Below are 72089 nucleotides of genomic sequence, written 5' to 3' on the forward strand. Positions count from 1 at the left end.
TAGGCCCCAAAACCACCCAAGTAGCGTCCAATCCCCTACGTCCACGTGTATGGACTCAGAGATCTTATGCAACTTTGAGATGGCTTGATAGACAGTCGGAGCGTTATCTGGAATGAGAATACAGCAGCTCGAATGGATCACCTTACATACTCCACCTCGATCTGCTAAAACAACGTCTAAAACCATACGGTTTTGTAACGTCATGAGCCTATCCGCGTGAAGTTCTGCGGTGATATTACCAAGGGCACTGGCAGTGATATTAGCTGTCGATTCCACTACTCGGGTCAACTGTCTCAGGTTCCTACTATTGACCATAGGCCCCCAAAACGGAAAGAAACCCTTGAAAAAGTCTCCTGCCTCTTGACCGGCAGTGTCCTCTTTGCTAATCACGCCCCTCACAACTCTAGTCTTGTGGTAATCTGCATCTACGGTGAACGTCGGAGGCAACAAATTTGCAATATAACATGTGCCCGCAAAGTCGGAGGGCAACCACGTATACGCACGATCATGGCAGACAAAGTACCTACCCTTGGCAGTCAGAAACACAGGGGACGAGAGCATCGGCAAGACATATGTCTCGGAGCAAGCACTCTCTCCAAGATGAGCTCTCGGTCTTCGGCCACGACCTTTTAGACAGAAATTACCAAGGTGGGGTACAATCCATATCGGAGACGAGCTTCTAAGCTGTCTTTCACCCATGAGCGCACTATACTCAGCCTCACTCAGGTCCCTATAGGCTCGCACCTCCTCCTCTGGGATGAGCGACGGCTCATAGATATCCCTATCTAAATCAGCGATCGCTATAGCCAAAGGCTTGTGATACGGACCAGGACCAAAGTGGGGAGGACGTGGCTCTCGATTGGGGTAGGAATCTAGTGCACTTCGAAACATTGTTTGAAATGCTCGAGCTGAACCCTGGGAACTATAAGGAAGGAATTCCTTTATCCGTGGTATGCGGCATTAACCCACACACCCAACAATTAGTAGTATTAACCACTAACTGATGCTGATGTAGGAGCTGAATGAAGGAATTATTTCTGAATTCTGCACGTCTAGCCTGCTCGGGTTGGGGTAGAATATGGAAGGAATGAGGGGACACAGTGGTGGTAGATTTAGGTTCAGAAGTAGGAGTAGGTATGGCAGAAGGTAAGAAGTACTGTATCATATAATACACCCCAACCGCCAACAGTTAGAAACAGAAGGAACACCTGAAACATGAAGCATTTTGTTCGAGTAATTTGTTGGAGTTTGAATCTTTGCGCCTGAGCTTTTTCCAAATCCACAAGCTTTGAAAATGCCATCCTCTAAAACCGTCCGCAACGTTTCTTGACGCACTTCGTTCTGTGTAGCAGTAGTCAATCCCTAGGAGTTCCCAGGAACCGACGGTCTTCGACCTAGTGTCAAGACCTACTAACCAGAAGGAAGTACACGCGCTGCCCTACGGTACACCTGGATGCAAGGTATCTTAATTCACAAATATGTACAAAGTCTCTAAGCTGTGGAAGTAAAAACACAGATGTGGAAAAAAACTCAATGTTTACAAAATCACAGTTATACGAGTGTTTAGACTGATCGTGGCAATGGGGTAACGTAGATGTCGAGGAACAAAAGCAAATTTTATTTGTCCTTGGTATTAGATCGCAAAAAGTATCGGCTCTTTCCAGGACGTGTCTGTTCGTCAAACAATGGATCTGATGAGGGAACAGAGTTCTGTTGATCAGTCAATTGTTCAGATCTTGAGCTTTGTGGTGACAAATGTTCAACAATGTCGTTCTGCTGCACTGAGGATTCTCCGACAGGTTGGGCGTCGCTAAAAGGTACGAAGGTCTGCAATCTTTCCGTTTCAGACGAAGCAATGCCTTTCCTCACCCACGAGTCCGCTGCTAAAGGTATAGGTACCTTTTTGGTGTGGGTGGCATGCACCCAGTTCTTCCGGCCCTCCAGGCGGACAGCAGTTCTCGTGGCAAGGAGGACTTGGTAGGGTCCAGTAAAACGAGGCTCGAGATTTCGTTTTCTTCCAAAATTCCTCGTCACCACCCAGTCTCCGGGCTGGAGCTGATGGCCTGGACCCTCCGTCTGCGTCGGCAGTGCTTCAAAGACCTGTTGGTGAATTAACCTCTGTTTAGCAGTCAGATCATGAAGATAATCAATCAACATTGGATATTCAAGATCAGAAAACACACTCGGTCTAGGGACCCCCCAAACATTCGCAGGACGGCCGAACACTATTTCATAGGGACTGAGCCCTACTCGGGAGTGTACAGTCGCCCTTGTTGACAACAAAGCTAAAGGCAAAGCGTCGGGCCACGAAAGACCAGTCGTAGCCTGAATCTTCGCTAGTTTGAGTTTAAGGGTGCCATTATACCCTTCAACTAAACCCGCTGACTGGGGATGGTTGGCGCTATGGAATTTTTGAGTAATTCCAAGGCCCTTACACACACTCTTCATCACACTCCCTACAAACTCACTTCCGTTATCAGACCATACAATCTGTGGCATTCCATACCGAGGAAAGTATTCCTTCAGTAGGATTTTCGCAGTGGACAGAGCTGTATTGTCTTTGAGAGGGTAGGCTTCAATCCATCGGGAGAATGCGCAAACCACAACTAAAACGTATTTCAGGTTATTGCATCGCTCCATATGGATGAAGTCTAGCTGAATCACTTCAAAGGGACATGAAGGGGGAGCAAAATGGCCAGGAGGTGTAGGGGTTCCCTTACCAGGATTGTACATCATACAATTTTGCCACTCGCAAAACCGACTGTGTTTGTTCCAAGCCCTACCAGACTCGTTTCCGCTACAGGAGTAGCCCATCCACGTCTATCAGCGCTGCCGTCCGGCTGGGAAGCCTTAGAAGACCTCGTGGCCGCAGAGGAGGGTGAGGCGCTGGCCCCGGGACTGCGAGGACCAGCAAACAACAGCTCCAGCTGGTCCTCTTCCCGCGTGAGCCGCGCCCCCTCCCAGTGCCACGCCCCCAACCAAGCGCGATAACTTCTCGCGGCACCCGCTGCGCGGGTGCCACTCGCAAAACAGACTGTGTTTGTTCCAAGCCCTACCAGACTCGTTTCCGCTACAGGAGTAGCCCATCCACGTCTATCAGCGCTGCCGTCCGGCTAGGAAGCCTTAGAAGACCTCGTGGCCGCAGAGGAGGGTGAGGCGCTGGCCCCGGGACTGCGAGGACCAGCAAACAACAGCTCCAGCTGGTCCTCTTCCCGCGTGAGCCGCGCCCCCTCCCAGTGCCAAGCCCCCAACCAAGCGCGATAACTTCTCGCGGCACCCGCTGCGCGGGTGCCACTCGCAAAACAGACTGTGTTTGTTCCAAGCCCTACCAGACTCGTTTACGCTACAGGAGTAGCCCATCCACGTCTATCAGCGCTGCCGTCCGGCTGGGAAGCCTTAGAAGACCTCGTGGCCGCAGAGGAGGGTGAGGCGCTGGCCCCGGGACTGCGAGGACCAGCAAACAACAGCTCCAGCTGGTCCTCTTCCCGCGTGAGCCGCGCCCCCTCCCAGTGCCACGCCCCCACAATCAATCACAACGTAAAAGCGACCCCAGCAACGCGCATCGCGGGACGCGCGTGGGGCATAGTCCTGGGCGAAGACCGGGCAAAGAGCGGGCCGTTTGAGGCCGTTCGAGGCCCGGCGAGACCGAGAGACCGGACAGGGCCCTATCCTCTGTAAGTTACTTTTCAAACCCTTCTTCACATTTACTATCTAAGTAATATCCATTCAAACCACGGGAACAAACATCCATTATATCATCCCATAGTACTGTAAGATGGTAGCCACAAGAGGGACAAAACAAAAAACACTAGCTCCAGGGAGCGTCGGGAAGTTACTGGGACCCATGGACGATTTCCTTGCAAAGGCAAATTCGTTCATCGATCAAAGTATTACCCTCATGGAAAAAAGAGTCTCTCTGGATCTAGACTTTGCCAAGCGATCCTCCCTGGGTAACCTTGCTGAAGCTAGAACCCCCGTCCCGACGGCAAACAAAAAAGCACCAGGTACTGTAAATGAAGGTCGACGCAGCCTTCCAAACAACGTAGATCTATCCATATCTGACCTTGCTGATTCCCTGTTAGGCTCAGAATTAGAAAAAAACCCTGATTTACCACCCCAATCCCCTACCAAGATATCTTCCCTGGAAGATATACAAGCAAGAGGAAGGAGAGAAGGAGCGATTAGTAAAAATAAGCTTTCTCAAAATAATCCTACTACATCTAAAACCGCTCCTCCCCCGACCACTTCTCAGGTTTTACCAACTTCGCCACCAATTACCTTACTACCACCACAGCAAGAACTCGCTACTGTAATAGCTCACCATGACCAACAGGAAGGCTCTATTCCTATCCTATTGGACTCACCATCGCAACCATACACAAAGGGCCTGGAAGATCAAGATAACTCTATACTCATAGATAAGATAACAGAAATTTTCAAACAATTACTACGACCTGTAGAACTCAAGTTAACAAAGATAGAAACACAGATTTCGAAGCTCATCTCGTCCTCACAACATTCCCAGGGGCCTCCCCCAAAGAAGAAAGGGAGCGCAAACCCTCCTGACAACGCTCCCTTAAATTCTTTGGGTACCAGCGCAAAACCCTCTACTCCTCACACAACTACACCACAAACAGTAGTATCCACTGTTCCTCCTCCCATCCCAATACCTCCAGCTACCTTGACCCAAAGTACACCAAACCCTACCACTGCAGGTCCGACTACAACAAAACAAACTAAAACTAAACCACCCACAACCACTCGGCCACAACCAGCCCCAAGAAAAACAGTTCCCCCCAAAACCCCATTACACAACTCTTCTACCCAACCAGCCCAAAGAAACACCCTAAAAGAGATAGGAGAAGCTAGAGCCCACAAGGAGCTTCCCCCTGAGGACGCCCCTTATGTAGCAGTCATGATTGGAGTAATCGAACTACCTCAAAATACGGCAGAACCGCCATGGTCCCTAAAAAACAAAGTTCACCATTGGTTGCAGACAAATCGCCCCATGCCACCAAATTGCCATGGCAGGATCTCCTCACTCTTTAGGACTCCGTGGGTGGGGAAAGGTAGCAAACAATACCCCGGGGACTGCATTATTATTACCTTTGAGGACCCCTGGGTGGTAGACTATATTACCTCTTGGGAACAACCAAATCCAAAGGGAAGCATAAGAATTAAACCCCTTTCATTCTTTTACCCCTTCATCCAAACCTCAAATAGAAATTTCTTCGAGGACCCCGCTTTCCCCTGGGTCGAACCACCTCAGCGTCAACTAACTTTTCCCGACAACAGACAATACGGCACCTCTCGCTTTAGAGAGCAGGAAAATCATTGGCAACCAGTCAATCCAAGCCAGCAGGGAGAAAACTGGGGAGAATGGGGATACCAACAACAGAGGAGGACCCGCAAAGCTCCACCTAGATGGGATCCCTGGTATAACATCCCAACAACAAATAGATACAGTCCCCTAGAAATGGTGGATTGACCATCAAGGGATCTAGAACAAAGCACCCCAAACTCGCCATACTCCCCCCCCCTAAGCAACAACATTGTCATAACTTCACCAACCCCAGCTCTGAAAGACAACCCCCACAAAATATCTTTCTTGTTATGGAACGTGGCGGGTCTCCGAACTAAGATCGATGATCCTGGGGCAGTCAATTTCCTAGAGCGAGGAAAAATAATCTGCCTGCAAGAGACTTGGGCAACCTCAGAGCTACACTTATTAGGGTATAAAACCTACTTCTCACCTGCTACTCAAAGCCCAATAGGCAGACCCAAAGGAGGCCTAGCAATCTACATTGCCAACACTCTCTCCCATCTAAAAGTGTCTAATCTTTTCACTGATTCTAACTGCCAGATACTTTCTGTCTCCTTTGCAAACGAAGACACCATTACTCTTGTTAACTCATATAACAATCTAACGGAGAATGACTTCCTCACCTTCGTTGATAACATGCAGGAGAGACTAAGATCCCCCCAACATCGGGAGACTAATTCCAAAACGATTCACCTTATCTGGGGAGGTGATTTCAATACACATCCGTGCCCACTGGCAGATACTCAATGTTGCGGATTTGTAGACGACAACGATGTCCCACTTGCACATTTCGTCCACAATAAATCCGGCAACGCTCTGAATAACACCCTCTCAGAGTTTGACTTATTCATCTCTAATTCTCCGAAGGCTGAGAAAAACCAGTTTAATCCAACCTATGTAGCTAGAGGCCACCAGACAACAGTGGACTATATCCTGCTGTCCCACAGTCTTGCTGCAAAAGTTACAGATCACCAAGTAATCGACAATACACTAAGTGATCATTATGCATTAAAGATTGAACTTCACCTATCGGAATATAAATCCAAGGTCATGGATATCGCAGCTGCCCTCACTCAAGATAGCCTGCAACTGCGTAAACATAATGGCTATTCCACAAAATGGGAAAAGATTGACCCACAAAAATTTACAAAACAACTAGTTAATCAGGCATACCCATATATCATCAACTGCCTGGACCCAGCTCTAAACCATTCCGAGGTCCTGCAGAACTTCACAGAAATTTTGACACTAGCCAAGAGACTACTCACGGGGTAAATAACTAATAAACACACAGAAAGGAAAGGTTGGTTCAACCACAACTGCACGAGAGCTCTAACAGACCTAAAATCTGCTCTCCATAAAAAACCAAGGGATGTGGGCCATATTCAACTCCTGAGAAGAAAATATAATCTGGAACGTAAATTAAAATTACAACAAATGAAAGAGAAACTCTGGAATGACCTAGATAAGAGCTCTCTATCAAAAAACAGCAAGGACTTCTGGAGAACGATCAGATCCCCTTCCTTCTCGGACAACAACTCTCCCAAGATAGAGGTGGCTATAGATGAGGGAACTTGGATAGCTCACTTTGAACAAATATTCAAAGACCAAGGAATCATAGACCATCCACCTCATCACCACAATGAAGTACAATACCCAATTTCAATATCTTTCGACATCTCCGAAATCCTGGCGGCTTTGGATAAAAGCAAAACAGGAAAAGCCCCGGGTCCGGACGGCGTGCCTGTGGACCTTTTCAAATGCAACCAGGAGCTTTGGGCACCTATCTTAACGAGAGTATGCACAGCAGCAGCTAGCGAGGGCATTTTGGACTCCTGGACTAGATCAATCATGGTCCCCATTTTTAAGAAAGGGGACCGACAGGACCCAAAATGCTATCGTCCCATATCCCTTTTGGATTCCCTTGGCAAAGTGGTGGGGAGGGTCATTCTGGAGAGACTGCAACTGTGGAGCGAGGAAAAGGCCATCATCTCGGACCTACAATTCGGCTTTAGAGAAGGCCTTGGGACAGTTGAGCAGGCACTTAATCTCAGCCTCATAATGGCCAAATACATGCACGCAAAGAAATCGACGGTATACATGGTCTACGTAGACCTGTCTGCCGCTTTCGACTGCGTTGCACACTCTAAATTATGGACAGTCCTAAGAGAGATGAATGTGGATCCCTCACTGCTGGACCTTCTTAGAGAGCTGTATTCCGGGGCCTCGGCGAGAGTCCGGTTCGGAAAGAATGGTGAGTTGACGGCATCATTTGGTGTGGAGCGAGGAGTTAGGCAGGGCTGTGTCCTGGCCCCCTTTCTCTTCTCGCTCTACACAAACGGCTTGGAGGAGGCGATGCTGAGGGGGGCCCTGGACCTCCCAAAAATGAAACCGAGACCGATTCCAGCGCTCCTCTACGCGGATGACGCTGTCATCCTGGCCCGAACCCCGCGTGAACTCCAGCACTCACTAACCAGATATACCACCTTCATGACTGCCCTGGATCTAAAAGTAAATGTAAAAAAAACTTTCGTCATGATCACGGGGGGGGGGCGAAGAAAGGCAAAAAAAACATCTTTCTTGATAGCCAACCACTGGAGATCGCCACACAATATCCATACCTCGGGATTTTGATTGACGATAACCTAACATGGAAACCAGCAGTAGAAGCAAGATGTCACATCTTTAAGCGCTCAATAGCAGCCTTGCAGACCTTTTCTCGGAAACTGGGAAGGAGGCGCCCAGTAGAACTGCTAAGAATCTACAATGCCAAGTGTCAGGTGATTGCTCTTTATGGAGCAGGGGTCTGGGGCCACACAGACGTTGGAGCCCTCCAAAAAATCGAAAATCAATTTATAAGATTTCTTCTTGCTACCCCAAAAGGCTCATCAAACTACGCCTCCCACATGGAATCGGGAATTCCTTACCTGCAGGATCTCCTTAAAATCCAGCCATTGCTTTTGTGGAGGCGTATATGGATCTCGGACACTAACACGCTATCACAGCTGATAGTGGCCGACACAATGTCACTTGACCACGCCCTTAGAATAAAATGGCTTCGCTACATTAAAAACTTTTTCACTGACCTTGGCCTCGAAAAATATTACCTCCATCCAGAATCGTTAGTTGCTCTCCCAAAAAAGGAACTCAAGGAACTTGCACTACGGCATCTGGAAACACTAAGACTGTCAAACGAGTCAGCAAAACCTTCAGTGGTTCACGCGAACACAGTCCAGCAAACGTTTGGCATCCAACCGTATCTTACTCTCGATACTAAAACATATGAGAGGATGCTGCTCACCAGGCTCAGACTGAACCTCTTTTATAGACTGGTCGCTTTTCCCCTAAACAAGGCCTGGGACCCAAACCTGCCCCTGTGCCCCTGCGACGCGAAATCAACTCAATCCAATATCCATGTCATCTTCTTCTGTAAATTTTATCATCCCCACAGAAAATATTGGATTCTTCCGCTATGCAGGCGATGGGGCCTCAGACAATGTCGACCGGCCTTCCTAAGACTGCAAACTTTAGAGTCTGAAGAAGTCTGTTACCTGGTCTTAAACTTTTTTAAATGTATTCTGAATCACAGAAAAAATCTCTAGTAAATTGCACTAGGGAAAAGGCAAAAATATAATGATTTAATGATCTGATGATGATCGTCTGAAGCAAAAACTTTTCTTCTTTTTAAACAAATGATACTTGCTCCCTTTTTCCTTATTGCATAAACGCTCCCATGAAATGGCTTTTTTTAACTTATGTATGTATGGTCTTTTTATGCTGATTGTTTCTTTTATGGTTTTCTTCGTGATTAACCGAATAAAGAATTATATTATTATTATTACATCATACATATCATGCAATTCTTCACCAATCTCTCAGCACACTTCATGATACCATCATTCTTCCACACAGGAGACAACAACTTGCAGATACCTTTCGCACTAATATGTGCTAACCTGTGTGCCATCGTCACAACAGCTAGCACATACGCATCTGGCAACATCCATCTCTTATGTTCCGACAAATCAATCCAACAACCATTCGCATCCAACTTTGCCGTACTCTCTTTCCACTTCGTCTTTTCAGTCTCAGTGGCCTCATTCTGTATCGTTTTCACACTCTCGATGGTATCCTCGCACATACTAGTCTCTGTAGGCCACCTAACCGAACTCGTCACATACATCCTAGTGCTAAGGTTCCGGGCAGTCTCCTTAGCAGTCTCATCCGCAAACGCATTACCACGACCAACATCATCCGTCACCTTACGATGCGCACTACATTTAACAATCGCCACCTGCTTAGGTAACGTAAGTGCATCCAAAAGATCATTCACAAGTTGTCCATGCTGAATCTTAGTACCATGGGATGTCATAAAACCTCTCTCTCTCCACAATCGTCCAAAGCTATGGGCGACGCCAAAAGCGTATTGGCTGTCGGTAAACACATTCACCCGTTTCCCTTTCGACAACACACATGCTCTAGTCAAAGCGATCAGCTCTGCAGCTTGGGCAGAGTTCTGATTCAATCTCGCAGCTTCCACAACAGTATTCAAAGTTACCACAGCATACGCAGTCGTCACATCACCATTCGGCAATTTAAAACATGAACCATCCACATACAAGGTCCCATCGGGATCTTCCAAAGGAGTGTTTTTAAGGTCCACGCGACCTTTTGTTTCCTCCTCAGTCCGTAAGTAACAGTCGTGAGGGGTTACTTCATCTGACTCCATGCTAATGTGCAACAAAGTCGCCGGGTTCAGGACATTACAACGTCTTATCTGAATATGACTTGCCAAAAGCGTCAACTCGTACCCAGACAACCTTGCACTCGTCAAGTGCTGAGTTTTCGTACGATTTAAGAGAGTGTCAACTGTGTGCGGAACCATCACCGTAAGCATATTATCCATGACCAATCCTGCAGATTGTCGGATGGACACCGCAGCTGCCGCTGTTGCTCTCAAACAACTCGGCAATGCTCTAGCTACCGGGTCCAAGGTCGAGGAAAAATATGCACATGGACGTTGCTTACCACCAAAAGGTTGCGTCAAAACACTCAACGCACAACCTTCTCTCTCGTGAACGTATAGTGTAAACGGCTTGCTGTAGTCAGGGGTACCTAACACAGGAGCCGAACACAACGCGTCACGTAGTTCAGAAAAACTTTTCTGACATTCTTCCGTCCATGGTAAAGGAGTTGGAACATCCTTGCACGTAAGAGCCACCAATGGTTTTGCTAGCAATAAAAAAATTTGAATCCATTGCCTGCAGTATGACGTGATACCTAAAAAGGCACGCACATCTCTCTGAGTTGTTGGCACAGTCATTCGGGCAATCGCTGCAATTCTCTCTGGGGTCAACCTTCTTCCCTCCTTTGACAATAAGTGACCTAGATAGGTTACTTCTTGACAACAATATTGAAGTTTAGAAGGAGACACCTTGTGATGTAAATCACAGAGATGCTGCAACAACGATACCGTAGCAATCTTGCAGATGTCCTGAGTATCTGCAGCCACCAATAAGTCATCAACATATTGGATCAAGGCTGCACCAGCCGGCAACACAAACGCATCCAGTTAGCCCTTCAAGGCTTGACTGTATATCGATGGACTCTCACTGTAGCCCTGAGGAGCACGTTTAAACCGGAAGCTGCGGCCACCAAGAGAGAAACCGAAAAGATCTCTACTCTCTTCAGCAATCGGAATGCTGAAGAACGCATTCTTCAGATCGATCACTGAAAACCAAGATGCAGAGGCTGGAATCAGAGTCAGTAGCGCCGTGATGTCAGGCACAACAGGGAACTGAGGAATCACAATTTTATTTACCTCCCGTAAATCGATAACAAAACGATAAACAGGTGGTTTCGAATGATCAGTACGTTTCAGAATGGGCAACACAGGACTGTTGCACACGTTTCCCTGAGTCTCCTCAATAACATCTTTCTCGATCAGGTCATAGATAATAGCTAACAATGCTCGTTCACCATCAAGGGAGATACGATACTGGGGAATACGTGGCAATCGCACATTAGATTTCAAGTGAACAACATAAGGGGAGATGTCAAGCAGGCCCACGTCATTGGGACCTGTTGCCCACAAAGATGCAGGAAGAGAACTCAATTCCGGTGGAAGCTTATCGAGAGACAAATACATTGGAGAGATAACTCCCTCACCCAAAGTAAGCTTCACTCCCGCAGGAGAGCAATACAAAGTCGCATACAGACGTTTTAGCAAATCCAGGCTCAAGAGATTTTCACCACAACCAGTGGACAAAATCAACGGAGCTTTCAGCTCACGAGGCCCAATTGTAAGAGGCAAAGGGCACAAAACCGGATTGCTAACAGGGGCGCCAGAGAATCCAACGGAAACATTTGTTAAGCCAGACAAAGGTGCGCCAGGGAGTTTCGAATGCATTATGGAACTTTTCGCTGCACCAGTGTCCAACAGAAAAGGCTCAACGACGCCCGAGGTGGCAACTGTGACGTAAGGCCCTCTCTGATCAACCGGAACTGATACTACTCCCTCTCCTTGTCTATGGCTGTCCTAGTAATTACCGTTGTCAGCATCCTGATCGATGTAATAATCATCTACATTGTATTGAGCAGATCGCCCTTGCGACGATCCGCGCTGATCAAAACAATTATTGGAATCAGAAGTATTAGTGGAACGATCGTTCTGAGCACCACGACCTCTACCACGTGATGTCTGTTGAGAACCACCACAACCTCCTCTAGACGAATTACCACTATTACGCTCATTTAGAACTGGGCAATCGAATTTTAAATGTCCCTCGTTCCTACAATAGGCGCACTGATTGTACCCTAACGAAGATCTCTGCGAAGAGGAATCATTTCGTAATTGTGACCTATTAGACTGAGACTGCGATCGATTACGCTGTTGCGAGTCATTCTGATTCGAACGCGGAGGATACGCCTGTTGCAACAACACTTTAGTTTTGAGCTCTTTCGTTTTCTTGTCAGCACGATCGTTCTCCTCTTTCTCCCTATTCTCATAGTATTGGGCCGTAGCCAATATTTGAGCAGAAGTAGAAACAGCCCACTCACTTTCTGAATTACGCAATTTGTTGCTTAAGTCAGGCAGTAAATTGGAAACAAACTTATCCACAAACAATCGCTGACCTCCTTCAGTACCCATGTCTTGACCACTATGGTCAATGAAAGCCTCCTCAAATCTTGTAAAGAAATCAGAGACGCTCTCATCCTTCTTTTGTTTGCACGCGGACAACTTGTCCCAATTTACCTTCATAGCTGGCATAAGCGTTTTCATCAGGGTAATTATTCTCTGAGGGAGATCGGCAATGAACTGTTCAGGTTTAGCCCCACCAACTTGCAAGGCGTCTGCCGCTACAAGAGCAGCCCAATCACCACCTAATTCTACCGCATGGTTTTCTTGACGGATCTTTGCCCAAACCGGTTGCGGAACTACGTTACCGAACAACATATCGATGTCGGCAAGATTCATTATCGTAGCATCCACTAACTGAGATAATTCTTTATAATACCCTGCAGGATTTTTGCGAGGGTCAGGCAAAGATTGCTTCACTTGCAGAACTTCCGATCGTTTCCACGGGAGATGAATCCACACCCTCCAGAAGTGCGGCAAGACTGCAGGATTTTGAGTAGCATCACCTGGCATCCACACCGGTGGAACTTCACGCATGGGATACTGGCCAGGTGCTGCAAGCGGTCCCTCAATGTCCTCCACAAACAATGCTCGAGGCATCGTAGAAGGACGAAAAGACAATAATTACTCAACAGCGCGTCGAACATTAGAGTCTACTATCATTCCGCTCGAAAACTGGAGCTGCAGATTAGTCAAAGCAGTCAATACATCGTCAGATGCATCAGCCGATATTTGGTCACGTAAAACCTTACACATTTCTTCGAAAACATATCTTTGTGTCGGTATATTGAATTGACAAAACGCATCAAGCACCGCACGTGGAGGGTTTCTAAGGGGGTATTTCATCCAAGTCATCGCCATATTATACAGTGCAGCACGTTCCCGATTACCGGGAAGCTGACTTCGTCTTTGAGGACCATCCGAACCAGCGGACTCAAGAATAGGTCCAAGAGAATTAAAGAAGTTAGCAGCTACAGAGGGGGTACGACGTCGAACAGACGGAGACAAAGAGTAACCCAACGGGGTAACAAGAGAAGTACCAAAAGCAGAAGAGACAGGAGAAGTAACCAGAACAGCAGGAGCAGCGGGAACAGCGGGAGCGGGAGTATGGGGAAGTACAAGTGGAGGAGCAGTAGGAACTGAAGTAGGCAAGGGAGCAGGAACAGTCGGAAGAACGGGTACAGGTTGGGGAACAGGTTGGGGAACAGGTACAGGAGCGGGTACAGGGGGAACCACAGGAACTGCGGTACCCTGTGCGTACGGAGGTGGCGATTTCAAAAGATAGGACAGTACTGGGTCCTCAACGAATTCCTCTTTCTTATCCGACTCCGTTGGCAAAGCGGGGTAACATTTATCTATAGACATACGCTGAAGCCTATCGAAAACTTCCTTTTCCTTTTCCTCCTTATCTCGCTGAAACTGTTCTGCTTTCTTCACTATGGCAGCAACTCCATCTCTCTGATTGCGTTTTGTCTGTCTGATTTCTTTCTGTTTGGCTTCTTTGCGCCACAACCGAAAAGCATCAAACATGGCCGGCCTTGATTTTTTCTTAAACAATTTAGCCTCGAGGTTATCTAAAATCGGGGTCTCGAAACTACCATGAGGTGGCCAACTAAGGACACCGTCTTTTTTGGTATAGCGAATCCAATATTCATTAAAGGTAATCGGACCGCACCCATGCTTGCTATATAACTCATAAGTTGGAGTTCCAACCGGAGGTATCGGACACGAGTCCTCCAGTCGGGAATCCGCACCACACCGACCAAAACAACTGAACAAAGTACTACGGCCAGGCATCTTGCACACTAGCCGAGTTTCACAAACTTCAAGGGTTACGGGATTTACCAAGTCCCTGCAAAGAGTTTTTGGCGACTGCAGACGTCAAATATCACAACAAAGAACCAAGTACTAAGAACCACAAATGCAATGGAACCATGCAACAACTAAGCACCCACAACTAAGGACTCTGGGAGCGACCCACAAATACTTAACTCAAAGATCGATGGCGTCACCAGGAAGGCCCGTCAATCGTCTCGCTATACCAAGGTCTACGCCAAGCGCCAAAACAGGTCTACAGTCAGGGCAGCAGTCCGTCGCAGCCGTCAGGAGGCGGGAATCTTCGCGGGAAAAGTCGTCGGGCCACTTGTTTCGACAACAGGATCGATGAAGCGGGGTGCACCTTCCCTCGGAGATTTCACACGAAGTTCCTCACGATCGTCGGGCTTGGACCGGTACCACTGATGCAGCCCCACATGGGCGCCAACTGAAGGACTGGGTTTTTCTAAGACCCAGCGGTGCCAGGGGACAACACCTGAAACCTTCGTGGGTAACCTGTTCCGGCGTACAAATGACAGAGACACGGGACACTTCCTTCGGCGTCAAAGATTCGAGGTTTATTACTGCAGGGAACACAGAAGTCACGAGAAGTACATAACGTAGGTTCGCGGAGCCTGATTCAAATTGCTACTGTGGGTCGCTCCTTTTATACACATTTCTCTCATAGGTTAACATGATACACAAAGGTTTACAACTTGGTTCCCATCATAAACACCAAAAGAGGTTGCTTTCATGTATTCAGGGCCCGGAACATAAGTACGGAAACATTTGGTGGTTCCCAACTGTAAAAACCCATCTTCCCACCATTAGTACATTCCAATCAGCAGATCGAAAGAAGGAACAGAAACAGGTGCAGAGGAAGGCAGAAACAGTGGGGAGATCGGAAAGGGTGTAAAAGGGGTGGTATCGGGAAACACGAGCTGCAAGCATCAAAGGGACGTGCCTAATGAGATGCACGGCTAAGACAATAGACAGGCACGGCAAGATGAGCCTCGAGCGGGGCCATCTGCCTTACAGTATCATCCCCCTCATCATAAAGACACTTTCAAAGGAAACGTGTCTTCCGCAAGAGTCTTGGGAATCCCAGGGTCGCGAAGCGGACAGCATCCGTTCGCTGGCTACTTGAGGGCAAGAGACAAAATGGATGCCGCATCTAAGATGGAACCCGTGGGTACAGATATAGAAACCCACGAAACAAACGAACGGTTTAGGTTAGCACAGCGAAACTGCGTACACCCACTAAACTCGTCATTTGCGGTTCATAGATACCAGACTCGACCATATTCGTGCGAGTCGAAAACACCACTTACGATCGTCACGGAACCTCAGTACTACCGTACTTCAAGAATTGCCTATAAAGAACGTTAACCTTATCCTTGTGTGGTGTCCATCTGTGGGGGGGGGAAGTTACTTGTCTGTACGATCGCTGGAGACGGCCCTCACCGGAGGCCTCTCCCCTTGTCCTCGGCCGACCCTCCCGGTCCCCGTCTAACAGGGGCAAAGGTAAACAATGATGGATTTAAGGTCGAAAATTTCAATTATGGTTTCGATTCTAATAGGTAATACTGCTAGAGAGGGATTCCTTACCTTAGAAGAGAATGCTCCCGTTTAAGGTTTTGCTGGCGAAGGATGTAGGGTAAATGAAAACAAGCTCTCCTGATTTACTTTTTTTAAAAAGAAGAGTTGCTGTGAATATAAAACAAAGGCCCATGTCAGACAAGTCTTGTACCGATACGGCTTGTCGAAAAAGTAATAAACTGTTCACTAGACCAAAGAACATACCTTAATTGTAAGACAAATATGCTTCACGTCCAGTATTCCGAACCGGCAAAAATGATAAGTTGGCTCTGGTACACGTTGTCCGTTACTGTGAGGTAAAGGACAAACAAAATAGTATAAACAATCCTGATAATAAGGCTGTGATGGGCCAGCAATGCTATACATATAAGCCGAGACGGTGCTGCTTAATTAGTCGGGACATACCTCCAGGCATATACATTTCTTTTGGGGGATATTTTCCTGCTGATTCCTGTGTTGCTGGCTAGCGAGGATAAACGCGCCAGACCTAGAACGATATGGAAGGATTGTATAAGCAATACAGTTCACTAAATTTGGGGCATATAACAAATGGCGCGAGGAGGCAAATACACATACCTGCTAATGAGAAATGGGTCAGCGTGTGGAGGCTTGCTAGTTCGGTAATCGTATCCGGGTCACGATCGACAACGGAGTATGCAGGAAACACCAGCGTGAGCGTGGGCCCGCCTTTAAATAGGTGTATCCTAGTCAATCAATGTCCTATGTTTCCGGTTAAAGAATCGCAGAGCTAAAAATAGGACTCCCTTTTGCAGCTAATCTGCGCTGGTTTACGCTGTAAAGTAGTCAAGTAAATAAATATTGGAACTATACCTGGATAACGAGGCAATCTATTTAATTCAGTGTTCCAAAAATATTCAAAAAATTAAAACAGAAAATATTTATTGAAATGCTTACTCGAACAAGTCGCTGAATAAAATATTTTGTAGTTACGACATAACACGATAAACGATCGCAATAAGGGAGTGTGTGCATTTGACACACTTTTAACTTAAAACAGTAGTAGTATTATGTCACAATGTTATAATAAGGGCAGACTATCTTGTGATATTCATCTATCGTACCAATTAGGTACAAAGTCACAGATGGGTGTTCAAGATCGTGTAACTAATGAAATTAAACTCCTACCAAGGCATGGTGTGCAGGCAGGTATCCCATGGTGACTCCATTTAAATATTGGTGTTTTCCCAGGGGATTTCACTGTTCAGGCCTGAGCGGAAGGTGTCCAAGGAAAATATCCAGAACACCTCCCGTTTTTTGAGGATCCTTTCTCCACCTTTGCTACCTGGTACATTGACCTTTTCTAGAATGCGCCACTTAAAGTCATCAGGGCCGTGTCCGAGTTCCATGAAATGTTTCACCATTGGTGCTGAAATTTTGCCAGTTCTAATTGCAGAGCGGTGCTCTGTTAGACGAACCTGAATGGGTCGTGTAGTCTCTCCCACATAGCCCAGGGAACAGGGGCATAAGAGGAAGTAAACTACATTGGCAGTTTTACAATTCCACATATTTTTAGCCATAGCCGTGTAGCCATTAATAAGGGTGAGCGGAAAATCCATTCCGCTCGCGGATTTCGCGGATTTTCGGTAAATCCGCGATCCGCTAACTCCCGCCAATTTACTGAAAATCCCCGAGATCCGCGAGCGGCGGATTTGGGGGGCAAAAGTTCAAGCCTGTTGAACTTTTAACTATTTTAGGATGGCGCCGGCAAGTTGCCAGCGCCATCCTAAAATAGTTACTAAGTTAGCTTCAACAGGAAGCACTAATAGATAAAATAAAGCAGGTGCTCGAGCTTGGGCTTTTTTGTGGACTATCAGGCTCTTGGTGAGATAAACAATATCATCACACACCTAATTTCCAAAGTAGATGAGTTGGTGGTCGGGCTAAGTGCTGCCAGCTACTTGAGTGCATTTGCTCTGACCAGTGGCTACTAGAAGATCACAGTAGCCCCTACTGCCAAGAGTACATTATCTACGCAGAGGGTTTTTACTACTTTAGGGTTATGACATTTGGGCTTAAGAAAGCTCCTGCTACTTTTTAGCACCAAGTGCACTATGTTCTCCAAGACCTTTCTGAATGGCCTACCTTGATCACCTTGCCATTGTCAGCAAATTGCAGTGGAACTACTAGAGGTACTTAGAGCAGGTGTGAGCGGAATTCACAGAGCGAAACTGACCATTAAAGGAAACAAGTGCCAGGTGGCACAGTCCTCTGTAGTCAACCTTGGGTATCAGGTGGGCAATGTGATGCCAAGATTAAATCTTTTAAATCTATTAAACCCCTTTTGTTTCGCTTTTTTCGCCCTAAGTTGGCAGGGTATGCTCAGACGTGAGTCCCTTGCTCACTTGGCCACTGGATTCAAGATAGCCTGGCTGATGAGGATTATGAATCCGAAACCGGTCCCAGGATGCTTGTTTCCGGTCCAAGGAAGACATGGCATGGCAGTTTGGGTTGGACTGTTCCCATGAGGCACAGGGTCAGACTGATTTGCATATGACCATGTCTGAACTGGGGTGGCTGAGTGAGCTAAAGAATGGTGATGGATTAAACCCAGATCAGTTGACTGGGGGTGAGTGTTTAATTTGCTCAAACGCTCCGTCCATCATCCCCTTTTGTTTCGCTTTGTTCGCCCTATGTTTGCAGAGTATGCTCAGACATGAGTCCCTTACTCACTTGGCCACTGGATTCAAGATAGCCTGGCTGATGAGGATTATTAATCCCAAACCGGTCCCAGGATGCTTGTTTCTGGTCCAGGGAAGACATGGCTTGGCAGTTTGGGCTGGACTGTTCCCATGAGGCACAGGGTCAGACTGATTTGCATATGGCCACGTCTGAACTGGGGTGGTTGACTGAGCTAAAGCATGGTGATGGATTAAACCCAGATCAGTTGACTGGGGGTGAGTGTTTGATTGGCTCAAACGCTCCGTCCATCATCCCCTTTTGTTTCACCCTTCGTACAATGCCACGAAGGGCTGCTTAGTTGATGAAAGCCTGTTGAGGTTGAAACATGTTGACCAGTTAACATCTTCAACTGATAGTAAATATTTTCCATACTATCATCACTCTGCTTTTAATCATGCCGCTATGATGGTCACCCTCAATAAAGTTGTTCTTTGTCATCATAACAGGCATTTTTAACCTCTACACTTTCTGAGCACGGCAACCTTTTACTTTCTTCCCTCAGCCCTTCAACCGTTCCTGTCGGCTGACCGTCTCACTGGTGGGTCCTTGTACTAGTATCCTTTGAGAACACTCCAAGAAAGGATCTAGTGGATACCAGTTTACATCTTTAAAACCCAGATGATGAGGTTCTGCCTGTGGGTGGGCTGATGGGTACACTTATTTGTGCTTTCTCCTTCTCCTTTGGGATGTTTCTTTTACCTCCTGATGTTACACTACTTTTGAGTGTCTAGTTTCTTCCACAGTACCTTTCGAGACTCTGTGCACCCCCTTTAGTGTTTGTTGACTGTTTAGTTGGGGGACAGGGTGCAAGTTGGTCTATAAATTGAGTTTCCCCTTAGACTCCCTTCCTTTGTATTTGTTGTTTACAGAAGAGAGCTTGCCAGTGAAGGGCAACGTTTTTGGAATGACGGATCAAGTTCAGGAGTGCAGTAAGGCAGAGGTTGCAAAAATCTTGGAATTAGAGAGTCATTTAGAATGCTCATTCCAGTTATATTGGTGCCCAAGTAAAGACCTACAGATTTGGGCTTTTTTGTGGACTATCAGGCTCTTGGTGAGATAAACAATATCATCACACACCTAATTTCCAAAGTAGATGAGTTGGTGGTCGGGCTCAGTGCTGCCAGCTACTTGAGTGCATTTGCTCTGACCAGTGGCTACTAGAAGATCACAGTAGCACCTACTGCCAAGAGTACATTATCTACGCAGAGGGTTTTTACCACTTTAGGGTTATGACATTTGGGCTTAAGAAAGCTCCTGCTACTTTTTAGCACCAAGTGCACTATGTTCTCTCAGACCTTTCTGAATGGCCTACCTTGATCACCTTGCCATTGTCAGCAAATTGCAGTGGAACTACTAGAGGTACCTAGAGAAGGTGTGAGCGGAATTCACAGAGCGAAACTGACCATTAAAGGAAACAAGTGCCAGGTGGCACAGTCCTCTGTAGTCAACCTTGGGTATCAGGTGGGCAATGTGATGCCAAGATTAAATCTGTGATGGAGTGGGGATTTTCTACCACCTAGACTCAAGTGAGAGAATTTTGAGGACTAACTGGCTAATACAGGAAGATATTTAAGGGCAAGGTGGCATCACTATGTAATACATCAGTGTTGAAAGCACCCAGCTGTGGTCAACACTTTATTGTGAATATCATATCCTCAAAGAGAGGAGTTGGAGTGGTCTTGGCTCTAACAGTTGACAAGGGTAAAAAGCGTCCAGTGTTATTGATCAGCCACTGATTGCTTACTAGACAATAGAACTTAAAGCAGCAATTAACAAAGAGTGTTTAGCAACAGAGAAGGCTTAGAGAAGGTTCCAGTTTTACCTGTTTAGTACCAAGTTTGTGGTCCAGACAGATTACAACCTATTTAAGCAGTTCCTGACAATGAAGAGGGAAAATCCCAAGTTATTGAGATGGTCTGTCCAATTTAAAGGTCAAGATTTCACATCAGAACACAAAGCTTGAAGGAATTGTGAGAACGCATATGAAATTTGCCACAATTTTTGCTGATCCAGAAATCAGGCTTCTACAACAATCGAGCAGGGTTCTAGGTATACTGATCTGGGAGAGGCATCTGTTAGGATGGAAATGTCCCTTGCATGTCATACGGGTGTGTTCTGCTGAGAGTGGGCAACTAAAACCCTGACTTTTTATTTGGCTGAGGCGTCATGCAAATTTAGCTTGAGTGCAGAGCTTGAGTGCAGAGGCCAAGACATGCCCCTGACAATATAAAGTCCAAAACCTAGCCTGTGACCTGCACTTAGTGTGTCCAGAAGATTATGGACTGCTATCCATGGCATGGGTGCATCACATAAAGCCGAGGTGGCAGTGTACCATGTTTTATAATTATAGCACCACTAGATGTTATTCACTGTTTCAGAAAGAGCACAGTCAACTGACCCCTCTCCTGTATGTTTCTGTTGTTATGTAAGGCTCACAAGCTGGTACTGCCATCTTATATGCCTGCAAGTGTGACTGCACAGGGAATGCTTTTAACTTGAATATTACAACTTTTTTGTTTGTGTCAGTCTATATACTAAAGACAGTGGGCTCTTCTTGGACATGGCCTTCTTCGGGGCATTTCCCTAAAACGTTTTGCGTTTTGTCTTCTTGTTTTTCGGGTGACTCTCTTTTCATGACCCTAGGACTCTGGGCACTTCCCCCCAGTACTGCAGCAGGAAAGCATGTGCACCCTTCCCCTTTTGTTTCGCTTTGTTCGCCCTAAGTTGGCAGGGTATGCTCAGACGTGAGTCCCTTGCTCACTTGGCCACTGGATTCAAGATAGCCTGGCTGATGAGGATTATGAATCCGAAACCGGTACCAGGATGCTTGTTTCCGGTCCAAGGAAGACATGGCATGGCAGTTTGGGTTGGACTGTTCCCATGAGGCACAGGGTCAGACTGATTTGCATATGACCATGTCTGAACTGGGGTGGCTGAGTGAGCTAAAGAATGGTGATGGATTAAACCCAGATCAGTTGACTGGGGGTGAGTGTTTGATTTGCTCAAATGCTCCGTCCATCATCCCCTTTTGTTTCGCTTTGTTCGCCCTACGTTGGCAGGGTATGCTCAGACGTGAGTCCCTTACTCACTTGGCCACTGGATTCAAGATAGCCTGGCTGATGAGGATTATTAATCCCAAACCGGTCCCAGGATGCTTGTTTCCGGTCCAGGGAAGACATGGCTTGGCAGTTTGGGCTGGACTGTTCCCATGAGGCACAGGGTCAGACTGATTTGCATATGGCTGAGTGAGCTAAAGCATGGTGGTGGATTAAACCCAGATCAGTTGACTGGGGGTGAGTGTTTGATTGGCTCAAACGCTCCGTCCGTCATCCCCTTTTGTTTCACCCTTCGTACAATGCCACGAAGGGGTGCTTAGTTGATTGGTTTAGGTGTTGTACCTGTTAGTGCCCTGTAAAAAGGAACACCACATACCCAGGGCAGGTACTGCACTGACAGTAGTGGGACGCAGCACTGATTGTGCCACACAGTGGAATAGCCTGTCAAATATGTATCATGCTCAGGTTGGCTTTTCTCATTCATTACCTTTCACTACCACCAGAGCGGCCCTAGGGTAAGACCTGAGGGATGAAGCTGAGGCTAGGAGAGTGGCCAGGTAGGTACACCTGCATGCTCGCTGCACGAGTAGGGAAGAACCCCCATGTGGGATTTCCCTACATAGGGGGTGACCCTCCCCATGGGACACCTCCTGGGTTTTGCTGATTCTCTTGTTGTAGCCATAGGTCAGTGGGCAATTTCCCATTGGGTTTAGCAGTGCGAAGGTGCATGCACCATTCCTACCCATGTTAGGAAGTAGTGCTTATCTGATGTTGGTGAAACAGGTCACCAAGCTGCCATTGAAGGCCGGTGTGCGTGTTGGCACCAATGATGTGCCTAAACATGTACTGTGTAGGTATCAACCCAGGGGGTGATAAACAGGACTTGCCCACATAATAGTGATAGGACACAACAACCCACTTCCATAGCAAAGACAGTTTTTTTATTAAACAAAATTCGTAAAAAAAACACGATAGCGATAATTTTTTTTAAAAAGGCATGTGAGAACATGCGATTCATATGAGCAGTTAAATGAAATACAATGCAAAAAAATAATACACAACAATCAAATTTCATAAAAACATAGTATTAATTCCTGAGTCAAATGTAAATAGATATGTTGTCGACGCGCGTTTCGGCGACCAGCGCCTTCTTCAAGACAAACAAACTCTCAGGTTCCTAGATATAAAAACATAATTACTAATCCAGAAGTACATTCATTTATCTCATATTGTCAATCAATATAATGATCAAAACAAACACCATAATGTAACATCTTATATTAACTGTCAAAACAATACAATACAAACAAAAGTGGGTGAAAGGTTTGTGCAGCCCTAAGTAATAGGCAAGTGGCACCCAAGATGGGAGAAGAGTAATAAATGCAGACTCCGGTGCTCATTTGAAGGGAATATCATAAAGTATAAATGCCAAAATAAGATATCAATACTGGGCTGAAAACGATCATTTGATAGTAGTCAGGTCAAAAAAGGATACAAGTAAGTTTGTTAAAGGTAAAGAGAGTACAGGGAGAGTGCAACAGTCACTATTCACTTGTCTCTCAATGTTTTCTTTTGGTCCTGATGAAAGCCTGTTGAGGCTGAAACATGTTGACCAGTTAACATCTTCAACTGATAGTAAATTTTTTCCATACTATCATCACTCTGCTTTTAATCATGCCGCTATGATGGTGACCCTCAATAAAGTTGATCTTTGTCATCATAACAGGCATTTTCAACCTCTACACTTTCTGAGCACTGCAACCTTTTACTTTCTTCCCTCAGCTCTTCAACACTTCCTGTTGGCTGCCCATCTCACTGGTGGATCCTTGTACTAGTATCCTTTGAGAACACTCCAAGAAAGGATCTAGTGGATACCAGTTTACATCTTTAAAACCCAGATGATGAGGTTCCGCCTGCGGGTGGGCTGATGGGTACACTTATTTGTGCTTTCTCCTTCTCCTTTGGGATGTTTCTTTTACCTCCTGATGTTACACTACTTTTGAGTGTCTAGTTTCTTCCACAGTACCTTTCGAGACTCTGTGCACCCCCTTTAGTGTTTGTTGTTAAGCTCTCTTCTGTGTCTATGACATGTACACAGACAGATGCCAAAGCCAGAGGCAACAAAAGGAGACGGGGAAACCATCCCTGCACCACTCCACACTATCTTTGGTGCCCTGGCATTAGTTCAGGAGCAAGTGGTACCAAATTTACAGAAGCTTCCTTAACATTACTGATTCAGGAGATCAATAAGTGGTTCTTTCTCTTCCATAGTCTCCTTTGACATTGTCTTGATACTCACTGTAAAACCTCTCCAGAGAAATGACTTAAGTTGGTTTCAATGGAACATTCTCTATTGCTCTGGTGGGACTTGTGAACACCAAGTAGTTTTACTCAAAAAACTTCTGCACTAGTGGCAGGAGCTTTCTTAAGCCCAAATGTCTTAACCCTAAAGTGGTAAAAACCTTCAGGCATAGATAATGTACTCTTGGCAGTAGGTGCTACTGCGATATTCTAGCAGCCACTGGTCAGAGCAAATGCACTCAAGTAGCGAGCAGCACTGAGCCAGTCCACCAACTCATCTTCTTTAGAAATTAGGTGTGTGATGATATTGTGTATCTCGCCATAGGCCTGGTAGTCCACCAAAAAGCCCAAGTCTATAGGTCTTTACTTGGGCACCAATATAACTGGACTAAGGACTCTAAATGACTCCCTAATTCCAAGATATTGGCAACCTCTGCCTTGCTGCACTCCTGAACTTGATCCGTCATTCCAAAAACTTTGCCCTTCACTGGCAAGCTCTCTTCTGTGTCTATGACATGTACACAGACAGTTGCCAAAGCCAGAGGCAACAAAAGGAGACGGGAAAACCATTCCTGCGCCACTCCACTATATTTGGTGCCTTGGCATTAGTTCAGGAGAAAGTGGTACCAAATTTACAGAAGCTTCCTTAACATTACTGATTCAGGAGGTCAATAAGTGGTTCTTTGTCTTCCATAATCTCCTTTGACATTGTCTTGATACTCACTGGAAAACCTCTTCAGAGATATGACTTAAGTTGGTTTCAATGGAACATTCGCTATTGCTCAGTCAGTCAGTCAAAATACTTTATTTCGATAAATCAATATCATAAAAAGAGACAATAGCACTATACAGAATACAATCTAAAAAACATCATTTGTACAGAATAAAATCACAATTAATTAATTTACACAGTCAGAAATTTTTAATAAGGCTATTAAAATTATTGAACTAGACCGTTTAAAATACATTTGAAAAAGACAGATCAATTAAATAGGAATACCAGGTATCATTATTTATAAAAAGGAAGACACATATATCAATTTCATTAAATTTCATTCCTTAAAAAATTCCCATATTGTAAACATTGTACATAGCTTTTCTCCATTTTAAAATAGCATTTTAAGGGTTATTGGTCGTCTTCCCATTCTCAATTCTAACAGCTCCCACTAGGAAGTTGGCAACATGAAACATGATCCTAGGGGTCTGCAATAACCGTAAAAACAGGAGTGCTGGCTTTACTTGAATGAACCCTGCCTCCTTTAGAATAGGAATCAAAAATTTTGCCCTTGTCCACAGAACATATAAAGTGCATTGTATTCTGGGTCGAAAAGTTGTCACAAGAGCACAGCATTGCATTTTCAGGGGTACTCCAAGTTGGAAAATGACCAAGGTTCAGGTGAATCAAATTGAACAGAAATCGGGTCAAAATGAACCGGTGATATGGTTTATTTACAGTAGTTAGATACAATTCGGGGCCTACTTGAGTACTCATAATGATGTTAGCCCTCACCGTGGTTTTTTTTTAATTCCATTTGTTCCCTCTCCAGGCTTAACATTTCTCCCATTGTGCCCTTAATCAAGGCAATGTCCTTTGTTGTTATGGACTCCAGGGAGGAAAAAAGCTCAGGTCTCCCTAGCTTAACAAAACTGTCTTTAATGTATGCTAGCCACAAAATTTTATTGGCTTTGTCCAGCTGTAAGCAGTCTTTTAGAATGATATGATTGAGAGGAATTCCTGGTTCAACCAGATCTTCAGCCATGCTAGAAGGGGGGCCATTTTTATCAGATCTGCTATAAATCCCACTCCTAATTCAGTATGTATTAAATATGATGGAGTAGACTGTGGCACAGAGAGGACAGCTCTAAAAAATGTGTTCTCAGTAGCCTGTATACTGTCTGAAGAACAGTATCCCAAAATTGCACTACCATATGTAGCCACCGCAAGGCATTTAGCTTTGTAGATTTTCATTAAAGATGCTATTGGCCTTGCCCCCAATTTTTTCGAAAAACCCTGCAGGGTGGAAAATGTTCTTGCAAGGGAGATGTTTCTATTTTTTAACTGAGGACCCCAGTTCCCTTTCTCATCGAAAGTGATCCCCAAGTATGGGAACGTTGCTACTCCACAAAGTTCTTCTTTGCCACATGTAAAAGTTTTTAGGTTCCTATTTTTGCTATTCCTACCCATTATCATGATTTGAGACTTTTTAACATTTATCTTAAGGTCCAGAGAACCCATAAAGTCTTCAAATACGTCCAAGAGGCGTTGTAAACCAACACCGGTCTGTGAAAGCAAGACGGCATCATCCGCGTTTAGAAGAACTGGGATTCCAAGCTCTCCTATACGCGGGATGTCAAGGGATGCTTCTTTTAACGCTGGATCCAGTGCATTTATATAAATGGTAAATAGGAGGGGTGCCAGAATGCACCCCTGCCTAACCCCCCTTTCGGAATTAAAATGACTGGTACAACGACCCTCCGATGTAACCCTAACGGAGGCTAGAAGGTCAGAATGCAAATCCGCTAGGAGATTTACTAACGCCCTGTCCAGACCTAAATCAATCAAAATTTGCCACAGTTTCGATCGATTTACAAGGTCAAAAGCTGACGAGAGGTCCATGAACCCCAGGTACATGGACCCCTCCTTAGCCCTGGTATATTTTTCCACTAATAAGTGCAGATTGAGTCATTGGTCCAACGTGCTCCTTTTAGGTCTAAATCCGTACTGTACATTTGATAAGACCCCTTTCTCATTCACCCATTCATTCAGTTTAGATAAAATAACCCGACCCAATATTTTCACAGAAGAATCAATCAGTGAGATAGGTCTATAACAGGAGGGGTCCTGCCTGTTACCCTTTTTATAGACCGGAATAATGATGGATTTTTTCCACGAGGCCGGGACATTGTCTTTGGTTAGGGCGTTAAAAACATTACATAAGATTTTAGACCAAAATGTTGGGGCACATTTAAAGACATCCTCCGGAACCCCATCAGTGCCCGGCACTTTATTTTTCAGGGTCAGATCTATTGCCCTTTCAAATTCTGCAGGCTCAAAAATTACAACAGTGCCCTCGATGTTATGGGTAGTGCCCTCAATTTGTACATCGTTGCTAACATCAGAGTATATTTTACGGAAATGTTGGATCCAACCTTCATCTGGAATGTTTGCCTCAAGAGGGGTATTTTCCTACCCCAAAAATAATGGCTGATTTATAATCTTCCAAAATAAAACACTATACAAAAAAGAAGACATAAAAATATAATCAATAATAGTGCCATCATCATTTCCTTTAAATGTAGGGGACCTACTTTTACCCTCCCCGCAGCCTGACTCATATAGATTCTATCTGGCAAGGAAGTTTTCTAAAAACTCCCCCCGCCTGGTGTGTTCCAGATGGATAGATAAGGAGAGGGGCTGACCTTCTTCATCCTGACTAATGCACGGTACACTGCAGGGATGGATGTTAAAGTCCCCCCAAAAAATTATCTCAAAAGTATTTATATTAACGCTATAGGCTGACAAGAATTTATCCAGTGCATCCAAATTATGACCGGTGCACTCATTAGCATTTGAGTTATAAAAATTCACAAATAAGATCTTGGCCTTATCCTGGGTAGAAAGTTCAACAATTAGACAATTATCAGAACCTGAGTTACACTGTGTCATTTTGCCTTTTACATCAAGTTTGAATAGAGTTAGTAAGCCACCCTTGGCTCTACCTGCAGCACTACTAGTTGCAGGGATGCAAAAGTGACTGTAGCCGTCCAGTGAAAAGCTATTGGCTTGGTCCCATGTCTCTTGTAAGGCAATAATATCAAAGGTTTGTAACGTATTACGCCACTCACCATTTCCGACTTTTGTCTTAATGCCAGCAATATTCCAGGTAACAATTTTAAGGGAGGGTATGGGGGGTTGTACAGTACTTCCTGGGTCGATAGAAAGTCAATCATTTTCCTCCAGTGAGGATAAAGGGGCATAACGATTGAAAAGTGGTAAGGCCTGATCGAATTGATTATGTGTGCTAGCCAACTGGTAACAGTAAGGATCCCCATTATTTTGGTGTTGATAACATTATTTTGTTGATAAGTATTTGGGACACAACCCGCAACACCCCTTCTATGCCCATTTGCTGGATGCTTATGGTGGTGGGGTGGTGGACGTTGGGTCTTGTCCAGATGATTGTAAAAAAAAAACAAAGGCCTTGCACAAACAGGGTTATCCACTATGGGTAGGGAGGCTGCTCTAAGGAGGACTGTTGCGACATGTTGCGGATGTTTAAAATTTACAATAATACAATCCCCACTCGAGTTCTTTCTAGTGTTGCCGATCCAACTGACTCTTCAAGTGGAAATTATATCATTTGAGAAGGCAATCGGATACCCGCAATTCCAATTTAGCCATGCTAGTGTTTTGTTTTTCAGAGCTGCATGGGTTTCTAAGGTAGAGTCAGAGTGGCAAGAATCAACCTCATGGACATTTGTTAACACCACTGTGTATGCAACACACTCCGGTGGTAGATTAGCTGTATTTCTTCTTTTAGGCATACTTCTCCCCCCCTTATCTCCCCCCACTATGGTATTTTGGCAGCCAATATTTGGTGGAGATGGTTGTACTAGAGGGGCTGGCACAGCTGGCAATTTGGTGGAAAAGGCAATCTGTGGTCGAGTGACTGATGAGATTTGTGTGTTGACCACTGGCCCATTACCCCCAGTGTTAGCAGAACCCACAGCCCCTATTCCGTTATTAACAGTATGGGGACTCGTATGTATATTTGTGCGGGTTATGTGTGACTCTAGGAGGCCCCCTAATCTGGAAACCTCTTGGCTGACATGATCTAGCTTTACCACAAGGGGTCTGATCATAGCTTCTAGTTTTGACTCGAGGATACTAGCCAAAAGCTCAATGTGGGCAGGCAGCAAATTATTTCACTCAGCGTTGTTTGAGGATTCTACAGCATTTCCACTACTAGTAGATGTATTCCCCGTCTTTTTAGTCTTCCGGCCCACCACCCGCTTAACAGGTGCCTTCCTACATGCCCTCACAACTCTTCGAGCAGGCGATTGTACTGGTGAAGGCATTGGAGAGGGCGTCGGGTCGTGAATGGGATCAGGTCGGTTATGGCTTCCCACTCTTCCTTCGACACTACGCTGGATGCGTCATTAGTATCGATAGCCATATGGTCAATCTGGCAACTAACCGGTAGGGCACAGGAAGTAGAGGGCGAACTCGGCCTTGTGGGTGAAGCATTAGGGCTTACCCTATTTAATGAGAGTCGCCTTTCTTTATTAATCTTGCTGACCACCTTTACAAGATAGTTGTCAATAGTCCTTGTCTCGTTTACTGTAGAAGGTTTAGTTGTTCTAAGCTTCGACATGTTAATGGACCTCTAGTACTAGGCACAGGTACAATAGAACAATAATGTCTCACCCAGGGGATATTATAATGCAATGTCCATTGACAGGACCAAGAAAGGATAGAAAAACCAATTACAAGTAATTATTAAAATATCTTACAGTTAGTATAGTGTCCGAGGGGACAAGCCAAAGTCCGTGGCCCAGCCCAGCTTCTTCTGGCCTCTGCCGGCCGCAGACGGCCCCGCCCTTGTCCCGGGCTTCTCCCGGGCGCGCCCGCGCGCGTCCCGCGGGACCAGGAAGCAAGGGAGCCTTTATGCGCCTCCAGGCTCTTCCTCTTTGCTTGAGCAGCATCCTTGCCGCGATGAGGCTGCTGGGGGTTGTAGTTTGATGCGGCCTGGCGGAGCCAAGCCCGGCCAGGCCACGAGCGGAGCTTAGCCCGGCCCTCAGGCACCACAGCAGGGGACAGGAGGTCGGTGGAGCCACGCCCAGCCAGGAACACACAGCAGAGCCAAGCCCGGCCGTCAGCAACACTCCGGTCAGCGAAAATCGGCTCCCCCTGGACTCAGTAGCAAGGGAGCCTTTATGCGTCTCCAGGCGCTTCCTGTTTGCGTGAGCGGCGTCCTTGCCGCGATGAGGCTGCTGGGGGTTGTAGTTTGATGCGGCCCGGCGGAGCCAAGCCCGGCCAGGCCACGAGCGGAGCTTAGCCCGGCCCTCAGGCACCACAGCAGGGGACAGAAGGTCGGCGGAGCCAAGCCCGGCCAGGAACACACAGCGGAGCCAAGCCCGGCCATCAGCAACACTCCGGTCAGCGAAAATCGGCTCCCCCTGGACTCAGTAGCAAGGGAGCCTTTATGCGCCTCCAGGCGCTTCCTGTTTGCATGAGCGGCGTCCTTGCCGCGATGAGGCTGCTGGGGGTTCTAGTTTGATGCGGCCCGGCGGAGCCAAGCCCGGCTAGGCCACGAGCGGAGCTTAGCCCGGCCCTCAGGCACCACAGCGGGGGACAGGAGGTCGGCGGAGCCAAGCCCGGCCAGGAATACACAGGGGAGCCAAGCCCGGCCGTCAGCAACACTCCGGTCAGCAAAAATCGGCTCCTCTTCAGAGATATGACTTAAGTTGGTTTCAATGGAACATTCGCTATTGCTCTTGTGGGACCTGTGACCACCAAGTAGTTTCACTCAGAAAACCTCTGCACTACCTTGTATGGTCCACTCCACTTATCCTCCAAAGGTCTTGACAAATTAGCTTCAACACCAACACCTCCTGACCCTCCTAGCACTCAGTTTGTTTTGCATTCTAGCCATGCCACTCCTTCATCAGCTCTTGAAGGATTTTTTCCCCTGTCCCATGTACTGCAACATCACATTCTGGGGACCAATCACATAGGCCACCACCAGTTTCTTAAGAGATTATGAAGCTCCTGCTCTCCCTTCTCTGTCTATGGTGAGTGTGCCTTGCACTGGGTGCCCAAATAGAACTATGATGGGAAACAACCCAGAAGAATCTCTCTATAGGTGAATAAGAGACATGACAGGAGAATAGTTAATTTCCTCTGGAGGTTTTTGAGCTCCTATCATGCTCTAAAGGGCCTGGGTAAACATTCCCACCAACACGTTGGTTTGCGGGTAGGGTGCTGTGGAAATGGTGTAGGTCACACTAGCTTGCATCTGCCTCTCACATCTCTCATGTATATGGAAATAAGGTATCATTCCCTGACTGTCCCGAGATTTCCAATCAGATAAAAGATCCGTAGGAGTACTCTAATTCCTACTAAAGCAGTTGTGCTTGTCAGAGGTATCAGCCATTAATGCCTGGTAGATGGTCCACCATAACCAAGATATACTTATTATCTGATACCAGATGAACCTAAAATGAGTAGTTCCACCTGTTCAGATGGGACACCTAATACTGGCAGTGGCACTAATGGTGCTTTAGCCTTACCTACAGACTTACAGCTCATTCAGCAAGTAGAGCAGGTACTACAGAGACTCTTTGTCTCTAGGCATCCCTGGCCAGTAGACCAAAGAAAACAACCTATATTGGATCTTTTCTTAAATCTGTGACCTGTAATGGCACCTTGTATACCAGTGAAAACTGTATATTCCTGTCCACCAAGGAACTACTAGTCTCTTGGTAGCTCCTAGCTCAGGATTCACAGGCTCACTATATAAATCAACAATCCTCCCAGGTAGATAACACATTCCAACTACTACCTTCCAGACCTGTTTCTGGCCTTCCTTGAAAAGTCCAGCAAGTACAGGGCACTAAATTTCAGCATGGCAGAATTCATTCTAGGTAGGCTGTCTATAAGCTCTGGAATTGCTCTAGACTTCAACGCCTAGTTCACTTAAGATATCTTGTCCTTTCCTCCTGCTTGAGCTGGGGCAATGGATGCCACAGCCTGTACCTTCCAAGAAACTGCTCCTGAGCTGCTAATTACCTTTCACTGTTTTTTGCAAACCCAGAATGGTCCCCAGAACTTCTTGTGACTCATGTGCAGCCTGTGCTCTGGAAAATTTATCTGTGTTCCAAGTCTAGTAGGCCTGAGGTCCTGATAATTACACTGGGGAAATCAAATCACTGCCCAAGAGAAAGAGACATCTGTCACCTTTCTTCTTATTCGCACTACTCAATTTCATCCCCCCTGTTTACCAAGCCTGTGCTATTGGCACATAGCAGAATTTCCTCTGGTTTGAGATACCCCCTCTCAACCATAGTCCTGCAAGTTACTGTATCCTTTAGGGTAGAAGCATTGCTCCCATTGACATTAACTTCCTGAACAAACATCATGTGATGTGCCTGGATTTGCTTGAGTGCACTTTGGTCACTTTCCCAAATGGCCATGGCTAGTAGGCTGAATGTACAGAGGCCCTCTTGGGGGCTTCTATGCCTGGTAAATACACTTGCTACAATGGGAGCAACCTGGACATGGTCTGTAATCTAACAGTCCTTTTTGCCATGCCCCTCCTTGTGACACCTATCATAATTATTCACTTTTAATTTAGAATGAACTTCCTTTCCTCCCTATTCTTTGTGTTCCTAATAAGAACCCCCTTTTCCCCCCTTTTTGGCGACCTCTGACCCTGCTCGCAGGCAGGTCGCTCGCAACGCTGCTGCACGGCTCTGCCTGCATTGTTTTTGCCTAATGTTGTATTGTTCCCCTGTCCCTAACATGCTTTCTTGCTCAGACTTGTTTTTATTCCTCTGTGCCTGTGCTTGCTTTCTTTGCCAGACTTGTTTTTATTCCCCTGTGCTTGCTTTCTTGCTAGACTTGTTATTATTCCCCTGTGCCTAACTTGCTTTCTTGCCCAGACTTGTTTTTATTCCCCTGTGCCTGTACTTGCTTTCTTGCCCAGACTGTTTTTATTCCCTTGTGCCTAACTTGCTTTCTTGCCCAGACTTCTTTTTATTCTCCTGTGCCTGTACTTGCTTTCTAGCCCAGACTTGTGTTTATTCCTCTGTGCCTGTACTTGTTTTCTTGCCTAAAATTGTTTTTCCTTCCTGTGCCCAATTTTCCAGTGGCCCGCCCGTTTTTCCCACCGCTGCCCCCCTGCAATCCCATTCGCCGCCATGCTCCTGACTCCCAGCTGCTCCTCCCTACCACATACCCTCACATGGAGAGTGCGCAGCCTAAGGCAAGCCCGTCCGCGCCTGACCACGCCCGGACCCCTGGACCCCACGATTGCGACAACGCCCGACACCGCTACGATGCCAGAATCCTCCATGCACTCATTACCGGACGATCGTACACCTGCTTCCTGGCCGCCCATAAGAGCACCCACGGAGCTTTCACCTGCCGGAACTGCAGCTTCACAAGCATCCGCCCCACCATGCTGCTGACCAGGAAAGAACCCAACCACCTCAGATGCATCCTTCTTAACACCTGCTCCAACCACAAACACTCCGTTGAACTCTGGGACCTACTTGACTCAACCTCCACAGACATCGCTTTCCTGATCGAGACCTGGCAGAACCTCGCCTCAGCACCTGACATAGCTATAGCCTTCCCGGAAGGCTACAAGATCACCCGCAGGGAACGCACCAACAGAGCAGGAGTAGGAATCGCCATCGTCCACAGGAGTCTTGACCAACAACGACGACACCCTCAGCACCGCCAAACACCTGCACTTCCAAATCCACACCGACCCCAACACCACCCTCAGTGAAACGCTCATCTACAGACCCCCCGGACCCAGACCACAGTTCAAGTCAAGTCAAGAAATACTTTATTCGGTTTGAATTTTCAAAACCATAAAAGTACAGACATATATAAAAAATGGTCCAGAAATCACAATACATTATTAAGAAAAAAGATACAATTAGTAATGCAACAGTAATAAAAACGTTACAGAATAAAAAACCGGGTTCAGTTTTACAATACACAGAATGGTTGGTAAATATTCTACACCCAATTGATCTTTTTGCCCAGTCTCATTGCAATAGTTAAAAATTTGGCCACATTATAGATTTCCCAGATATCAGTTAGCATCTGGAGGTATAATACCGCTGGTTTAACCTGCCTGAACCCTTTCCCCTTTAACAGGGGGATAATAAATTTTTCCCTAATTGTTTTGAAATGGGTACAAAAAAACAGGAAATGGGCAGTATCCATAATTGAATAACCATCACAATTACATATACTCAGTTCCGAGTCCCTGGTCCAGCCAGGGCGGCCACAAATTAGTAAATGAACTTTGTTCAAGCGGAACTTGGTGAGGAGGTACCTGTGACTTGGGTTGTTTACAACTTTCAAGTAAAGTTCCGGTTCGTGATCTGAGGAAACAATCAGTTGATGCGACCTAACAGAAGGTTTTCTCAACTCCTTGTTTTCTCTATCCATTCCACTATGTAGCAAAAAGGTATTCTTTACCCACTTCAAATCAGCCTTCACGAGGGCAGAAGGATTGTGGAACAGCTCAGGCCTGCCCAGCTTAACACAAGATTGTTCAACATATTTCAGCCAGGGAATCTTGTTCCAATAGTCTAATTTAAGGCAATCCTTCAAGATTTCATGATTAACATCAAGCTCTGGGTTGAGCAACACAGATATCCATTTCAGGAGGGGAGCCATAGCGACTCGATCCTCCAAAAAACCCACCCTGCATTCCTGATGTACAATGAAGCTTGCTGTGGATTTTGGTAAAGAAAGAATGGATTTTAAAAAGTTGTCTTCGATCACTTGGAGAAATTTAATGGGCATGAAGCCCCACAGGTCTGCGCCATACATGGCGATAGCTATGCATTTGGTGGCGTACACTTTTAGAACAGCCTCTATGGGCTTCACCCCAATTTTGCGTGAGAAACCAAGGACTGCAGATATAGAGCGTGCCAAGACCTTTTTTTTCTCCAACATTTGGGGAAGCCAAGTGGAGCGATCATCAAACACTACACCCAGGTAGGGGAATCTGGAGACTCTAGATAATTTGTGGCCATTACAGTGTAAAGACATGGCATGTTTTTTGGCCTTAGCATGGGGTCCTACCACCATTACATGAGATTTGCCAAAGTTGATACTAAGGTCCAGATTTATCATAAAATTATAAAAAGAGTTCAACAGACTTTGCAGACCCACAACAGTTCTAGCTATGAGAGCCGCATCATCTGCGTACAGTAATGCGGGCAATGTGTATTTCCCTGCCCTAGGTATGTCTTTACAGGCTGTACCCAGTATTCCACCCAAATTGTTAATGTATAAAGTGAACAGCAGGGGAGCAAGAATGCAGCCCTGCCTGACACCGTTAGTTATATGAATTTTTCCTGTGCAATTCCCTTTTCTGTCATAACGAACAGTGGCGGTAAGGTCCTTATGAAGGTCGGCTAGGAAGTACACAATGTTTGGGTCAATACCTATGCTAAGGAGCTGGCCCCACAACTTGGACCTGTTCACTCGGTCAAAGGCCGAGAACAGATCCATAAAAGCAATAAATAGGGATCCAGACTTTGCTTTAGTGTATTTTCCGATCAGCAATTGTAGGTTTAAGCTCTGATCGATGGTGCTCCTTCCCTTTCTAAAACCATACTGAAGGGGGGAAAGAGTATTAGTCTCCCCTAGCCATTCAGTAAGTTTACTGAGAACCACTCTCCCTATGACCTTAACCGCAGAATCTATCAGGGATATGGGGCGGTAATTTCCCGGTTCCCCCCTGTCTCCTTTTTTAAAAATAGGGACAATTACAGATTGGGACCATGATTCTGGGATACCTGTTTTAAAAATGCTGTTGAAAACTCTAGCTAAAATTTTGGACCAGAATAAAATATCCACTTTAAAAAGATCAGCTGGAACCCCGTCCGGCCCAGGAGCCTTATTGCTGGTCATTTTTTCAATGGCTAGGCCCACCTCTTCCTCGTCTACCGTTAGGCTATAAGGGAGTTGGTATAAACTGGTCGTGTCCTCAGCCCCGGTAGCTTCCTGCTCATACACAGATTTAAAGTGCAAGTGCCATTTGTCCTCTTGGATACCACAATCCAATTCACTATTGCATGAGTCCGCAAAATATGGTTGATTGACCACGGCCCAGAATTTGGCGCTACTTTTCAGAACGTCAGGTGAGGTCAGATCAGCCCATGCATCCTCTCTGATCTCACGCCGTCTTTTCTCAATGGTGGTCTTATAAGCTTTCCTGAGGGTAGTCACAAGTTTTCTATCTACAGGATTTGATTTTAAAGCTAATTGTAATTTGTGGTTAGCAGCAGAACATTTATTATCAAACCAGCCTACCCTTTCCTGGTTTTTCCTTTTACACTGTTGTGTCAGGTTAGACACGATGTTGGCGCATACCCTTTTATATGCTTCCAAAACCTCAGTGTCCCCCGCCTGGTCATTTAAACAAAGTTCAAAATCCTCCTGACTATTTATAAACAAATTGCCAAAAAAATCCTCAGGAATTATTTTACACCATTTGATTCGACGGGCCTGGTCAGTTGGTCGTAAATCACATTTGTCTACCAGACTCAAGCTGCTATCGTTAATATCAAATACATTTTTAACTTTTAGTACAACAAGATTGTGGTCACTAAAATGGGACCTTACAACGGTATAACAAATAATATGACTGCTGTAACTACTGCTCAAAAAAATGTAATCAATGGTAGACCCACTGCCATGACCCGTAAAAGTTGGAATGCCCTCTTCCCCCCCAAGTGGCAACATTAAACCATTTTCAGCTAACAAAGATTCTAGAAAGGAACCCTGATCTGTGTGTTCAAAATGGATATTCTCTTCTTCTGGGGGACCAAACAGAAGATTCGGAGGACAATCTTCCTGACAGCCGTGGACATTGAAATCTCCCAATAGAATAACAACACAATTGGCCTCCATGGACTCTTGGAACTTAATTAAAAAAGAGTTTAACCTCTGCAAATTATCAACTGAGTGTTCTCTATCAAAAGAGTTAGAGAAGTTCACTAGTAATACAGCATTAGAGCTCCTGTGTGTAATTAAAACTGCAAGGCAGTAGGGGCTACCAGTGGGAATTTTTTTGTAGGTGCCTGAGATTTTTGCGGATATCAAGGTAACCAGGCCACCTCTAGCCCGCCCTCTCAATGAATTGACAGCTGGGAGGAAGAAGGTGGTGTATCCATCCAGTGTAAGCAGATTTTCAGTCACCCACGTTTCCTGCATAGCGATAATGTCCATAGTGCCTATGAGGTCTCTCCAATGAGGGTCATCGATTTTGTTCCTAAGGCCCGCTATGTTCCATGTGGCCATTGCAATCACCTGCCTGCCTCCTTTATTCCCTTCAGTTACAGACAAATCTGTCCCCCCCTCCATGACCTGCTCTGTGGTTGACGTTCGCTCAGTGCTTGGATCAGGAGTTAAGTCTTGTGGGGAATGACTACTCTGTAAGGTGGTGTGTAGGCCAGTTAACGATTGTGTAACATGGGAACCTGATGTTTGTCAATCTACCCAATCCATAAAGAACGGGTGGTCGAAATGATTGAACGTTGGACCATTAAAGTAATTTTCCTGCCCATTTACGTGATGATAGTCATGATATGAATGTTTATTTTGGGGGCCAACAAAAAAACCACCCTGAGAAGGTGCAGCTCTTCTTCTCCTGACCATGGTCCACCCATCCTCACCCCCCTCCTCCCAGCCACGTGATTGAGCCTCCCAAGGGGGATTAAACCTCTGTCTGTAGTTAGACTCCTGAGGGCCCTTTAACCAACTGCATCTTTTGTCGGGTTGGTGCCCTTGGACATAAAAGTAGGAGAGAGGCCTGGCCGTGACCGTGCTCGCCTGATAACGCGGTGTACCGGCACAGATGTGATTTACTACCTGTGGGTGCTCAAAGGTGACCACAACGCAGTCACCTTGTAGGTTTTTCCTATTGCCTCCCACCCAAGGAGTTCTTTCCACCATTAAGATGTTACTAGGCATGCCAGGCGGTAATGGAAAGTTTTTGGACAACCAATGGCACACCTTGTTTTTTAGGGTTTGGTAGGACTCCGTTTCGGTTGGCCCAAGTTCAGTGACCCCGGTCAGGATCACTACATAGGAGCATGCATCCGGGGGAAGGTGGATGTTTCTCCGTGGTTCTCTCTTTTCCTTTGGGGTCTGATCTAGCTTAGGGGTCAGAGGTGTAGGTTCTTTAAACTTAACCTGAGAGGTTGCCTTGGGTTTAACAGGATTAGATACCGGTTTTGGGTCAGAAGTATTAGAGGAAGTGCCCCCTGTGATGATGGTGTTAGTGGGATTAATGGGCGCATTTTTTTTAAGAGAAGGGGTATTTTTTTCAACCATGGGAGGCTTATTCATGGCCTTTTTTACAGGGGGAATCTTGTTATCCAGGCTAAAACTAGGAGCGCTTATGTCTTTATGGATGTTTTTTAAGATAGTTTCTAAGCAACGCAACCTAGCTTCAATGGGTTCAAGCAGGATTTTTAACATTTGAAAGATGTTGTTATTTACCATGTTTAAGCTGTTCCTATCCTCTTCGCTTCTAACATGATTATCTACTTCACCACCTAGATCCAAAATTTCCTCTAGACTGCTATCTATGACTGTGTCATCTGGTAGACTTAGTGGTAGACCCACATTAGTTAGGTTAGCTCCAGCGCTGTCAACAGTGTTTGTGACCAGAACACTATTAGAGTTTAGGGGCACCAGGTCTGAGGTAGTCTGATCTATGTTCTGAGTGATCAGTGCTTTCTTTCGTTTACGTGTGACAGATTTGTTTTTTTTTTCGGAATTGCTCCCTCTTTCAAGCCCCTTTCAAGTGCATTTTCCACAGAAACATCTTCAGACTCATTTAATGAACCACTCTCTGCTAACAAAGCAAGATTAGGTGTTGCCTCCAAACCTTCTTGCGAGCTAATATCATCATGAGCCCCCTCATTATGTACGATGGCTGAGGTGTTGGGGTTTGTGGCTGCATGTGGAGTACAGGCTTGAGCTATGAGACCTAAAGAAGATCTCCTGGCCAATGCCAAGTCTTGAGACACCCTTCTGTCCATTAAAATAATCCCCTCATCTATTAACGCATGAGTCCGAACGATGAAGTCATCGAGGGTACCTGTCAGTTTTTTGGCTCCAGCAGCTGCCATGCTTCTGGTCTCTCGACAGTTCATTACAGGCCAAAAATAAAATAAAATTACAGTACAGAGTGGCCGGGGTTACGTATAGGCAGAAGTAAATCAGTCTCTAATGTCGGTCCTAGTGATATTAACAACAACAACAGTGAGCGAACTTATAATTATGTAGGGGGTCCGTTGGTCCAAAGGCTGGTAAGCAAATGACAAAGGGTGTAGCCCAGACCAGGCTCCTCAGGCCTCTGAGGGCCACAGAGGGCCCACCCTTTGCCCGGGCTTAGCCCCGGGCGTCCTGCACGCGTCCCGCGTAGCGGGTACCAGCAGTTGCTAATGAGGAGATGAGGCGGTTGGGGGCGGGGCAACCCGGGAGAGCGTCCAGGTGCAGGGGATGGCTACACAGGGACTCCTGGGAAATGGAGTCCCTGTCCCTCACCTGGTGCTCGCAGCCCGGGCAGAGTGTATCCTTCTTCCGCCCAGTTGTTCACACAGTGCGCCGCCAAAGACCTTTACTTCAGTGAGGCAGCCCAGCTGGACGGGCGATGCGGGACCCGCGCAGCGGGTTCCGCGAGGTATGCAGGCAAAGGCAAAAGGTCAGTCCAGCAGCAGGAACGGTGCAGGGATGATCCACAAAGCTCCCTGGTCGGCAGAAATTGATTTAGGCGTTTCCCAGTTCCACAGTTCAACTACTCCATCGCCGACTTTGTCAGCACACACTCCCTCACCTCCACGGACTACATCCTCCTCAGGGACCTAAACTTCCACTTTGAGAACAACAATGACACCAACTCCACCACCCTGATCGACAACCTAGCCAACCTCGGACTCAGACAACTCGTCACAACACCCACCTACTCTGCCGGTCACACGCTCGACCCCATCTTCTAATGAAGCCCCCACGTCAACTTCAACCACATCACCGAACTCCACTGAACTGACCATCGCTGCATCCACTTCACCTTCAAGAAACCCACCACGCACCACCGCACCCAACAGATGCCTTGCCACTGCTGGAGTAAAGTCACTGAAGACCAGCTAACAACCACCCTCGCCCAGAGCCCACCCGCTGGCCCCACCGACCCCAACTCCTCCGCCCGCAACCTCAGACAGTGGATCAACCACTATGCCAACACCCTCGCCCCTGATCAAGAAACCCTCCAACAGTCACACCAACAAGAAAGCCAGCTGGTTCACTGAAGACCTCCGGGCCTCCAAGCAAACCTGCCGAAATCTGGAGAAGATCTTGCTCCGTGAACAAACATTGGACAGCCAAGCAGCCCTCAGAAACGCCACCCGCAGACACCATCACCACATCAGATCCACCATAAGGGCCTCCTTCAAAGTGTGCCTAGACAACAACGTGCACAACAGCAAAGAGCTCTTCAACATCATGAAGGAACTCTCCAACCCCCAGCTCCAACACCAACGAAGTCCCACTCTTGCGAGACCTGTGCGACTTGCTGGCCTCCTTCTTCTACCGCAAGATCGCAGACATCCATGACAGCTTCAACGCCACGACCGCCCGATAACAACTGAGTTCTCCGCCCCCACGGACACCATCCGCACCAACCGCCTGCTCTCCTGGACCAACATCAACGACGATGACACCATCAAGATCATGAACATCCACTCCGGATCTCCATCAGACCCATGCCCACATCACATCTTCAACAAAGCCAGCACATCCATTGCACCCCATCTCCGGAAAGTCATCAACACCTCCTTCGAGACAGCCACCTTCCCAGAGAGCTGGAAGCACACCGAGATCAACGCTTTACTCAAGAAACCCAAGGCGGACCCCAAGGACCTCAAGAACTTCCGACCCATCTCCCTGCTCCCGTTCCTGGCACAGGTCATCCAGAAGGCCATCAATGAACAACTGACCCACTACCTCGAGAGAAACAACATCCTGGACCCTTCCAAGTCCAGGTTCCGCAGCAACCACAGCACCAAGACTGCCCTCATCGCCGCCACCGATGACATCACATCCGTGCTGGACAGCGGAGAAACGGTGGCCCTCATCCTCCTGGACCTGTCAGCCACCTTCGAAACGGTCTGCCACCACACACTACGGACACGCCTCCACAACGCCGGGATCCAAGAGAAGGCCCTGGACTGGACCACCTCCTTCCTCTCCGGCAGAACATAGAGCGTTCGCCTTACCCCCTTCGGATCCGAAGCCACCAAGATCATCTGCGGCGTACCCCAGGGATCATCGTTCATCCCAACTCAGTTTAATATCTACATGGCACCGCACTCCCACGTCACCTGTCGCTACGACCTCAACATCATCTCTTACGCAGATAACACCCAGCTGATCCTCTTCCTCACCAAGGACCCCCACACTGCCAAAACCAACCTTCACGAAGGAATGAAGGCTGTCACTGAATGGATGAGGAATAGACGACTGAAGCTAAACTCGGACAAGACTGTCCTCATTCTCGAATCCATCGCTTCGGCCTAGGACCACTCTTGGTGGCCAACCGCACTGGGAACTGCTCCAACACCCAACGACCTTGCACGCAACCTAGAGGTAATCCTTGACTCCACCCTCTCCATGACTAAACAGGTCAAGGCCATCTCCTCCTCCTTCTTCAACACCCTCCACATGCCTCACAGGATCTACAAGTAGATCCCCACCAAAACGAGAAGAACGGTCACCCATGCCCTCGTCAGCAGTAGGTTGGACTATGGAAACGCCCTCTCTGCAGGAGCCTCGGCCAAACTTCTGAGGCGGCTCCAACGCATCTAAAACGCCTCTGCATGCCTGATCCTCGACATCCCTTGCCGCAGCCACATCACACCCCACCTGAGACACCTGCACTGGCTCCCGGTCAACAAGAGGATAACCTACAAGCTCCTCACCCAGGCACACAAGGCACTCCACAACAACAGACCAACGTACCTCAACAGTCGACTCAGCTTCTTCACCCCCACCCGCCAGCTCCGCTCCGCCAACCTCGCCCCTGCCATAGTCCCCTGCTTCCGAAGAGTGACCTCGGGTGGCAGATTGTTCTCCCACCCCAACCCACCGCCAAGACCTGGAACACCCTCCCTATCCACCTACGGCAGACCCAAGACCTGCTGACCTTCAGAAAACTCCTCAAGACCTTCGTTTCGAGCAGTAGCAGCAATCCCCACCCCAGCGCCTTGAGACCCTCACGGGTGAGTAGTACGCTTTACAAATGGTATGATTGATTGATTGATTGATTGATTGATTGATTGATTGATTGATTGATTGATTTTCCCTGTGTTTCACCTTGGATCCTATCCCTTACTCACAGTTTGGAAATGGTCTTTTGAGAGATCCTCTCTCCCTTAGGTTTGGAGTAATGCTGATCCAGCCCATTGCTAACCCTGTTAGCTGCCGACTTGTCAGCTAACTCAACTTTAGGTTCCTCTGAATTCTTCGCTGTCAAATCAGACAAGTATTGCTTATGTGAGTTAGAACTCTCCTCCTTGAGTCACTCTGTCAATATGCAATTCACTCTGAAGTTCCAAACACCACCCACTGTCTTGCTTGCTTTAATCCTCTAAAGGGAGAGCTTTGACATCAGCCCAAACTTTCTGATCAGACCTTCCTTTATTCTTTCAGAGTTCATTTGATCAGTTCCAGGCATTCTACCAATGACTGGTGTTCCTGCTACGGTTGTTTGATGGATCCATGCATGCCATTACCACGCATGCCGGTTCAACGTGGTGTTAACCACACAAGTCTTAACCATGCATATGCCTTTACCATGCATGCCTTTACAATGAAACATGTGCTGGTAAGGTATGTATGTGTGATGTGAGAACAAAGGAGTTAGGTCCTGGCGGGACTGAGGGAAGGGCTGGACCATTTAAACTATCAGAAACAAAGAAGATGCCCGAACCCTCATATCTTAGTATGGAACTTATTAGATAAAGACCAAGTGCAACTTTATGAAACCTGGTAAGGTACTTTTATTTATACCTATTACTCTTGTATTTTAAATTATTTTTTGAAGGAATTTTGTTTTTTGGCAGAAATAGATACACATTTACACACTATTTTACAATTTTGACAAGAAAAAACAAATCAAAGCAATATCACAGTAACACAGAACAATACACATTAAAAAAAGCATTTCATAAATATTTGCAAATTAATTCATATTTGTAGACAAACAAAGCAATGTTAAACCAAGAGCAGAAACAGAATATAATGTATTTCAATCAATCACTCAATGAAATAACTGGCTCTTGTAGATGTGCCGACGTGTTTCAGGTTCGAATAGCAAGTTTTCAAACCCTCATCAGAGCTTTGTTATTTGTCTGTGTGGGACACAAAAACAATAAAGTTTTGTTGAAAACCTATTTGCCTCAATCATTTACCTCTCTTGTTTGGGAAAATGATAGAGAAAATACCCGTGTCTTTCAGGCAGAACGTATTTTCATTTGTAAACCTGGGGGACGATGCTTCAAGCTTTAATACTAAAGTGGATGAAGCATGGCTTGTGTCAAAGATTTTGGCTGAGTTTATTAAAATACTTAAGTATTTTAGGGAACATCCCTTAGTTCTACCTACCTCACTGTGCACCGTCCGGCGCCTCGTGAAGGGGGGAGGTTGCGGTCTGTTCCTACATAAATAAAGGCACTCGATTATTCATTCATTATTGAAGTGAGATAAACACGTGTCAGTCTTCAAGTTTGAGACTGCCCGTGCCACATTCAGTGAGACAAATCCCTCTCCTCCACTTCGAAGTAATTATAAATCACCTCTTTCCTCGGGCAATAACAATATGGGACTACATGTCCCACAATGCCTATAGACAAGGAACTCGTGAACTTTATAATAACCAAGATGGCCACCGCATTTCGCTAATCGCGTGAGTGAGAGCCTGATGGTGAAGACAGCAAGTGAACTTCAAATGCGTGCACATTCAGGTTAGGACGCGTTGTCTTTTTTGTTAATCTACTAGGGACACAACAGTGACCGCACACATAATTTATCGCCCCTCACTGGCTTCTAATTTAACTTTTAGTGTGCAACAAGCTAAGAGGAACACACGGACACCCTGTGGGCGGCACAAAATTAATACCTGAATCCAGTTGGTGTTCCAGGTACGTTTGAGCCCAGTACACGACATGGGTGTTTACACCAATAGACGCGCGCTGGTCTTCCACTCTGTTTCCCGAGTGCTGATTAGTTTTCAATCCTCTAAACAGGTCGTCCCACTAAAACAGAGTGCGAGTAAGATATCGGAAATAGTTTTGAATCTGGATACAGACACAAGATACGGGGCTTATGTAATGATGATATATAGTTCTGGTCCAACATCTAAAAGGCCACACAACAACTGTATTCTCTTCCTGATTAGGTTCATTGTCTTAGTGACCGCAACCTCCTCCCTTCACGAGGCACCGGATGGTGCACAGTGAGGTAGGTAGTACTAAGGGATGTTCCCTAAAGTACTTTAAGTATTTTAAAAAACTCAGCTAAAATCTTTGACACAACCCATGCCTCATCCACTTTAGAATTAAAGCTTGAAGCATCGTCCCCCAGGTTTACGAATCAAAATACGTTCTGCCTGAAAGACACGGGTATTTTTTCTATCATTTTCCCAAACAAGAGAGGTAATTGATTGAGGCAAATAGGTTTTCAACAAAACTTTATTGCTTTTGTGTCCCACATAGACAAATAGCAAAGCACTGATGAGGGTTCAAAAACTTGCTATTCGAACCTGAAACGCGTCGGCACATCTACAAGAGCCAGTTATATCATTGAGTGATTGATTGAAATACATTATATTCTGTTTCTGCTCTTGATTTCACATTGCTTTGTTTGTCTACAAAAATGTATTCATTTGCAAATATTGATGAAATGCTTTCTTTTAATGTGTATTGTTCTGTGTTACTGTGATATTGCTTTGATTTGCTTTTTCTTGTCAAAATTGTAAAATAGTGTGTAAATGTGTATCTATTTCTGCCAAAAAACAAAATTCCTTCAAAAAATAATTTAAAATACAAGAGTAATAGGTATAAATAAAAGTACCTTACCAGGTTTCATAAAGTTGCACTTGGTCTTTATCTAATAAGTTCTATACTAAGATATGAGGGTTCGGGCATCTTCTTTGTTTCTGGTAAGGTATGTATGGCAAAGAAGTATGCGTTGTTAAAGCTTATCTATATACTCTGATCCCTGCCACCCCTAAAACGCCCCCAGGGCAAAAAACGACTTTGACCCCAGCCCCCCTGCCCCTTCCATGAACCCTGTCTCCAGCCCTGAGCCGCAAAAAACACACAGGGCAAAAATCTACCCTGATCCCAGCCCCCCCCACCACGTCCTGAGCCCTGAAACGCCTCCTGGGAATGAATCTACCCTGACCCCAGCCCCCCCCCCGCCCTGAGCGCTATAATGGCCCCCAAGCCCAAGAAACAAACCCGATTCCTGGGCCTGCTTCAGCCCTAAAATGGCCCCCATGCCAAAAATCGACCCCTTCCTCCCCTCCTTGGGACCTAAAACTACTCCCTCCCTACTGAAACATCCCCACCCCTTTAAGCCCTAAAAACTACCCTGCCCCCGAGCCCTAAGAACTATCCTGACCCCACTACCTAAAAACCTCCCGGCCCCACAAGCCTTAAAAGCTTCCCCTGACCCCCAGCTCTGAAAACCACCCTGATCCTTATAAACTACCCCTAACCCCCAACACCCAGTCCCAGCCCCGCTTACCTCACTGCATCCTCTCCCAATCCTTCCGCTTCCTGGGCCTTCTCATTCTAGACATCTAGACTGTGCATATGCCCAAGTGAGGTTACCCTTGCATGGTTTGGGCACGCGAGGTATTGGCAAGAGACTCATTGAAGTGGCTGCCTTAGACACATCATTCAAAGCCTGTGCTCTTCAAGCACCTGCCCTAAGTGGCAACTGTATGGCCAGATGTGGGTGCTGTACTCAACGTGCCACTGGAACCAGCCAACTGAAAAGCAGCAATCAGGGCATTCCCTGTTTTGGATTGCTTGTGTTCTGGTTTAGGGAGTACAAGGCCTGGCAGTCTGGGCACGACTGTTCATATTGGAGCAGAGTTGGGACTGATTTCCACATGCAGGCTCCAAACTGAGGTGGCTTGATGGGAAAATAGCTAAGGAGTGGGATGCTACCATGAGAGTGTGCTAGTGGTTAGACTTATTGCAAGCATTCCTTAATCACCTTTTGTGAGAGTCTTGGAAACAGTGGTTCCTCCAGAATTGTGAAAAAAGACTGAGGGGCACCTTTACAGCATGGGTCACTCCAGGGTGAACCTCTCTAAGCCTCGACTTCACTCTAGGTGCTCCTCCTGCCGGGGACAAGCTGGATATCTCTTTAGGCAGATGGTCCCCACTTTTAGAAGACAGTGTTGTCTTCTTTTGATGTTCCTCTCATTTATGAAACACTGGCTTTAAGGCAAGCACTATCCCTGATTACACAGTAGATCTTCTTATGCTCTTCAGTGCACTCCCTTTCTTCGTCAAGAACAACTTTGGACTGTAAAAAGCGAGTGGTTTTATACCATTTTATAAACTTTTTCCAAATAGGAGAGGTAGATCCACTTCCACGGTTTGAGTTGGTTCCCTTTCAAATGTTATTTACAGACTGATGTCTGGTGGTACAAGCATGTGATGTCCCCTAGGCAGTGAAGAGCCCAGACTTCAGACTTTTATGTGTGAAGCTCAAGTCTACCCATTTAGAGATACATTTGACTGGGCTTTTATACTCCACAACCAATTATTTACTTGTCCACCTCTGAAAGTTGTAGGGTGCCAAAATATTGATACTTAGAAGCCGACACCCAGCAGCCTTGATAACGAGCATAACAATCGTTGTTTGTAAAAGCACACAATATCATTTAGTTGAAGAACATCGCCCACTAGGTTGTGTAAAACGATTAGTTTTTAATGTGATTCACAGTAAGACATGCATGAATTAAACTCTTCAAACTTCCAGCCATCTTGGTGGTAGGCAGGGCCGAAATGCGGCGCCATTTTAGTGAGTGCCCTAGTCTTCTGTCGGGCTGACCACGGCTCTACTTAAACCTGCCATGATGACGCGCAGCGGCAACGCGCAGCGGGAGTGCCAGACTCACGCCGGAGTCCAGCCAGAGTCCTGCCCGTCTGCGCTCGTCCGCGTCGAGGCTGCGGAGGAGGTAAGGGATGTCGTCCCCAGGGTCACAACTTTAGTCAATTCCAGGGAGTGGTTAGGCTCCTTTAACAAATGCTCCCCTTCCTGCCACAATTCTTTATCCCCAGATACATGGGATGGCTTAGTTTCATGCCTGCATTGCAAGATGAAGTTCACTCCTGTGCTGGGCCCCCATGTCAATTCTCATTCAGATGTACTTCGGGGGGGGGGGGGGACTTATCAACGCCAGGTCGTTGTGCAAAAATGCACAGCATATTCTCGACCTGATTATTGAAATGGACCTAGATTGGTTATTTGTCACGGAAACCTGGCTTCGTCCATGGTGCAACCCGGACCTAGCTGTGGCTCTTCCACATGCTTGCTCTACCCAGCGATTAGATAGACCTCTACAGCGGGGAGGTGGGCCGGCAATTATTCATCGTAGCGCTATCAAATGCTCTTCCTTTGAGTTGTCAGACATCAAAGGAGCGGAGGCTATGGCCTTCTGCCTTGCCATCCATAATTCCTTCTCCTTCTCTGGTGCTTTGATTTACCGTCCACCTGGCCCATCGGCTGATTTTTTGGAAAGCATTGGAGATGCCCTGAGCGAGCTTACACTCAGGTTCGCACACTGCACGGTGATGGGAGATCTCAATCTCCATCTAGATTCCCCCAAGGAACCAGGTACTAGTGGGTTTATGGATATTATCAATATACTTGTGAGGTTCCGTGACGATTGTAAGTGGTGTTTTTGACTCGTACGAATATGGTCGAGTCTGGTATCTATGAACCGCAAATGACGAGTTTAGTGGGTGTACGCATTTTCGCTGTGCTAACCTAAACCGTTCGTTTGTTTCGTGGGTTTCTACATCCGAGCCCACGGGTTCCATCTTAGATGCGGCATCCATTTTGTCTCTTGCCCTCAAGTAGCCAGCGAACGGACGCAGTCCGCTTCGCAACCCTTGGATTCCCAAACTCTTGCGGAAGACGTGTTTCCTTTGAAAGTGTCTTTATGATGAGGAGGATGACACTGTAAGGCAGATGGGCCCGCTCGAGGCTCATCTTGCCGTGCGGGTCTATTGTCTTAGTCGTGCATCTCATTAGGCACGTCCCTTGGATGCCTGCAGCTCGTGTTTCCCGATACCACCCTCTTTTTTTCACCCTTTCCGATCTCCCCACTGTTTCTGTCTTCCCCTGCACCTGTTTCTGTCCCTTCCTCGATCTGTTTATTGTTGATTGGAATGTACTAATGATGGGAAGATGGGTTTTTACAGTTGGAAACCACCAAACGTTTCCGTACTTATGTTCCGGGCCTTGAATACATGAAAGTAACCCCTTATGGTTTTACGATGGGAACCGAGTTGTAACCTTTTGTGTACCATGTTAACCTATGAGAGAAAACTGTATAAAAGGAGCGACCCACAGTAGCAATTTGAATCAGGCTCCGTGAACCTACGTTATGTACTTCTCGTGACTTCTGTGTTCCCTGCAGTAATAAACCTCGAATCTTTGACGCCGAAGGAAGTGTCCCGTGTCTCTGTCATTTGTACGCCGGAACAGGTTACCCACGAAGGTTTCAGGTGTTGTCCCCTGGCACCGCTGGGTCTTAAGAAACCCAGTCCTTCAGTTGGCGCCCAACGTAGGGCTGCATCAGTGGTACCGGTCCAAGCCCAACGATCGTGAGGAACTTCGTGTGAAATCTCCGAGGGAAGGTGCACCCTGCTTCATCGATCCTGTTGTCGAAACAAGTGGCCCGACGACTTTTCCCGCAAAGATCCCCGCCTCCTGACGGCTGCGACGGACTGCTGCCCTGACTGTAGACCTGTTTTGGTGCCTGGCGGAGACCTTGGTACAGCGAGACGATTGACGGGCCTTCCTGGTGACGCCATCGATCTTTGAGTTAAGTATTTGTGGGTCGCTCCCAGAGTCCTTAGTTGTGGGTGCTTAGTTGTTGCATGGTTCCATTGCATTTGTGGTTCTTAGTACTTGGTTCTTTGTTGTGATATTTGACGTCTGCAGTCGCCAAAAACCGAGGGTTTTTGCTCTTTGCAGGGACATTGTTAATCCTATAACCCTTGAAGTTTGTGAAACTCGGCTAGTGTGCAAGATGCCTGGCCGTAGTACTTTGATCAGTTGTTTTAGTCGTTGTGGTGCGGATTCCCGACTGGAGGATTCGTGTCCGATACCTCCGGTTGGAACTCCAACTTATGAGCTATATAGCAAACATGGGTTAGGTCCGATTACCTTTAATGAATATTGGATTCGCTATACTAAAAAGGATGGTGTCCTTAGTTGGCCACCTCATGGTAGTTTTGAGACCTCGATTTTAGATAATCTCGAGGCTAAATTGTTTCAGAAAAAATCAAGGCCGGCCATGTTTGATGCCTTTCGGTTGTGGCGTAAAGAAGCCAAACAGAGAGAAATCAGACAGATTAAACGCAATAAGAGAGAAGGAGTTGTTACTACGGTAAGAAATGCAGAGCAGTTTCAGCGAGATAAGGAGGAAAAGGAAAAGGAAGTTTTCAATAGATTGCAGCGTATGTCTGTAGACAAGTGTTACCCCGCTTTACCAACGGGTACGGATAAGAAGGAGGAATCTGCAGATGACCCTTTAATGTCCTATCTTTTGAAGTCGCCACCTCCGTACGTACAGGGCACTGTAACTCCTGTGGTTCCTCCTGCCCCTGTTCTTCCTGCTCCTGTTCCACAACCTGTTCCTCAATGTTCCTGCTCCTCTACCTGCTTCCGTCCCTACTGCTCCTCCACTTGTACTTCCCCATACTCCTGCTTCCGCTGCTCCCACTGCTCCTGCTGTTCTGGTTACTCCTGCTGTCTCTTCTGCTTCTGGTACTTCTCTTGTTACCCCGTTGGGTTACTCTTTGTCTCCATCTGTCCGACGTCGTACCCCCTCTGTTGCTCCTAACTTCTTTAATTCTCTTGGACCTATTCTTGAGTCCGCTGGTTCGGACGGTCCTCAAAGACGTAGTCAGCTTCCCGGTAGTCGGGAACGTGACGCATTGTATAATATGGCGATGGGTTGGATGTAACACCCCATTAGAAATCCTCCACGTGTGGTGTTAGATACGTTTTGCCAATTCAATATGCCGACACAAAGGTTTGTTTTTGACGAAATGTGTAAGGCTCTACGTGATCAAATATCGGCTGATGCATCTGACGAGGTTTTGACTGCCTTGACTGATCTTCAGCTTCAGTTTTCGAGCGGAATGTTGGTGGGCACCAATGTTCGACGTGCTGTCGAGCAGTTGTTGTCTTTTCGTCCTTCTATAATGCCTCGGGCATTGTTTGTAGAGGACATTGAAGGACCGTTTGCAGCACCTGGTCAGTATCCTATGCGCGAAGTTCCGCCAGTATGGATGCCAGGTAACCCTGGCGCTGCTCCGCCGATCCTGCCGCACTTTCAGAGAGTGTGGATCCATCTTCCATGGAAGCGATCGGAAGTTTTGCAGGTAAAGCAATCTTTGCCTGACCCTCGCAAAAATCCTGCAGGGTATTATAAAGAATTATCGCAGCTCGTAGATGCTACGATAATGAATCTTGCTGATATTGATATGCTGTTTGGCAATGTCGTACCGCAACCGGTATGGGCAAAGATTCGTCAGGAAGACAATGCGGGAGAACTAGGCGGTGACTGGAATGCATTGCGGGCTGCTGACGCTTTGCAAGTTGGTGGGGCCAAGCCTGATCAATTAATTACGGCTTTGCCTCAGAGAATTATCGCTCTGATATAAACGCTTATGCCAGCCATGAAGGTAAATTGGGACAAACTGTCCACTTGCAAGCAGAAGAAGGATGAGAGCGTCTCTGATTTCTTTACGAGATTTGAGGAGGCTTTCATTGACCATGGTGGTCAAGACATGGGTACTGAAGGAGGTCAGCGATTGTTTGTGGATAAGTTTGTCTCTAATTTACTACCCGACTTAAGCAACAAATTGCGTAATTCAGAAAGTGCGTGGGCTGTTTCCACTTCTGCTCAAATATTGGCCACGGCCCAATATTATGAGAATAGGGAGAAAGAGGAGAATGATCGTGCTGACAAGAAAACGAAAGAGCTCAAAACTAAAGTGTTGTTACAACAGGCGTATCCTCCACGTTCGAATCAGAATGATTCGCAACAACGGAACAGATCACAATCTCAGTCGAATAGGTCACAATCACGAAATGATTCCTCTTCGCAGAGATCTTCGTTAGGGTACAATCAGTGTGCCTATTGTAGGAATGAGGGTCATTTAAAATTCGATTGTCCAGTTCTGAATGAGCGTAATAGTGGTAATTCGTCTAGAGGAGGTCGTGGTGGTTCTCAACAGACATCACGTGGTAGAGGTCGCGGTGCTCAAAACGATCGTTCCACTAACACTTCTGACTCCAATAATTGTTTTGATCAGCGCGGATCGTCGCAAGGGCGATCTGCTCAGTACAATGTGGATGATTATTACGTCGATCAGGATGCTGACGATGGTAATTACTAGGACAGCCATAGACAAGGAGAGGGAGTAATATCAGTTCCGGTTGATCAGAGAGGGCCTTACGTCGCAGTTGCCACCTCGGGCGTCGTTGAGCCTTTTCTGTTGGACACTGGTGCAGCGAAAAGTTCCATAATGCATTCGAAACTCCCTGGCGCACCTTTGTCTGGCTTAACAAATGTTTCCGTTGGATTCTCTGGCGCCCCTGTTAGCAATCCGGTTTCGTGCCCTTTGCCTCTTACGATTGGGCCGCGTGAGCTGAAAGCTCCGCTGATTTTGACCACTGGGTGTGGCGAAAATCTTTTGGGCCTGGATTTGCTAAAACGTTTGTATGCGACTTTGTATTGTTCTCCTGCGGGAGTAAAGCTTACGTTAGGTGAGAGAGTTGTCTCTCCTATGTACTTATCCATCGATAAGCTTCCACCGGAATTGAGTTCTCTTCCTGCATCTTTGTGGGCAACAGGTCCCAACGACGTGGGCCTGCTTGACATCTCCCCTTATGTTGTTCATTTGAAATCTAACGTGCAACTGCCACGTATTCCCCAGTATCGTATCTCCCTTGATGGTGAGCGAGCATTGTTAGCTATTATCTACGATCTGATTGAAAAAGATGTTATCAAGGAGACTCGGGGAAACGTGTGCAATAGTCCTGTACTGCCCATTTTGAAGCGCACGGATCCATCAAAACCACCTGTTTATCGTTTTGTTATCGATTTACGGGAGGTAAATAAAATTGTGATTCCTCAGTTCCCTGTTGTGCCTGACATCACGGCGCTACTGACTCTGATCCCAGCCTCTGCATCTTGGTTCTCTGTGATCGATCTGAAGAATGCTTTCTTCAGTATTCCGATTGCTGAGGAAAGTAGAGACCTTTTCGGTTTCTCTCTTGGTGGCCGCAGCTTCCGGTTTAAACATGCTCCTCAGGGCTACTGTGAGAGTCCATCGATATACAGTTAAGCCTTGAAGGGCCAACTTGATGCGTTTGTGTTGCCGGCTGGTGCAGCCTGGATCCAATATGTTGATGACTTATTGGTGGCTGCAGATACTCAGGACATTTGCAAAATTGCCACGGTATCGTTGTTGCAGCACCTCTGTGACTTACATCACAAGGTGTCGCCTTCTAAACTTCAATATTGTTGTCAAGAAGTAACCTATCTAGGTCACTTATTGTTAAAGGAGGGAAGAAGGTTCACCCCAGAGAGAATTGCAGCGATTGCTCGAATGACTGTGCCAACAACTCAGAGAGATGTGCGTGCCTTTTTAGGTATCACGTCATACTGCAGACAGTGGATTCCGAATTTTTCATTGTTAGCAAAACCATTGGTAGCTCTTACGTGCAAGGATGTTCCAACTCCTTTACCATGGACGGAAGAATGTCAGAAAAGTTTTTCTGAACTGCGTGACGCATTGTGTTCGGCTCCTGTGTTAGGGACCCCTGACTACAGTAAGCCGTTTACACTGTACGTTCACAAGAGAGAAGGTTGTGCGTTGAGTGTCTTGACGCAACAATTTGGCGGTAAGCAGCGTCCATGTGCATATTTTTCCTCGACATTGGACCCGGTAGCTAGAGCTTTGCCGAGTTGTCTAAGAGCAATAGCGGCGGCTGCGGTGTCCATCCGACAATCTGCAGGATTGGTCATGGATAATATGCTTACGGTGATGGTTCCGCATGCAGTTGACACTCTCTTGAATCGTACGAAAACTCAGCACTTGACGAGTGCAAGGTTGTCTGGTTATGAGTTGACGCTTTTGGCAAGTCACATTCAAATAAAACGCTGTAATGTCCTGAACCCGGCGACTTTGTTGCCAATCAGTATGGAGTCAGATGAAGTAGCACCTCACGATTGCTACTTGCGAACCGAGGAGTAAACAAAAGGTCGTGTAGACCTGAAAAACACTCCTTTGGAAGATCCCGATGGGACTTTGTATGTGGATGGTTCATGTTTTAAATTACCGAATGGTGATGTAACGACTGCTTATGCTGTGGTGACATTGAATACTGTTGTGGAGTCTGCGAGATTGAATCAGAATTCTGCTCAGGCAGCAGAACTGATTGCCTTGACTAGAGCGTGTGTGTTGTCGAAAGGGAAACGGGTGAATGTGTTTACCGACAGTCAGTATGCATTTGGCGTAGCGCATAGCTTTGGACAATTGTGGCGAGAGAGAGGTTTTATGACATCGCATGGTACGAAGATCCAACACGGACAGCTCGTGAATGATCTTTTGGATGCACTTACATTACCCAAGCAGGTGGCGATTGTTAAATGTAGTGCACACCGTAAGGTGACGGATGATGTTGGTCGTGGGAATGCGTTCGCTGATGAGACTGCTAAGGAGACTGCCCGGAACCTTAGCACTAGGATGTATGTGACGAGTTCGGTTAGGTGGCCTACAGAGACTAGTATGTGTGAGGATACCATCGAGAGCGTGAAAATTATTCAGAATGAGGCCACCGAAACTGAAAAAACGAAGTGGAAAGAGAGTACGGGAAAGTTGGATGCGAATGGTTGCTGGATTGATCTGTCGGAGAATAAGAGGTGGATGTTGCCAGATGCGTATGTACTAGCTGTTGTGACGATGGCACACGGCTTGGCACATATTAGCGCGAAAGGTATTTGTAAGTTGTTGTCCCCTGTATGGAAGAATGATGGTATCACAAAGTGTGCTGAGAGATTGGTGAAGAATTGTATGATATGCATGATGTACAACCTGGAAAAGGAACCCCTACACCTGGCCATTTTGCTCCCCCTTCATGTCCCTTTGAGGTGATCCAGCTAGACTTCATCCATATGGAGCGATGCAATAACCTGAAATACATTTTAGTTGTGGTTTGCGCGTTCTCCCGATGGATCGAAGCCTACCCTCTGAAAGATAACACTGCCCTGTCCACTGCGAAAATCCTACTGAAGGAATACTTTCCTCGGTATGGAATGCCACAAATTGTATGGTCTGATAACGGAAGTGAGTTTGTGGGGAGTGTGATGAAGAGTGTGTGTAAGGGCCTTGGAATTACTCAGAAATTCCACAGCGCCAATCATCCCCAGTCAGCTGGTTTGGTTGAAGGGTACAATGGCACCCTCAAATTAAAGCTGGCGAAGGTTCAGGCTACGAATGGTCTCTCGTGGCCTGACACCTTACCTTTAGCCCTTCTGTCCACTAGGGCGACTGTACACTCCCGAGTAGGGCTTAGTCCCTACGAGATTGTGTTCGGCCGCCCTGCGAATGTTTGGGGGTTCCTAGACCGAGTGTGTTCTCTGATCTTGAGTACCCAATGTTGATCGATTATCTGCATGATCTGACTGCTAAACTGAGGTTAATTCACCAACAGGTCTTTGAAGCACTGCCGACGCAGACGGAGGGTCCAGGCCACCAGCTCTAGCCTGGAGACTGGGTGGTGACGCGGAACTTTGGACGTAAAAGAAACCTTGAGCCCCGCTTTACTGGACCTTACCAAGTTCTTCTCGCCACGAGGACTGCTGTTCGTTTGGAAGGTCGTAAACACTGGGTGCACGCCACCCATACTAAAAAGGTACCTCTACCTTTGCCGGCAGACTCGTGGGTGAGGAAAGGCATTGCTTCATCTGAAACGGAAACATCGCAGACCTTTGTTCCTTTTAGCGACGCTCAGCTTGTTGGAGAACCCTCAGCGCAGCAGGACGACATTGTTGAACAATTGCCACCTACAAACTCAAGATCTGAACAATTGACTGACCAGCAGAACTCTGTCCCACTATCGGATCAGTTGTTTGATGAACAGACATGTCCTGGGAGAAGCCGATACTTCCTGAGATCTAATACTAAGGAGACAAATAAAAAAGTTTTTGCTTTCTCCCTTGACATCCACATTACCCCATTGACACCAGTCAGTCTGAACACACTCGTACCATTTTGGTTTTTGTAAATATTGTGAGTTTGTTTCCACATGTTTTTGCTTCCACAGCTTGGAAATATTGTGTATAATTGTAAATAAGTACCTTACATCCGGGTGTACCGTAGGGCCGCGTGTGTACTTCCTTCTGGTTAGTAGGTCTTGACACTAGGTCGAAGGCCGTTGGTTCCTGGGAACTCCTGGGGATTGACTACTGCTACACAGAACGAAGTGCGTCAAGAAACGTTGCGGACGGTTTTAGAGGATGCCGTTCTCTAAGCTGGTGGATTTGGAAAAAGCTCAGGCTCAAAGATTCAAGTTGCAGCAAATTACTCACACAAAATGCTTCATGATTCAAGTGTTCCTACTGTTTCTAATTGTTTCTTCGCTATTGGTGGGTGGGGTGTATTACTTGATATTGACGTTCTTGCCTTCTGCTTCACCTACCCCTTCTCCTGAACCTAAAACTACCTCCACTGTTTCCCCTCATTCCTTCCACATTTTACCCCAACACGAGCAGGCCAGACGTGCGAAATTTATGAATAATTCCTTTATTCAGCTCCTTCATCAACATCAGCTGGTGGTTAACACTACCAATTGTTGGGTGTGTGGGTTGATGCCACATACCACTGATAAGGGAATTCCGTACTTGGTCCTTCCTTATAGTTCCCAGGGTTCAGCGCGAGCATTTCAAACAATGTTTCGAAGTGCACTAGATTCCTACCCCAATCGAGAGCCACGTCCTTCCCACTTTGGTCCTGGCCCGTACCACAAGCCTTTGGCCATAGCGATCGCTGATTTAGATAGGGATATCTATGAGCCGTTGCTCATCCCAGAGGAAGAGGTGCGAGCCTATAGGGATCTGAGTGAGTATAGTGCGCTCGTGGGTGACAGACAGCTTAGAAGCTCGTCTCCGATATGGATCGTACCTCACCTTGGTAATTTCTGTCTAAAAGGTCGTGGCCGAAGACCGAGAGCTCATCTTGGAGAGAGTGCTTGCTCCGAGACGTATGTCTTGCCGATGCTCTCGTCCCCTGTGTTTCTGACTGCCAAGGGTACGTACTTTGTCTGTCATGATCGTGCGTATACGTGGTTGCCCTCCGACTTTGCGGGCACATGTTACATTGCGAATTTGTTGCCTCCGACTTTTACAGTCGCCTCCGATTACCACAAGACTCGAATTGTGAGGGGCGTGATTAGCGAAGAAGACACTGCCGGTCAAGAGGCAGGAGACTTTTTCAAAGGTTTCTTTCCGTTTTGGGGACCTATGGTTAATAGTAGGAACCTGAGACAGTTGACTCGAGTGGTGGAATCGACAGCTAATATCACTGCCAGTGCCCTTGGTAACATCACAGCAGAACTTCAGGCGGATAGGCTCATGACGTTGCAAAACCGTATGGTTTTAGACGTGATCTTAGCAGATCGAGGTGGAGTATGTAAAGTGATCCATTCGAGCTGCTGTATTTTCATTCCAGATAACGCTCCGACTGTCTATCAAGCCATCTCAAAGTTGCATAAGATCTCTGAGTCCATACACGTGTACGTAGGGGATTGGACGCTACTTGGGTGGTTTTGGGGCCTGATGTCGACTTGGGGTTGGAAGATTCTGATGATCATCGGGGTTGTTGTAGCGTTTCTGTTCACGTGTTGCCTTTGTGTGCAGTGTGGTCCTGCCTTATGTGGCCTCTGTGCTACAACGTGTATAAAACAGCCGCCTGTTACCAAAGGAGCTCGGATGGATAGAATTATGCTGCAGCAACATCTAGATGGTTTGATGAATATCGAATATGATTCCGACTAGTGCTTGCCTACATGAGGGCAAAAGGAGCGTCTGAGGTTCCGTGACGATCGTAAGTGGTGTTTTTGACTCGTACGAATATGGTCGAGTCTGGTATCTATGAATCGCAAATGACGAGTTTAGTGGGTGTACGCATTTTCGCTGTGCTAACCTAAACCGTTCGTTTGTTTCGTGGGTTTCTACATCCGAGCCCACGGGTTCCATCTTAGATGCGGCATCCATTTTGTCTCTTGCCCTCAAGTAGCCAGCGAACGGACGCTGTCCGCTTCGCGACCCTGGGATTCCCAAACTCTTGCGGAAGACGTGTTTCCTTTGAAAGTGTCTTTATGATGAGGGGGATGACACTGTAAGGCAGATGGGCCCGCTCGAGGCTCATCTTGCCGTGCGGGTCTATTGTCTTAGTCGTGCATCTCATTAGGCACGTCCCTTTGATGCCTGCAGCTCCTGTTTCCCGATACCGCCCCCTTTTTTTCACCCTTTCCGATCTCCCCACTGTTTCTGTCTTCCCCTGCACCTGTTTCTGTCCCTTCCTCGATCTGTTTATTGTTGGTTGGAATGTACTAATGGTGGGAAGATGGGTTTTTACAGTTGGGAACCACCAAACGTTTCCGTACTTATGTTCCGGGCCTTGAATACATGAAAGTAACCCCTTATGGTTTTACGATGGGAACCGAGTTGTAACCTTTTGTGTACCATTTTAACCTATGAGAGAAAACTGTATAAAAGGAGCGACCCACAGTAGCAATTTGAATCAGGCTACGTGAACCTACGTTATGTACTTCTCGTGACTTCTGTGTTCCCTGCAGTAATAAACCTCGAATCTTTGACGCCGAAGGAAGTGTCCCGTGTCTCTGTCATTTGTACGCCGGAACAGGTTACCCACGAAGGTTTCAGGTGTTGTCCCCTGGCACCGCAGGGTCTTAAGAAACCCAGTCCTTCACTTGGCCTTACTTTGTTAACGCTAGAACCCACTCACACACCAGGCCATGTTTTGGATTGTATTTGTTCTAATGTTGATGGCCTGTTAGTTAAATCTCCACACATTTTAACCTGGTCAGACCATAAACTTATTCCATTTCATCTTTTGGTGAAACAGAAGGCTCCGGTGAGAAGCGCAAATTTAAACTCTGTCAGTCGTAAGCCGGACACATAACTGCCTTCTCACGGCCTGATTTTCTGGAGACGTTGAGAGCTAGTAAACCTATTCTAACAGGTTGTACTCTAACAGATAATTACCAATACTGTGAGTGGCTGGCAACATTTGGGTCATCCTTGGACATAAGGAAGAAGAAAAGAAATGTACGCTGTCCTACAAATAGAAAGAGTGCCGCATGGTTTTCATTAGCTTTAAAAACCGAGTTGGGCGCAGTAAGATCTTTGGAGCGTAGGTGGCGAAGGAATTATGAGGTGGCTGCCCGTGATTTATCTAAATCTGCACGTAGGAATTATCATGCCGCAATTAAGCTGGCAAAAAATATACTACTTAGAGGTTATCTATCCTTCTGACAAGGGACAGAAAGAGATCTTTAAGATAGTCAAGAGTTTTACCAATCCCACTGCACTCTCTCAGGAGATTCCTCCTTCCCTCCCGCTTTGCAATGCCATAGCCAACTATTTTGAAAAGAAAATCTCTGATATTGTTAAGGATTTTCCACCCGTGCCATCTATTTCGACAAATTCGGAAACAATGAGGATAGGCGTTGTGACAACTAACACTCCTCGCTTTGACTCATTTACGCATATCTCCCTGGAGGATTCACATCAAGCTATTTTAGCCATAAAATTTGAGTCTCCTTTTGATCCCTGCCCGCCCATGGTCCTGCGAACCTTGGTTGAGGAGATAAACCCAACTATTAACAGTATCATCAATTCCTCATTGGCTACAGCAGTAATTCCAGGTGATTGGAAGCGTGCAGCGGTTATGCCACTACAGAAAAAAGCCCTGCCGGATCCAACTACTCTGTCTAACCTGCGTCCCATTTCCCTACTCCCTGCGGTGTTCAAATTGACGGAGAAATTCGTTAATTATCAACTTACGAGTTTTTGGGAGGAGAATAACATCCTGCACTCCAATCAATCAGGGTTTCGGTCCAAACACTCGACTGAGTCTGCTCTTTTGTTTACAGCAGAGACTTTACGAATGGCATTGAACCAAGGGAAGAAGGCCCTCCTGATCTTACTCGATCTATCGGCGGCCTTCGATACGGTCTCACACTCCATCTTGATTGACCGTTTGGAAAACGCAGGTATAGGAGGAATGGTGCTGGCATGGCTTACTAATTTCCTCTCTCAGAGACGTCAGGTAATAGTACTAGGTGACTACAAATCTGAAGAAAAGGTCATCAGCTCAGGGGTCCCACAGGGCGCTAGTTTGAGTCCTGTTCTTTTTAATCTTTACATGGTTCCCCTGATTGAGCGGATTGCATCCTACCAGATTGAAGTCATATCGTACGCTGACGATACGCAGCTCATCCTAGTGTTGAATAGGGAGCTGCCTGGGGCTGAAGAAAATTTGATGAACTGTCTCACGGCTACATTTGAGTGGATGAATAACAATCACCTCAAATGTAACTCAGGGAAGACAGAAATATTGCCCTTTGGACCCCAAAATCTGTTTTCCCCCAAACAATGGTGGCCTGAGGATTCAGAAGCTCCTCCTAATACTATTTCTTCTGCGCGAAATCTGGGTATTAAATTTGATGACCAACTTTCATTCAAGCAGCAAGCGGTAGGCGTAGCTAGCTCATATTTCCAGATCATCAAATCATTGAGGAAGTTTTTTGATCTTCTTCCTCTGGCAGCCAGGAAGACGGTAGCAGTAGCACTGATAACATCTAGATTGGACTACTGCAATAGTCTTTATGCAGGCACCAATAAAGCAGTGCTGCACAGGCTGCAGATGGTCCAGCATGCTGCTGCTCGCCTGGTACTTCGCTGGCCGAGTAGGTCATCTGCCTCGGCGGTGCTTAAGATCTTACACTGGCTGCCCATCTACAAGTGTGTCCTATTTAAGGTCCTTGTTATCACCTTTAGAGCCTTTCAGTCACAAGGTCCGAGATATCTGTTGAATGGCTTTAAACGCTATGTGCCAGTACGCTGCTTGAGGTCTGTCAATCAAAATCTTCTGGTGATTCCCAGATTCAGATTGGCCACCAAAGGGGGGAAATCTCTTTTTGTACTAGGCTCAAGAGCTTGGAATAAATTGCCAGCTCAGCTTCGGCGTATAGTCAAGGAGAGCGAATTTAGGAAGTCTCTGAAGACATGGATCTTCTCACTCGCCGACGCGGCTTGCAGAGCATTAGTGTAAAGCTTGTAATGCGTGAAATTGCCTTTTGTCCACCAACCTATTCCAGCGGGGTTGGGTGTTGAGCGCCAAGATGCTCCTTGGAGCGATAGTAGCGCTATATAAATGTGTGCTTACATTACATTACATTACATTACAAGCAGGCTAAATTATGTTACAATGGTAATCCTAAACAAGAGGTAGCATTCTAATATGAAGAGGCTCAAGAGGGTAATGTTAAAAAAAATGTTGAGGAATAGTGTATTTTTTATGAATGATCATTAAACCATTTGAAACACTGCTGGTGTTTCAGAGGGAATTTTGTGTGTGTAATATGTGTATTTTATTTTCAAGCAGAATGATAACCTCAGTCTTACACAGTGTTCATGCATGGAGAATGAGGGCTGGCTGACAGCGCGTGCAAGTATAAAACTGAGACTGCTGCTTATTGGACAACTGTGCAGACTGCAATCCAGGGAGTGTTAGTCACTGCGGCTGGCAGTTATGATGTTGCTGGATTATAAAATATCCGCTGAATTAGGGCACGGTGGCGCACAGACAATAAACTCAGTAACCATGAGAAAGTAATTGAGCAATAAATACTCTTACACCCACTTCCACATGTTGCAGCTGCACCGCATTTCCCAGTATATCATTTAGAAAACCAAAGCCATAATGTGGGAAGCAAACACTGATTAAAAATGAAGCACTGTTCGGGGTGGAAAAAAAAACGACAAAAAGATTATTGAAACGGAAACTACTGCTTCATGGGCTCATTTTTCACTCGCAAAAGGACATAAATCTGTTATTGTTATGTAGAAAATGTCCTTAAATACGCAACCCTTCACCTGATGTGGTAATTCCGTTACCTCCACCTTCAACATCTCAGCCCTTATTTGAGCGCCTGGCTCCCAAGGACAGGCAACCACTCGACCCCCTTTCTCGCTTTTTTAACCACTTTAATTTCATTTCTATTTACGTAACTCCTCGCCCTCCTACTGAGTACTGACCACACCCATCATTCTTTGTCTTTTTTATTATTATGTTCTTATATAGCGCCTGAATCGACCCCCGAAGGGGTATCTCCGCGCTTGCCTTGGGAACCCGTCCTGGCTTTTCCCTGTGAGATAGCCCCTACAGGGTATCCCCAAGGTGAAAGCCAGGCATCCAGCCGCGGGAGGGCCGTTGTGGAGATTAAGCAAGCTAATGCCCAGAGTTGCAGAGTGTGAACCCATGATTAGGTCAGGCACCGAAGCGAGAATTATCGAGTCCATGGACATTTGAGCTCAAGACCCTGCCGCGTCGGGAATTGAACCCTGGTCCCGGGTCTGACCTCTGCTTCAGGGTCTGCCTGCTCTAACCAGTGAGCCACACTTCTCCACTGTCTTTCTGTTTTTGACTGTCTCTGTAACCTGACAGTAACGCTCCGATTAATAATGTTATGTTATGTTATGTTAATAATTTATTTGTTAAGCGCACGTACGCCCATAGGCTTCATGGCGCTATCGAAGGAACATAACACGCAAAATACTCAGAGGTAAGCCTGATAAAAAAGCCATGTTTTAAGAGAATGTCTGAAGGTAAGAAGGTCTGGACTCATTCTCAAAGGAAGTGGTAGAGAGTTCCAGAAGGTAGCTGCGAGATGGTCAAAACAGCAGCCGCCAAGACGTTTTTTCTTAAAGGTCGGAACAACCAATAAAGCTTTATGGGCAGAACGAAGATTCAAAGAAGGATTGTATCTAGAAACAAGGTTTTTTATGAATTTTGGACCTGTATTTTGTAGGGTTTTAAAAATGATACATCCTGTTTTAAACGCAATCCGCTGCTTCACAGGCAGCCAATGAAGTTGTTTCAGACCTGGTCTGATAGACTGCCATTTTGGTTGTTGCAAAATAAGCCTGGCAGCTTGGTTCTGAACAAGTTGGAGTCTTTTTAACAGGCCCGCTGGAAGTCCGAGGGAAAGACTATTTGAGAAGTCCAGTCGGGACAGAACAAGGGCAATAATAACCTGAGTGAGTGCAGGTAATGTCAGAAACTGGGCTATTTTTTTTCATTTTCCTGAGTTGAAAGAAACTAGCGGAGACCACTATACCAACTTGTCCTTTCAAGGAGAGATCAGCACTGAGTGTGACTCCCAAACTTTTAACCGAGAGAGATTTCATTGGTGGGACTCCCATACTAGGTGGCCAAAAGAGTGGATTCCAACTTAATTCACTTTTCCCAGGCAGGATTAATTCTGTCTTGCCTGGGTTCAGTTTTAAGTGGTTGAGATTCATCCACCTCTATATGTGTGTCATGGAATTCCACCACGGAGTCTGTGTTATTTAGCGGAAAGACAAGTTGGAGATCATCCACATAGTTATATATGGTTACTTTAGCATTCCTTAAGGAGTGTAATATTGGACGAAGATAAAGATTGAATAGTAGAGGTGATAATGATGATCCTTGAGGTACCCCACATGTAATGGGAGTTCTAGAAGCTGTGAAAGAACCAAGTCTCACCGATTGCGAACGTCCTGTGATAAAAGAGGTGATCCAGCTTAAAGCAGGGCCCCTGAGGCCGGCTTGTTCGACACGGTTGATAAGAATGCTGTAATCAACCGTGTCGAACGCTGCTGACAAGTCAAGGAGCACGAGGGCCTGGTGGATGCCTCTATCAGCATTGTGTCTTAGAGTGTTTTGGACAGCTAGGATCACTGCTTCTGTCGAATGACAAGGGCGGAAGCCAGCCTGGTTAGGTTCCATGTATTCAGATTCTTCAATAAATTTGGACATACACGAGGAGACATGGGCTTCCAAAATTTTTGATGCATAGGGTAAAAGAGATATTGGCCTATAATTTATTGGGTCATGTGGGTCTGCTCCTAACTTTTTAATCAATGGAATTAGCAAAGCTTTCTTAAAATTGCTCGACACTTTGCCTTGCAAGAGGGATTCATTGAGCATCGAGAGAACCCCATGTGTGATAGCCAATCCCACCTCTCTGAAAATATATGGGGGACAAATGTCATCAGGAGATCCCGACTTGACACGTGTAAAGAGATCATGCAAGGCTTTAGCCTAAATGGGATGAAAAGTTTCCAGAGTAGAAGGATTATAGTAGACATCATCCAGAGGGACAGAGGGCAAAGAATTTGAAATACTCTGCTTTAAGGTGATGATTTTGTTTAGGAAAAAGACATTCAGAGAGTCTCAGAGCTCCTGAGTGGGAGTGATCAAAGGGGTGGTTCTGTCACTGTTGCAAAGATCGTTCACAATGTTGAACAAATCTTTTGTCTTGTTGTGTGAATTCAGTATTTTTCCTGAGAAGTAATCAGTTTTCAATTTTAAAATAGATTTTTGATAGTTTTTCCGAGCCAGACAGTAATTAGCTCTATCTTGTGATAGATACCTGGTCCTCCACTTCCTCTCTTTTTGATGCACTTCGAGTTTTAAGATCTTCAGTTGTGGGGTGAACCATTTGTGTGCGTCATTAGGGCGTGAGCAGGGGAAATTTACATAGGGTGCATGGGTATCAGCTGCCCGTTGGATCCAGTGTGAAAAAGATTCTTCTATGACATCGATGTCTTTAGTCATGGAAGGAAGGGTAGTGGCCAAGTTGTTCAAAAAAGCCGATGTGTTAATGCCCTTCCATTTCCTAATTTTTCCACCCGCCTGGAAAGACTGTCTTATGCTTCTATCGATGGTAAGTGTAAAATGTATAAAAAAATGGTCCGACCAAATACAGGGAGTTATAGAAGAGATGGATAGGGAAAGGTTATGAGACCATATTTGATCTAAGCTATGGCCTTGCTCGTGGGTGGGAAAGTGGATCTGTTGGGTTAAGTTCAGATCCAATAGTAAATCCTTAAGTTCTGCTGCCTGGGGGTCTGCTTTAATATCGTCAAACCACAAATTAAGATCTCCAATTAAGACAATAATAAGTTAATACTTTGGTTACCTTGTCGATTTCTGGACAAAATGGACTCAGGAATTCCTTAGCAGGCGTTGGACTGTTTTGCAGATTGCTGATTCAACTCCGCTTGGAATGGCTCTGTTTCAGTAGGACCAAATGGCCCTTTTTTTTACGATACCTTCCTCTGCACTCAGGGTTATGGTCATGATTACACAGGCAGACCCCATTGTGCCTGAATCAGTGATGGTAGCGTGTTCTCATGTGATATGCTGAATCGAGAATTGGTGATAGCTGGATAATGCTGGCTTGCTAATAACATGAGAGCTGTTTGACGAACCATCCTAAAGTGTTCCCCCAAAAAATGTTCATCCATCCTAGCTCCTTCCTGAAAAGTTTTGATGTGATCTGTAAAGCATGGGCTGAGAAAAACACCCAAAACACGTTTTCACCTTGCATCATCCCATAGGAAGTTTAGACAATGCCACAGCCAAAACATTTGAAACGAATTACAGTAAAGTTGGCAGAAAGCTAGATCTTGGTCTGTAAAGCAAACTTTTTGTGATTTGGTGTAAATGTTTTCAGTAGTTTTTGACAAACTAAGGTGCCAAACTTATAGATATCTAGCGACTCAATAATACTGGTACAGCTCAAAATATGTGAGCTGATTGGCTGAGTGCAACATGAAAAGAATGTTGCAGCTGCCATTTTAGGACTCATTTCCTGTGTCCTTAAAAACACAGGGCTGGGGGGTCAAATAGAATAATTCTGCCTATTTTCACCCGCTCAAATGGAACAATTACAACTGGTAGAGGCACTACCTGTGCCTTATTCCAACTCCTGGCTTAGCGCTTATTAGACAAGCAAAACAGGTTCTACATGACCTCTCTGTGTTTCTACACATCCATCTCCAGTAGAACAGACAGTCCATCCTATACTGGTTCTTTCTAATCCTGAAGTCTCCTTCTAAGGGCACTTCATGGACCTCTGTCAACTGAAAACTTCTGTGTACTAATGGAACCACTAGCCTCTTGCTAGTCCTTGTGTCAGGATTCACCTGCTCACTATAAAGGTGGCCATTTTCCCAGCACACATGGTGCCTGATTCAAAAAGGTAAACCTAGGCTAAATGTCTAAGATTATGACTTTCGGTATTCACGGAGACCATTTATGAGTAGTATCTTTATGTCCGCACTCAGGGTGGAATCTCCACACTCGTGGCAGGGTCTACGTCCTCATGGTGGAATCTCCACCCTTGTGAAGGAGTCTGCGCGAAAGTGGGGGAATCTCCGCACTCGCAACACCTGCACTGCAAACCAAATAAAAGCAGCAGACAATCAAGGCCCGGTATGCTCACACAGAGTCTTTTTCTGCATGCTCTGTGCCGTGCCTGAATAATACATTCACTAAAAAGGAAGAAAAATATTCTGATGAGATGATCCTGGAGTACATTGTCAGGCAACACAAAATGCTCCATGGTCTCCCCCCTCCCTACAGCATCAGTGCCACACAGAAGGCAGCCCTATGGCAGTATTTGTCCACTGCAGCCACAGCATTGGGCAGTATGTCGGCACTGTAACGAACATTATGAAGAAGAGGCATGATGAGAAGAGGTGGCTAAAGGAGAATAATTCCAGGTTAGAGGTGGCAAGAGCTCTTCCTGGTGTACAATCAAGGACCCCGCCTCTGTCTCACCCCACTGGAGAGGGATGTCCTCTCCACCATCCACCCCCACATGCTCAATGGGCTGCCTGTGAGCAATGTCCTCAATGTGGTGCCAGGTTATGTGTGATGATCCTAACAATGGTACTAAATTAATAATGTCTGCAATACACTACAATTGTGACTATGGATCCTGTCCCAAGAATGTGCAAATTGCATGGTGAGTCAGACCATCATGTGTCTAATTGTATCCATTGCACAACCAGTTCCAGAACCCTTTGTAATGGAAATGGCAATTACCATTTCCTCAGTCCCAAACATGGGCCTATCATTGCTAGTGTATTCACCTTACACTAGTAAATGGCAATATGCAACGTGCCTCTTCCACTTACCATTAATGTTAGCATGTACATGCAATAGAGTAAATGACAAGTTAGACATGTACAACATTTCTTGGTTGCTGACTTTTCTCTTTTTTCTCCTTTCGCCACATACATCCAGAGTACAGTCACCCACAGTAGCATTGGTCCCTACACCTGCAGAGAGGCAACGTCAAGAGGCACATCTATCCATACCACCAGCACAAACAGGCATGTAAAAATGACCTGGAGAGGGTCCAAACTGCTACATTGTTATCAGACGACCCATAGAAATATGACATAGAATCCATCAACAGTCCCAAACCTGTAAACTGAACTAGGAAATGTTGTGCATAACCTGTGTAGACAAGATTGTAGACTGAAAAGGCACCTTTCACTGTAGGCTCAGTGACACAGTCCAGGAAATCACTGCCCACAGCATTCTCTGCTACACGTTTGGGTGTGACATCTTGTCAGGTACCACACCCTGGGCAGATGCGGGACGCTGGTGAGCATACCTAATCATGATTTACCCAAATGCCCATGCTCCTAAGAAGTTGATAAAATGCCATCAGAATGTTGTGTGTTTCTGATATTACTGTTGTAACTCATCTCCTTATGCCCACATATGGTACATTACGGTATGCAACTTCATACCATGTTGGCTAATGAAAGAATGACACAAATTGTATGGCAAGTGAGTGCAGTATGTACCTACCTGATTATATACTGTCTTATGAAAATGCATAGCCACAACTGGATTGAAAGTCCATGACATGAAAACTCACTAACAAAATCCCAGGGCCCAAAATGTATGGGAATTGATTAGGTTGAAGGCCATGCATATGCCAGCTGGGTTGTAGTTGGGGAAGGGGTTTGGGGCTGGTAAGGTGGATGTGGAGGAAGTAAAGCATGAACAGCACAACGTAAAACCAGTAAAGACAGCCGTCATCTCAGTTTCTCCACTTCACCAAATTGTGTGATCCTAGCCACATGTTTAGTGTCTGCTTACCTCCTCTTCTCCCATTTTCACTTTTGACTGTTAAATACATGAGTTCAGGATGTGTGCTGTACAAGACTTTATCCAGTGACAGGTTAAATATCAAATCTCAGGTCTCTGGACCAGGGAGAGACCCAATATCTGACTTCCGGCTGGTGGAGCCCTCTCAATGTTCCCCCTCTATGTCCGCAGCTTCTACCTGGTCTGATGGTATTGTTGCTGTAGCTTTGACCTGGATGGGTGCAACGATCTTCATCTCCCTCCTCCTCCTCGCTGGTGGTAACAAGGGGTAATACCTGTCTACAAGCTGAGATTCTAATCTCCTGCCCTGGTCCTGGATGGATGTCCCTTGGCCAGCCAGGTCCACTGAAAAAGAAGGCAAACAATTATGTAGTTGGTGTACTAATCATTAAAGAAACACTCCACAACATGAAGCAAGTAATGGCATTGTAATACTTTGATCCCACTAGGCAATGTGTTGATTTAGAAACCCAAATGTATGAGCATTTTCACTGTAATGTCCTGATATAATACACACACTGACATCCGTCTCAAGTCTGCTCTGCATTCTCGTCAGTACTTACTAACCTTCACCAGTTAAATGGCCGTTAGGGTAATTCTCAACATTGCTAAGATAGCATGAGCTCTGCTGCCATGATGCTGCTTTTGCGCACATTAATACATGACTTTATTTTGCAAGAGTCTGTTTTGTGCCTTTCACATGAGAACTGTCTGCTTTCTGAGTTCTCTACTGTTCCTGGACTGTTCCTGAACACGATGTGCAAGGTCGATAAACATGCCCCTTGGTATTCTGTTCTGGTCAGTCCCTAGCAATTAGTCAAAACATGCTAAACACAGCTGCACTGCTGGAAAGCTCGTGCTTTGATATTATGGGGATGCATGTTGTTTACACACACTTGGGGAGAGACATTTCTTCTGAGAAGAGCTGTGCTGTTCCTATGATGTAAACCTTCCATCTATGCTTCAAGGTATGGGGTCTGCTGACAAAGCCCAGGAATCTTTCTTTACATAATAACTCTCAACTTACCAAGGGGAGGGTGGTTAGGCCTTATAGTTCTTTTTCCACTGTCTTTATATGATGACACCCCCCTTTATATTCTATGTATTGTAACAATGCTAACTGTTTTAGGTTTATGCATTTTAATGCTAAAGTAGTGGCTCGTATACTGCATTATAGAAAACAATAGTTAAAATAAACATTTTTAACTATAAAGTGACTCTGACGATCCTTATTGTGGACAAGTACGAGGGAGTGAGCAAAAATGTATGTCTTGCTACTGTGTTTCCTGAGGAAGTCAGACTGTGTTCTGCGTTGTCTAATCATTTGTAGCTTCGTGATTATGTAGGAGAACGAATGAGACACTATATCTAGTCAGTTCTGGTATTTTAGTTACTAAGGTGGTAGGCAGGTACAACCCCTATACTATACACCGAGGTCCTGTTTTCCTGCGCATAGTTCTGTGTATGTGCAGAATCCCCTCAACACACCTTCTGCATTATTGTGATATGAGGTTCTTGAAATTGAAATATGGTTATCTGCCAATCTAGAAATTCCTATGTGGGGATAGGAGACAGTCAGTATGGATATATCTACACATACAATTAGATCCAGGATTGTCCTGCAATGTGCAGTCTAAACAGTCATAACACTTACTATAAAAGCTCATCTGTTGTATAGCATACAGAGGCACTACATACATGCAAAATAGCGATACAGATACAAACAAAGCCTTGGATAATGCCTTGTCAAAGACGTTTCCATTAAACATGCTTTACTCTATCACTGTAGTGTACATATTGGAATATTCCTAGAGAACATCAGACAATGTATATGGCAGGCATTTAGTAGGTCAAGACGGTTTTGGCTAATTTGTGTGTTGGTAACCACATGTACATAATTAGGACTTTGGCCTAGTAGTTCAGAATTCGGAGTGGTATACTGCATTGATTGAAGATGTTGCTACGTCCTCTTAGATATGTTGGTATCTATTAGAGTACGAAAAGTATCATGAAGTCAGCATTTACCCCATTATTCCAACATATGTCATTCCAAGTACAAAGAAATTCGCAAAAAAAATTTGGATGACACAGCATCCAACACCCAAACCCCTCACATACCTACACTAGGTTTTGTGAAAGGCCTTCTTTCCCCAACCGATACAACAGTTATGAGGGGAAAGTAGACACTTACATCATACTATTACAGACAGAAAAAGCAGTTCAAGTGCTCACCAGGTCTCTGCAACTTATGCTCCTCCAGCTGAGCATGGAGGGTTGGCCAGGCTGTCCTCAGGACCCTCTGGTACGGTGGATTTAGGCAGGGCCAATGTACGTGTAGCTGGGTCTTAATCCAGGCCCTGCGTCCCAGGTCTCACACATTTTTGGCCACCGGTGGTAAACACCTACTGCACTGCAGCATGCTGCAATGTCTTGCCACATTTGTTGGTGCACTGCATTGCTCAGCTGTTGTTCTAGGTTCCCAAAAAGCTGATGATACAAGCATCCCCTCAACTAAGATGTTTAATTCAGACTCAGTGAAAAGGGGTGCATTTTCATCAAGTCCATCAGCCATGTTGGGGACAAATGTGGTGCACAGAGCAGCAGGATGGCAGAGAATCTTGTTAGCAGAAGAAGATGGCTCTGAATGACTGTAAAATAGCTGCCATCAGCTTCCTGTTATGGACTTCTTGCTGTTATTTTTCTGGCTGTCATATCCTGTATGATGTTGTTGGGGTCGCCTTTCAGAGTCAAGTCTCTGTATGCAGAGTCTCTGCTCTGCGTATGGGTCGTACGCATTCTTGGCTGAGACTCCGAAAATAGAAACTCCAAAAACGAGCCTGAACCATAAGGCATAAAGTGAAACAACATTTTTAAAAAGGTCATATGCTTTATTTTGGAAAGGGGAGTGGTTTTGTGAACACACTACATCACATCCAAGCACAGTCTGCCTCTTTGCATCATGGTACATGCAGTTCACAAAATGCACTTTCATCTAAGTTGACTGCAGTGGTTCAGCAAATGTGGGTCTGGTCATTCTATTTATCCCTATACACATAGGGCCAGAATCACAAAGGGCCTCTGCACTCTTGATGGAGGCCCCTCAGTCGTGGGGGAGTCTGCACTTAGGACAGAATCACCAGTATGAGTATTCCAAGTGTGGGGGCCTTTTGTGAATCAGGCCCATACATCTGTTTCTGGATTTCATCTTTCATCAGTAGAGAGCAGTACTCCCAATCCACTTCAATACAGGGAAGCGCATGTAGCCATTTTATGTTCATTCAGAGTTATCATAATCTCCCAGCAAGATCCTCTGCCATCCTGCCACATTGTTGCACCCACCTATTATTTATTTATTTGTTTATTTATTTATGAGTTTTATAGAGCGCGAACTTGACCTGTTATGGTATCAGAGCGCTTTGAAGGAAAATATGATTTACAAAAAGGGGGTGGTGATGAACAGAGTGTCTGAGTTAAACAGACCACTCTTACCCAGTCCAAAGATCAGGGCTTGATCCATCACCGTTATTTATCTCACTGCCCCATCCCAGCTCAGAACCTGGCTATATGCAAATCAGTCTGTCCCTGGCCCAGTGCATCATGGGAACAGGGCAGACTAAACTACCAAGCCAATTCTTCACCAGAAAGGAGACAAGCTACCGGGGACCGGTTTCTGGCATTTCAGCCTTCTTCGGCCCGGCTTGCTTGAATCCTGATGGAGCAGTGAGAAAGGGACTCATGTCTGAGTATACCCTGCCACACCTATAGTGGCCAAAAACGATTTACAAAAAGGGGGTGGTGATGAACAGAGTGTCTGAGTTAAACAGACCACTCTTACCCAGTCCAAAGATCAGGGCTTGATCCATCACCGTTATTTATCTCACTGCCCCATCCCAGCTCAGAACCTGGCTATATGCAAATCAGTCTGTCCCTGGCCCAGTGCATCATGGGAACAGGGCAGACTAAACTACCAAGCCAATTCTTCACCAGAAAGGAGACAAGCTACCGGGGACCGGTTTCTGGCATTTCAGCCTTCTTCGGCCCGGCTTGCTTGAATCCTGATGGAGCAGTGAGAAAGGGACTCATGTCTGAGTATACCCTGCCACACCTATAGTGGCCAAAAACGATTTACAAAAAGGGGGTGGTGATGAACAGAGTGTCTGAGTTAAACAGACCACTCTTACCCAGTCCAAAGATCAGGGCTTGATCCATCACCGTTATTTATCTCACTGCCCCATCCCAGCTCAGAACCTGGCTATATGCAAATCAGTCTGTCCCTGGCCCAGTGCATCATGGGAACAGGGCAGACTAAACTACCAAGCCAATTCTTCACCAGAAAGGAGACAAGCTACCGGGGACCGGTTTCTGGCATTTCAGCCTTCTTCGGCCCGGCTTGCTTGAATCCTGATGGAGCAGTGAGAAAGGGACTCATGTCTGAGTATACCCTGCCACACCTATAGTGGCCAAAAACGATTTACAAAAAGGGGGTGGTGATGAACAGAGTGTCTGAGTTAAACAGACCACTCTTACCCAGTCCAAAGATCAGGGCTTGATCCATCACCGTTATTTATCTCACTGCCCCATCCCAGCTCAGAACCTGGCTATATGCAAATCAGTCTGTCCCTGGCCCAGTGCATCATGGGAACAGGGCAGACTAAACTACCAAGCCAATTCTTCACCAGAAAGGAGACAAGCTACCGGGGACCGGTTTCTGGCATTTCAGCCTTCTTCGGCCCGGCTTGCTTGAATCCTGATGGAGCAGTGAGAAAGGGACTCATGTCTGAGTATACCCTGCCAC

This window comes from Lissotriton vulgaris, chromosome 1_1 (genome assembly GCF_964263255.1).
Source record: "Lissotriton vulgaris chromosome 1_1, aLisVul1.2, whole genome shotgun sequence".
In the NCBI taxonomy this organism is placed as follows: Eukaryota; Metazoa; Chordata; class Amphibia; order Caudata; family Salamandridae; genus Lissotriton; species Lissotriton vulgaris.